At 45.2% G+C, this 71,622-nt stretch overlaps 1 protein-coding gene across 3 annotated transcripts; it reads left to right on the top strand.

Moving 5' to 3' along the window:
* Positions 1–24,454: 24,454 nt before the first annotated feature.
* Positions 24,455–70,970, top strand: Npl (N-acetylneuraminate pyruvate lyase). 3 transcript variants are annotated; one of them, XM_034513147.2, is made up of 12 exons: positions 24,455–24,613; positions 28,328–28,411; positions 38,594–38,667; positions 40,274–40,361; positions 47,135–47,192; positions 52,407–52,482; positions 57,356–57,448; positions 58,876–59,024; positions 59,128–59,174; positions 62,133–62,217; positions 65,881–65,920; positions 70,258–70,970. In XM_034513147.2, exons 2-12 carry the CDS (start codon positions 28,344–28,346, stop codon positions 70,440–70,442), a joined length of 963 nt encoding a protein of 320 aa, XP_034369038.1. In that variant the 5' UTR covers positions 24,455–24,613; positions 28,328–28,343; the 3' UTR covers positions 70,443–70,970. The 3 variants fall into 3 exon arrangements, with proteins under 3 accessions (XP_034369038.1, XP_076797462.1, XP_034369039.1); XM_076941347.1 differs by having other exon boundaries at positions 24,492–24,609; positions 70,258–70,577; XM_034513148.2 differs by having other exon boundaries at positions 24,508–24,576; positions 70,258–70,577.
* The last annotated feature ends 652 nt before the right edge of the window (positions 70,971–71,622 follow it).

Here is a 71,622-nt window from a genome sequence, read left to right as displayed (position 1 = left end):
TTTAGCCCTGTTAATAACAATCCTGGGGAAACAGAGTGTCTTGGACTAACACATGTCATTACAAGATGAACCTTAAAGTTTTCTTGGGCAGATGTCAACCACTGCATCTCTCCATCATGGCTGGGTCTGACAACAGGGCCTAGTACCCAGGAGAGACCTGTGAAGAATCAATCAGACTACAAGGAGAATCTGCAAAGGGAAAGGGGCCTCCGGAAATATGACCCAAAGAGACACAGGACTGGGCTGGTGGTACAGGCCGGTCACCTTAGCTACTCAGGAAGCAGAAGCTGGAGGCTAGAGAGTTTCAAACTAACTGGACCATATAGTGAGCCTTCATCTTTAAAAAAAAAAAAAAAAAAAAAAAAAAAAAAAAAAAAAAAGTACAAAGAGACACTGAAAACCACAAGTCCAGCAAAAGCCAAGAAACTTGACCTTGTGAAAGGAGGCAGGATTGATGAAGTAAGAAGCTTCCTGGCAGGGAGAGAAAACATCCTGCCCGGGTTCTTCCTTCAGGGAAGGCTCTGGGGGCTATGGGAAGGCAGCATGGAGCAGCAAGAGCTCCCCAGAATCACCCCTGCATCTCTCTGTGCATGGCCTTGCTTTCACCTTTGAGCAGAAAAGTCAGTGGAAACCTCAAAGCACTATGTATATGTAAGAGATCGCCTGATACGCTTGGAGAAGGCCCTGTCTCTCCCATAAATTCACAGGAATTTTCATCCAGTAAGGGTCTCTGTGTCCTCTTCACTGCAAGGCTCAAAGAACGGTCTCTTCCTCCTTTCCATTTAAGTTAGCAAGCTTTAAAGAAATTGAAGAAGACTAGAAGCTTGGAGGTTGCAAGGAGACAACATTTTGTATTAAGAAGGGACTGGCCGGGCAGTGGTGGCGCATGCCTGTAATCCCAGCACTTGGGAGGCAGAAGCAGGCGGATTTCTGAGTTCGAGGCCAGCCTGGTCTACAGAGTGAGTTCCAGGACAGCCAGGGCTACACAGAGAAACCCTGTCTGGAAAAAAAAAAAAAAAAAAAAAAAAAAGGAGAAGGGACTGGAGAGGTAACTCAGCAGCTGAGAGCAGAGGCTCTTAAGTCTTAGACAGGACTCAGCTCGAAGCATCTACATGGCAGCTTAAAATTTTCCATAGCCCCAGTTTCAGGAGATCCAGCGCCGTCTTCCAGCCTTTGGAAGATCAGAAAAGCTCCTTCTTGTAGTGGGCAGAGGCAACTGCAGAGACTCCTATCTAAATTGGAGGGAGAATATTGACTCCTACAAACTTTCCTCTGACCTCTGCATGTGTGAACTGTGAATTGTGCACAGGAATGTAGACAGGCTCCCACTCTCACGCACATGTGCAAACGCGCGCACACACACACACACACACACATACACGAGTGCAATAAATGAGGGACTAGATGGGAAGAAGAGAGGATCAGCAGGAGGGGAACAGAAGAGGATAACGATGACCAATTCATATATGAAACATGCCATAATAAAACCCACTATTATATAAAATTAACATACACTAATAGAAACGATAAAAAAAGATGCAAATGGCGCACCCACCACACTCAGTGCTGGAACCCAGAGTGGGCACATGCCTCGTCCTCACGCCAAGCTCGATGACCGTATTTTCGTGACTCAGAATTGACCGTGGGGGAAGGCTTGACACCATGTTAACTGACAAATCAGCCCTCTCATGTCCTCTCCCATTGGGGCTTCCAGCTCATGGATGACTGAGCTCCAGAGGTCTGAGGATCCCTCCTGCCACCATGCCCCACACCACTGCTACTAAAAGGAAACAGTATCCACACATAAACACTCCTACCAAACAGTGCGGCCACAGGAGAGTGTGAGGATAGAGACAGATGAGTCAATGAGCTGAAGGCCCTACCAGAGCGGCTGCACGCTCCTGCCACATATGGATCTGCCAGTAAAATGTCTTCAGCCTTTATTTTTTAACTGAGAGAAATTGTAATATGCCAGAGAATTTTGACTCCGCCTTATCTGCATCCTCAAGTGAATGTATTCAAAAAGTTCTATTACAGCTGAAATTCAAGCATCTCAATTACACAGCGAGCATAATCATAGAGGGACAATCAACCAGTCCAAACAGGTGATCTGGGCAGAATAAAGACGTGCCGTGGGCTGTCATTCACTGCAGTGAATAAAGAATGCAGGCTGATACACATCACCTTCCATGCAGGATGGCCAGATGGATGTGCCTCTTCCACGCTGTATCTGTTGTGAGTTCAAACTGATAGTTCCTTTTCCTCAGGAACTCCCAACATGAGGCAACATTTCCAAGGCTGGTGATTGCAATAGGAGAAGAGAACAATGAATTGTATGTGCAAAGGGCTTGGTTTTTCCCAGAGGCCTTTTCACGTGCAGTTCTCATTTAATCTCTATATATACCCTTGGAAGAGAAAGAGCACTCATTTTTAAATGAAGGAAAAGATACTTGTTAGGCTAAAAAGAGCTGCTGGGCTCTGGGTCCCATTGTCATTAGTGTAATTGGACCGTGGACACTGTCCATTATGAGAATTCGTATTCCTAGAGTGACTGTCAAACTGCACTGTGTCCTTACATCATCCAGAGAGCCATGGCTCAGGACAAGAACATCCATTATGTGGCCTTAGGTCTCATGTCCATATGCTAGCTGGCAAGATTTTAAATGAACCTGTATTTAGTCTCTCTCTCTCTCTCTCTCTCTCTCTCTCTCTCTCTCTCTCTCTCTCTCAATCTTCTGTGGGATAAAGATCCTCTACCTAGCACCAGGCAGTGGTGGCACAAGCCTTTAATCCCAGCACTCCGGAGCATAGGCAGTTAAATCTCTGAGTTCGAGGCCAGCCTGGTCTACAGAACAAGTTCCAGGACAGCCAGGGCTACACAGAGAAACCCTGTCTCAAAACAAAAGGCAACAACAACAAACATATATCCTCTGATCTAGCAAGACTTATAAGATGGTGGATTCCCCAAATATAGGAAGGCTCGACTTCTGAAATAGCAGCTGTTGTCGCCACACTTGCTGTTGTGGTCACCCCTGTTTGTGGCAGCCTATCATCTTTTAGCTCTCCTCTCTATATTTGGATGACTTCTAAGTTATGAGTAATCACTAAGTTAGAAGTCAGAATGATGGTTTCCAGGCTCTCCTGCAGCTAGAGCATTCGGACCCATGAATTACTTCCTCCCAGTTAAGGACATCTGTATATTACAAGACTTCAAACGAGAAAAAAAGATTCTGCACAGACTTCTCATCTTTGCTGACGACTGGGAGGCAGAGTCTGGTTTAGAACTGGGGGATGTTTGTAGGGGTTTCATTAGGGTATTTCTGCCATAGAAATTACAGATTAGGGAAGAGGTCTTCCATTAGATCTATGCTCAGTTTGGTTTGAGGTCTTTTTCTCCTCTAGGTTTACCCTCAGGCCAGATTTCCAGTCTACTCAACAATTCTCTGATCCACCCAATACCCTTTTTAAAAACAAAACAACAACAACAACAAAAAACCCTCCCTTTCTACTTATTTAAGGATTGGCTTTCATTACCCTAACTAATATAAATGTATTTTCGATTTTGCAAATATAGACACTGATGCTTTGAGAGATTAATTTGCTACAGACCACAAAGGTAGCCAATCACAGAGCACAGATTTGAGTTTAAACTGTCATAATCCAAAGCTCATATTGTAAAAGACTCTATCATAAGTCATAAAAGTGATGAGTTGGGGTTGGGCTTTCTGGTTTTTAAGTTGGAGTAAATTCTGGAAGTATGTAGTCTAATTATAAGGTCTGAGTGATAAAGAGTCAAAGAGAGACCATAACGCAAATTGTCTGATCTGTAATTTGGTGTCTCCCATGATCCTCTTTGTCCTCATAGTACTGTCACATTTTGCTTTATATATTTTGAGACATTCTCAAGAATGTACATCATTTTTTTATTCAGTACCTTTCTTTTTAAGATTTATTTTTAGCTGTATGCATGTGTCTATACATGGGTATGTGCACATGAGTGTGGATGCCCACAGATGCCAGCGAGAGGCATGGGATCCTTTGGAGCTGGAGCTACAAGTGGTCGTGAGCAGCCTGGCATGGATACTAGGAACCTCAGGTCCTCTGAAAGAGCAGCTAGGCAGCTAATGGTCTTAACCTCCGGGCCATCTCTCCAGCCAGCCTTCCCCAACTTTCTCACATATATATATATACACATATATGTTGGGAGCCGCAGTGATTCGCCATTCCAAGATGGCGCAGACATCCTGTCCTCCCACTTGTAAACAACTGACTGCGCAGGTGCAAAAGGCAAAAGGCGCACCAAAGTCACTGCCCATCCCGGGGTGTAATATGGGGTGATGAGTGAACAGCCAATCAGAAGTGAACACGCCACTCTAGGGTATATATAGCAGTGCCTTTCCCAGGCTTGGGGTCTTTTCCGCTTTTGCTTACAAGAAGTAAAGCCTCGTCTGTAGTGATACCCGATTACTGCCTCCGTGTCCTTTTTCTCGGGCGAAGGGGACACAAAAGAGGTGCATGCAACATCTGGTGCCGAGAACCCGGGAATTTCAAGGCGCCATGGAAGACCCCCCAAGTTTTGGGGCAGGTTAAAAGACTACAGGATTCGAGGTATGCCTTTGGAAGGTATGCCTGGGGTAGAAGCCTTCGTTGCGGGTGGATATTCACCCATTGCCACGCAGCAATAGCTAGCCTCTTGTTTGTGTTGCTTTCAGCTATTAGGGCAAGTCAAGAGGTTTCAAGACTGGTCCACTCCAGGCTATCAGAACCAGAGCGTGTTAGCTGGCATCAGGCCAAAGGGTCTGGGGGTCAGGCCAAAGTGCCTGGGGATATAGAGTACTCAAAAGGAACAAGGGCTACTGCAGAGCTCTTTAAGCTTATGGAACCTCCACCGGTTGGTGGAGAAAGAGTGGAATTCAGGGGGACCCCTTGCACTCCATTAAGGAGCTTGCACCCACAGATCTTAGCAGCTCCAAGGAGAGCATAGAGGAGGAAGTAGCCGCTTGTGCAAAGGATAGCCGTTCTGGGATAAGACTAAGAAAGACCTTGAGTCACTCAGTCCCGGCGCCAGCGGCTCGCTCGGGCTCGAGGGTCCCCTGCCGTGCTTCCCGGCTCGGGCTGTGGGAACAGAGATGCTGCGACTGGGCCCGGGTCAGACCGGTTGCAGGGGCGTCTGCGCTCTGCTACCTGCAGCGGCTTGCAACAAGGCAGAGCAAGAGAGTGTGGCGAGAAAGGCAGACAGAGGAGGGAGGCAGTCTGCCCTGAGAAGCTGCCTTCCAGCGGCGGGCACACGGGGAGTGCCCCACGAGCTTAGAACAAGCAATGCCAGTGATAGAACAGATGATCTTTGAAAATGCCACAGCTGAATGCCGTACAGCCATTGTCCCTCGTAAGAACAAGAGGCTACAAGATTGGCTGAGGGCCTGCTGTGGCCCGGGGTGGGAGGCTGTTTGTGCTTATTCCACAGGTGAAAACAATTCAATTTGGGTCCCTACGCGGCTGGTGCAGATTGTGAAGAATGAAGCTAGGTTGCAAGATTACGGCCCTGAGTCTCCTGACACTGACGTTCGATTTGGCGATAAGTATACCACTAGAATTGGACTGGGGAGCTGGACCTGGTGCAGCAGCAATTGCAAATCCGGATCTTGAGCCTTGATGGAGCACGGATGGACCCTATTACCCCTGGCGATTTTACTTCTTGAATTTCTTCTGCCTTTTCTTTCTTTCTTTCTTTCTTTCTTTCTTTCTTTCTTTCTAAAAGGGGGGATAGGCCTGTTTGATGCAGCCCTATGTTGTGGATTAGTGTTCATGATGGTTGGTCTGTAAGCTCAGAGCCCAACAAAAACGTGACAAGGTCGCTATCGCCCAAGCACTAGTAGTCTTGGAGCAAGCATCTCCCCCTGAAATTTGGCTATCTAGGCCAAGAAAGTAGCTGATGACTGAGACCCTCAGTCGATGCACCCCAAGGGTTCAGCCCATTGCACTGGGTCGATGAGAGGTCTAAGTCCAGCCAGCCCTTGCCTGAATAACTGGTACCTGAATATTTAGAGGTGTTTGCTAGTGGGTACTCGACAGGGAATGTTCCACGAGTGTGGATAGATTTCCTGAAAGTATGCCTGATTGCACAAAGGTTTGATGCCAAGAAACCTCCCTTGGTGGTGCCCCAGGGTGGAGGCTCCCTTTCCCCGTCAAAAGGCATCGAGATGGGTATGGGAAGTAAACCCATTACAATATCTCATTTTGCACAGGGGATCAGGCCTCTACTTTCCCTCACTGAGTTGGTGCCGCGCTTGATAGGCAATAGGCTGTTCCATCTTAAATATATAGATAGGGGGAGATGTTGGGAGCCGCAGTGATTCGCCATTCCAAGATGGCGCAGACATCCTGTCCTCCCACTTGTAAACAACTGACTGCGCAGGTGCAAAAGGCAAAAGGCGCACCAAAGTCACTGCCCATCCCGGGGTGTAATATGGGGTGATGAGTGAACAGCCAATCAGAAGTGAACACGCCACTCTAGGGTATATATAGCAGTGCCTTTCCCAGGCTTGGGGTCTTTTCCGCTTTTGCTTACAAGAAGTAAAGCCTCGTCTGTAGTGATACCCGATTACTGCCTCCGTGTCCTTTTTCTCGGGCGAAGGGGACACAAAAGAGGTGCGCGCAACACATATACGTATACATAAGCATATATGAGTTATGATATATATGTCACCAGGTGTGGTGGCCCAAGACTTTAATTCCAGCATGCATGGAACAGAGTCAAGCAGATTTCTATGAGTTTCAGCCAGACCAACAGAGTCTACATAGTGAGTTCTTGGCTGGACAGAAATAAACAGTGAGAGCCTATCTTTAAAAAAAAAAAATAATAATAAGCCAAGCAGTGGGAGCACATGCCTTTGACCTCAGCATTCAGGAAGCAGAGGTAAGTAGATCTCTGGGCTCAAGGCCACTCTGGTCTACAGGGCAAGTTTCAGTACAGCTAAGTCTGTACAGGGAAACCCTGTCTCAAAAAAACAAAACAAATAGATAAATAAATAATTAATTAAAATATTTAGAATATTTAGAAAGAATAAAATTAAAAATAGAAGACCTACTTAAATTTAAATTTCAAATAAACAGTACAACATTTCTTTATATTAAAAAAGCAATTTAAGGAAGAAAAGGTATATTCTGGCTTATAGTTCAGGGATCATTTTATTACTGTAAGGACACACAGAAAAAGCTGGGGAAAACATGGCATTGGGAGCAGGAAGCCACCACCAGTCACACTGAAGCAGTCTCCAAAAGCAGAGGGGACAGGAAGTGGGGTCAGGCTATGAAGCCTCAAGGCTGGTCCCTCAGTGACCCATTCCCTCCAGGGATGCTTTGCCTCCTGAAGGTTCCACAGTCTTAAAAAACAGCATCACTAACTGGGGACCAAGTACATGTGAGTAAGAGGAATGGTTCACATTCCAACCACAAGTGTGTTTTTCCTTGCTAAAGCTGTCATCCCTAGTCAACCTGAGGCCAACAGTCCTGTCCCTGATTGGCCTCCTGCCTGTAGATCCAAGAACATATCATCATATCCATCAGCACCAGCCTCATTTGCACACCCCTGAGTTTCCTGCCTACCTCCAGAATAATATATCGCTTGCATTTGTCAACAGTGAACTTATACAGATGGACTTATAGATGAACACTTTAAATCGCTGCCACATTTTGTCAAGGTGTTCAATGTAGCCATGGTGAAAGCCTTCTCCTGTGGGCTAGTCTGCCATGTTCTCAAAAGTGCTTTAGTTATGATAAGTCCCTCGTTCTCCAGATGAGCAACGTATTACGTCACTCAGTGAAAATGCTAAAGTGCAGAGGGGTTATTGCTTACAAATTAGTCAGAAGACAGAGGAATGTCCAGGATGGCCTATCCAGGATGTCCTCATGAGTATCCTTGCTGTCCATCTCATCAAAGGAAGTTTTCAGTGGTAGTCATGGCCCGGGGCCCACACATATCAGGCAAGTACTTTACCACTGGACTACAACTCCAATCCCAAAAGGATTTTTCTGCAGCAATTTTCTTCAAAAAGAGTCAGTTGGGCTGGCCAAATAATTCAGGAGATGAAAGTTCTTGCTTACAACCCAAGTTCCATCTCAGAACCTATGGTAAAAGTAAAGAACTCATTCCTGAAGTCCCTCTGTGGTCTCTACGCCCACCCCCCCCCCCACACACACACACGCATGTCATGGTCATCTTCAACAATACCGCAAGTTCCAGGCTAGCCTAGGCTACTAGAAGTCATGTCTTAATTTCTTTTTAATTTTGATGAGGTAAACATGCCCCAGAGTTGACTGAAGTCAAGTCTTAAAGCCCACCTCTGTGTCCTCTGAGGATACCTGCTGTATTGCATTTTCATAAAGCCGAGCCTGTGTGTAAAAAACGAAAAGTGAGGTGGGGAAGCTGAAATAGAAAGCTATCGAGTCAAAGAGTTGAAACACGAGTATTTTAGGAAACGACATTAGTCAAAAATCTAAGAAATGAAAGACACCGAGTCACAGGATGAGAAAATGATGTGGTTTCGTGTTGGAATGTTCCAGAGAAAGGCCCCTTTCAGGACAGTGCTATATAAAGCTCCCAGAGGAGAAGACTGCTTTGTTCTCATTTTAGAAATGGAAAATCCCCTGCACCCAAAATTCCAAAGTCTTCTATACATGTTTTCTAACAGCCCCACCCCCACCCTGTAATGCCACTTCCAGGCAAAGCCTAACCAGGTCTAGGTTGGGGTGATCCTTCACAGCCTTCACTGTGATCCAATGAAGCATGTCTTCCTTTTTCTCTTTATTATTTACTTGTGGTTAGCTATTGTTATCATTCCTGTGTCAGTCAGGGCCCCTGTAGATTTGATGATGTTCTCATAGCAGAGTGTTTAATAAAGAGATTTTGGGTGTGAACACTGGGAGGCCAGAGGCTTGCTCTTGGCCATCTGCTCTTCAGGGGATTGCTCTTCAGGGGCCATCTGTCTGGTTTTTGTGGATTCTGGGGACTGAGTTCAGGTCCTTGATAGAGCAAGAAAAGCATCTCACCAGGTGTGCCATCTCCCTGGCCTCATGGTTGGTTCATTTCTGGTTGATTATTCTCTGAGTTAATGCTAACAAGTTGCCCAACATAAACATTAAAAAGACATCACAATCTTTGAAACTCTGTTTTGTCAGACCTCAATTTTTAAAAAATATTCTAGAGGCCTTGAAAACTGATCCAGGCCTGGGCTTCCTACCCCCTCTAGCATGCTCTACTACTAAAAACACTTTGTCTGGCCTTAGAGGATTCGTCCCTCCCAAACGGCTCCTACAGTGATGTGAAGCAAGCCTTCTGCTCATAGGACATGTTTCTAATTCAGAGGAGAAGGGAACGATGCCTCTCACGACAGCCTTGGGCTCAGAAGTTATTGGACCTATGAGATCTTTGGCTCTCACCCACCCAGGTCTTCACTCTGAAATCCTTCTTCCAGGACACCCCACTGTTCACTGAATGGCAAGGCAAAAAATTGTGACCACCTCAGTTTTGAAACTAAATAAATAAGTTATGGAAAAACAGGATTTAGAGGTAAACTCTAATGCCAAGTAAACCATGAGGTACCCGAGAGATGGTTCATCTGTTAAGGGCACTGGTTGCTCTTCCAGAGGACACCAGTTCAATCCCTAGTTTACAACCATCCATAACTCCAATCCCACAGAATCCAACGCCCTCTTCTGGCCTCTGTGGACCCTACATGCATGTGGTGCACAAACATACAGGCAGGCAAAACACCTATATTAGGAAAAAAAAAAAAAAAAGACGAAAAACAAACAGAGCAAACCATGAGTCTTGGAAAACACTTGGAAATTTCACAAAGAAATAGAAATCAAGTATAGCGTTACTACTTAGATATGCTTCTAGACAAAATATGTTGTCAACAAAATGGAATCTTGTTCTACAAGAGTTAGAAATCATCTTCACTTCCCTCCTCTATAGATGACAAACATTTGTGTACCTTGTTACTTCTTCCTCCTTAAGTAGCCTGAGGACCAGCCTGAACGTACATTCTTCTGCCTCTACCTCCCTAGAGTTGACATTGCAGGCATGAACCATCATACCTCGCTGTATGTGCTGCTGAGAATCAAACCCAGGGCCTCTTGCATACTACACAAATACCATATCCCCAGACCCCATTACTTACTGGTAGCATTTTAGTGATTATACACTGTGTGCTATAAATGCATGGTGGTTTATTTCAACAGTCCTCTACTGGGGACATTTGTATCGTGATAATTATCCTTATAAGAAAGTTATTCTTAGCTGGGTGTGGTGGCACACGCCTTAATCCCAGTGCTAGGGAGGCAGGGGCAGGTGGATCTCTGTGAGTTTGAGGCCAGCCTGGTCTACAAAGAAAGTTCCAGGACAGCCAGAACTGTTACACAGAGAAACCCTGTCTTGAAAAAACTGAAAAAGAAAAAAAGAAAGTTATTCTTGCAGTCAGCCATAATTATCACATCCTCAGCACAAATTTCCAGAAGTGAAAATTAGTAAAGTTGTGCACTTTGTAATGATTTGAGGTCCATATTAAAAAAAAAAAAAGTCTATCAACACCACCAGTTCCATACAACAGTACCTACCCAAAACCTACCTCAAGGAATAAAAAAAACCTATTTACTATTTGACTTGAACTATCGTGTATGATGATACATTAGTAATTAACATCGGTGCAGAAACAGTTTTGATTTATTAAAAGGACTTGCCACATGGCTACGTTAAACAATGATATCTCTCAACACATTCAAGGCATCATTCAGTTTAAAATATGATCTTTGTCTGGCCTGATGGAACATGCTTTTAATCCTAACACTTGGACACAGAGGCAGGTGAATCTCTGTGAATGTGGGGCCAGCCTACTCTACATATTTAAAACTAAACATTTAAAAATTAATATGGGGGACCTAAGAGATGGCCCAGTTGTTAAGAGCACTTATGTTCTTGCAAAGGCCATTGATTCGGTCCCCAGCACCCACATGGTAGTTTTCAAACATCTGTAATTCCAATTCCACAGGTCCTGACACCTTCTTCTGACCTCCACAGGCACTAGGCACACACACACACACACATGGGTCATACACATACATGCAGGCAAAATGCTCAAACACACAAAATAAAATAAATAGGATTTTTAAAAAGATTTTAATAAAGTAAATAAATTAAGTATAATGGGGTGGGGGTAGCTAGGGAGATTTCTCTGTCAGTAAATGGCTTGCCATTAAGAAAGAGGACCTGAATAAATCTGGATTCCCAGCAGTCACATAAAAAGCTAAGCAAGTGGCACTCACTTAGAATCCCAGCACTGAAGAGGCAATAAAAAGAGGATCCCTGGGGTTGGTGGTCAGCCCACGTAGATGAATCTACAAGGCCCTGCCTCAAAAACTAAGACAGAGGGGCTGGAGACTTGGTTCAGCTGTTAAGAGCACAAGCAGCAGCTCTTTCAGAGAACCTGGGTTCGATTCCCAGGACCTACACAGAAGCTCACAACCTCCTGTGACTCCAGTTCCAGGGGATCTGACATCCTCTTCTGGCCTCCTTGGGCACGGGGCATCTGCATGGTACAGAGATACACAAATAGGCAAAACACTCAGGCACATAAAAATAATAAACAAATAAAGATAAGGTGGAGAACGACAGAAGAAAAGATCCAGCTTTGACCTCTCACCCCCCACATTCATGCATGTACCACACATGTATATACATACACACATACATACATAAACACACATAAAAAATGAATAAGAAAAAAATGTGATTTTTAAGTTTCTGTGGAAATCTTCCACAGCATAACTAACATAGAACCAGTGTAGAAAATAAGGTTTCTCTGTGTTTGACTTTCTTTTCATAGAGAATGCCAGCTCTCGAAGGACTCTCCTCCTGCCCTCTCTTGAGGGCTTTGCCAGCACAGCACCGTTCTCCTGAACTTAATCCATCTCCTATTTCATATTCCATTTCCCATCATGCTCTGGGTAAACACGGCAGCACTGACATGAAGACTGCAGCCCACACTCAGCCATCCCTCACTGAACTCCTCTTATACTTATTGTCTGTACCACACAATTAGCACTTTATTATATACTGTCTTGTTCTCTAATTGTCTGTACCACACAATTTAGCACTCTTATTACATTCTGTCAGATTCTGTAACTGTGCCGGGTATTTTTGTCCCATCTCTCTGCCTAGATTACAAGCACAGGGTGGCAGGGTCCCCGTCTGGTCCTGCTTTACCATCTCTCACAGCACAGTTGCTGGGCCAAGCACAGACCAGCACAGTTGTGGCCACCAACACGTCCTGGTTGGTGGGAAATGAGTAGGCTGGAAGATGACTTAATTGACTTTCTGGTTGTCTTTAAACAGGCTTACATTGTCTAGACTTTGAGTGGGAAGCAGACATAAGGTACCAGGTAACAGAGGGGTGCCATTGTCATCCCTTCCTGTCCCTTTGTCCCATCTGCCCTGAGGTTTACTCATCATTTAGTTTCTGGTTTTCTATGTATAGAAAACAGGAAAGCCAAAATGTATGACAACACATATGTCCCATCCAATGATTCTACAATATAGCATTCTCCAGCTGGGGAGGTCCTGCCATGAACTGGAAATCGATTATTCTTGGAAATTGATGAGACTTCAAAGCTACTTGCATGGTCTTCATCTAACTGCTTGATCTTTCTCCTGTCCCTCTGAAGCTAGATGTGGACTCTGCATCTCTGACCTGATTCCAGTGTCCGTGGTTATGTGTGATGTGGCTGAGTGTCTGCAGACTGCTGGAATAGTCTTACTTTTCTCAGTTTCTGCCACAGTCATGCCTTGAAGTAAATATGAAGCCTTCTATAAAAATAATCAGAGCCGGGTGGTGGTGGCACACGCCTTTAATCCCAGCACTTGGGAGGCAGAGGCAGGTGGATTTCTGAGCTCAAGGCCAGCCTGGTCTACAGAGTGAGTTCCAGGACAGCCAGGACTATACAGAGAAACCCTGTCTCGAAAAACCAAAAAAAAAAAAAAAAAAAAAAATCAGAATAATGGATACCTCTGTCTGCCTCACATACTCTTTGAACAGTGTCTGCCTTGGCTGTGGTTCACAAGTTTGTCCCTCAGTGAGTATGGAGAATGAAGTCAGACAGAGTTCTGCAATTAATTTCTCTTCCCAGCTGAGGTAGTTTCTATTTAATGGTCTGCCAGAGGACATCAGAGTTACTTCTAAAGTATTAAGAGAAGGAGCACCCCACCTCCAGAGCTCACAAATCCCTGCCATAGTCTGGGACTCTCACCTCTGCTGTAAACACTTGGGTGACTTGAGTCTCAGGATTGCCATGTCTCTCTGACTTGGGGATGATATAAAAAGGTTGAGTGCTGAGTGCCACCTGCCTTTCCCTCTTGATCAATATGTTTTGCCACACTGCATCCTTTCATGCTTTTGTTCTTGTTTTGTTTGTTTTTTTTTACAACTGGTAGGTACACAATAAAACCTACTAAGGAGGACAGTTGTGCAATGTGTGACTCTCCAGGGACTGGAGAGGGAAGCCTGTCCAGGAAGTGCTTTCATGGAGGGGCTTTCCCATCCCTGAGGCTCCAAGTGGGCTTCTTAGGCTCCTTAGTAAGATGGCAGACTGGCTTAAGAACGTGAACTGCAGGGTTTCCCTTCCATGAAACTACCTGCTGCCTTTGCTATCCATGCCAGTTGTCTGGATTCATTTGTTCTTTCAGAAGTGTTTATGTAGGTCAGACACATCACAGGCAGGGTTTTGCATGCTGGAGATAGGAAAATAAACCCCACTCAGCCAGACTCAGATTCCAGGAAAGTACACCTAATCAAGGCAGACCTGCCAATAGACAGTTTGCACACAGAAGATCTCTATGAGAATTCAGGCCCCACCAGGCAGGCCCCACTTTTAGGCCTGGGGAGGCAGAGACGAGCAGATCTCTGAGTTCGAGGTCAGCCTGGTCTACAGCTTAAATTCCAGGACTTCCAGGAACACACAGAGAAACCATGACGTGGAGAGGGTGCGGGAGAGAGAACACAAGCTGACATCTCTAAAATCTGGCACAAAATGAGCAACAGAAAGGTTCATTTTCTTAACCTAGACTTAACTCTCTTCTACTCTGTCCAATTAATATACAGATTCTTCTCGCTCAAAATCAGTGTCCAGTTTTTTCTTCCAGTAGCTGCCATGTTGTAGAGAGGGGAGGAGGGAGGGAGAGAGAGAGGGAGGGAGGGAGGAAAGGAGAGGGAGGGAGGGAAGGAGGGAGGGAAAGAGAATGAGAATTCAGGGATCCAGCTTGAGCTGGCTGTCCCTCCCACTGAGTCTGCTTCATTGGATAAGGGAAGAGTTGGCCTGATTGTAGGTGCCCTTTGACCCAAAGAGAAGGAGATTTCTTGAAAGCTAATTTATGGTGGTCTCAGGGTGAAGAAGAAATCACAAAACAGGACATCCTTGTTGATGAGGTTTTTGCCTCAGTTTCCTGACCGAGCGCCATAGACTCACTCTTGGACTCATCGGGTAACCTGCAGAAGAGAAATCATAAACAGTAACTGGGGCTTCGGAATGCAAGTGGAAAACTGAGGAGGAGGAGGAGGAGGAGGAGGAGGAGGAGGAGGAGGAGGAGGAGGAGGAGGAGGAGGAGGAGGAGAGAAAGAGAGAAAGAGAGAAAGAGAGAAAGAGAGAAAGAGAGAAAGAGAGGAAGAAAGAGAAAAAGAAAGAGAAAAAGAAAGAGAGAAAGAGAGAAAGAGCAAAATCGCGAAAGAGCGAGCCGGGCGGTGGTGGCGCACGCCTTTAATCCCAGCACTTGGGAGGCAGAGGCAGGCGGATTTCTGAGTTCGAGGCCAGCCTGGTCTACAGAGTGTGTTCCAGGACAACCCTGGCTATACAGAGAAACCCTGGAGAAACCCTGGAAGGAAGGAAGGAAGGAAGGAAGGAAGGAAGGAAGGAAGGAAGGAAGGAAGGAAGAAGAGAGAAAGAAAGAAAGAAAACTGGCAGGTCCCTTCTCCTGAAGGTTTAAAGTAGGTGAGTCTGATGGTCCTGAGAGCACCCTGGGCCGAGTGGCTAAAAGAAGACACTGCCCCCTAGTTAAAGAAGACACTGCCCCCTAGTGGTAGGGAACATCAACCAAGAGCCCAGAGTTGAAGAAGTGAAAAAAGGGACAGCAGGATACTTAGATGTAAACCTAAGGAGAACTGAGAGCTCCTTGCAAGAGAGAAGTTCTCCCCCAGGCTGGTCTAGGCCAAAACAGTGTACTGCACGGGAATCATCCAGACCGCACAGAGAAAACCCAAGACACCCTGGAAATAATGAGATTGAAGTCTGGTATCAAAAAAACTAGAGGCCCAAGATAAACATCAAAAAATGAGGAGAGAGACTTCAGGGAGGCGTCTCCTTCCTGGAGAAATAGAGGAACTCAAGTAGAGGCTGGAGACTGGCTGACCAGGCTGACGTCAGGTAAGCAGATGGCAAAGATCAGAACTAAATTCTGAAAAAATAGATATCCTTGAGCTGAGCAAAAAAAAAAAAAAAATTCTACCTACATACACAAGAAACACTTCTTAAAAGCATACATTCTGCCTGCCTCTGCCCCTTTCCCAGAGAAATAGTGTTAAAATCAGGCCTGCTTCTCACAGAGGCCCCCACAGGTGATGGTGATTAGCACAGCGTTCCCCACAGCTGTTCGAATCCCCTGGAATGCATCAAACCTCTCCGTCATCATTATTAAAGGATAGGATACAGTGATATCAAGGACCTCAGATCAACACCCATCTGTTTGCTAATATGGGATCCTTTGAACATTACTCCTGCCCCTCCCCAGACATACCAATGCATATGGAGTTGTATCCCTGCATGTGACATTTTCTCTTTAGCACAGATGGGATGCCTACATAAATACTGCTCTGTGTTTGGCTTTTCCCTGACTTCCTGGTCCACCTGTAAATACAGCAACATCGAGTTATACAATGCAGGCTATAGCAAGATGTCTAGCCTGAGAGGAACACAGGAGGAAGACTCTCGAATATTCTGGGAGCTTGCCACAGGCCCAGATGAACCTGGTCAAAAGGGGCACTGCCAACAGTTCTAAGACCTGGGATCTGAGTATGCCCACTGGTTACAGGGTGGCAGTGTCCTGAAGGCTTTTGCAAGAAGGTGGAGATGGGAGGTGGGGGGAACCAACTAAATTCCTTGAAGGCCTGGGAGAGGCCTGCAATCTCTGATCCTGCATAGTTAGCTGTTTGTGTGTGTGTGTGTGTGTGTGTGTGTGTGTGTGTGTATGCTACTTGGAGGTTAGAGGACAGCCAGGGGAAGTTGGTTCTTTCCTTCCACGCTGTGGGTCCTGAGAATTGGTCATCAGGCTGGTGGCAGGCTATTTACCCTCGGAGTCATCCAAGATCATCAGTTATCTTCTGCTTCTCAAGAAGTCAGTACCGATGGTTGTGTGTCTGGAATGCTTTGTTTTGAGACAGGATCCCAGGTCTGTAATCTCAGCACTCGGGAGGCAAAGGCAGGCAGATCTCTGAACTGAAGAACACCCTGGTCTACAGACCAAGTTCCAGGACAGCCAGGGCTACACAGAGAAACCTGTTCAGCAGGAGTGTGTGTGTGTGTGTGTGTGTGTGTGTGTGTGTGTGTGTGTGTGTGTGAAATGGGGGTGGGTACTTAGAAGAACAGACACACACAGACAGGAAGAGACAGGATCTCATGTAGTCCAGCCTTACTTGGACCATGATGTCTGTGAACTCCTGATCTTCCTGCCTACAGCTCACAAGCACTGGGGCTACCGGTGTGTGTCACCACACCTGATGCAACTTCCATCAGCTGCATTTTTATTTGGGGTGTCCTGGAGGTCCTGCTCATGGCTTTATACACACTAGGATGCCATTTTACAGCTGAGCTACACCTTCAGCTCTTATGTTCAAAACCCAGAGAGCCAGTGCCTGGGAGGAAATGTGTTATGCTATTTATGCATATGGGTGTTTTGCCTGCATGAATGCCTATGCACCAGGTACGTGTCTGGTTCCCGCAGTGGACAGAAGAGGATACAGAATCCCTCAGGAGCTGGAGTTACAAATCATTGTAAAAACATTGTAAACTGCCCTACGAGTGCTGGGAATTGAACCTGGGGCCTCTGGAAGAGCCAGAGTTTTAACCACTGAGCAATCTATCCAGTCTTAATATTTTCATTGATTGCTAAGTTCCAAGAAACTTGCAGTTCAGAAAGACGGGGGGGGGGGGGGGGGGGGGGGAAGAGAAGCAATTTCTGCTAGTAGACTGCCATCTAGTGGTAGGCTTCTGCCATACAGTGTTGGTAATAGCCCATGTGCCTTAGGATGCTTTTCCCAGCTGTGGCAAGTAAACTATAATTCATTGACACAATAGCTAGGACATGCCGAGCATTCTTCAAAAGAGACTTTTGCCTCTGTGTTTACTTGAATATTATGAAAGAAACCCTGCCAGTCACAATTAATATTAAACTTCTCTTCTGCTAACAACCAATTGTATGTTCATAGTCTCCCATGCTGACGGTCAAATGGCCTACATTTTCAAGTTTTCCCAACTACTAGATTATCGCAAAGCAATCTTTGTGACCAGTTGTCACAGATGTTGAAAGGTGTGACTATCACAGGCCAACAGTGAAGCAATGTTCTCCAGATTTAATCCACACTAGGATTCTCCCATTTGTTCTGAAATAGCAAGACAGTCCTCAGAGTCCTCCAAAGCTGTAAATTTTCCCACTTGGCCACCTGCTGTAGCGTTAACAGCTGCTACAGGGAGTCAACCTTCTCCCACTAAGCTGGCTGTTGTTCTGGGAGCACATGACTGCCGCGTGATCTGTTAGTCATGTCTATTCTGCATTCTGTACCAACCCTTACCAATTCAACCATGTGTGGAGGGTAGGACTCATGTGTCCCACAGAACAGAAAAGATCAAACACACTGAGCTGTGATCAGAGGAGAAGGTATTGGCCATTAGGGGATGGAGGCAGCCCCTGAAGGGGAAGGGTCTGAAATAAGAGCCCTCTTACATCAGAAGGACAAGAACTCAGTGGGGTGGAAAATATCCTGGGTACATGGAAAACCCCAATCTTGGCAAGAATTTGGGATCTCTGGAAAATTAAAGAAAGATTAGCACACTATAAGCTAGTTCTACTTAATAAAGACAGCACAGCATTTACAGGGCAGGAGCAAGGGGGTTGGAGAGATGGCTCATCCATTCGGAGCACGTGTTGCTCTTAAAGAGGACTGGGGTTTGGTGGCTCACAATCAGATGTCACTCCAGTTCCAAGAGCTCTGTGGATCAGTGAGATGGCTCAGTATGATGATCAGAGTGCTATCCCCAGATCCTTACAAGTTATCCTCTGACCTCTGACCTCTGACCTCTGACCTCTGACCTCCGTACTCACACTCATAATGCAAACACATACACACACACTAATAATGATGATGACAATGATAAAGTTTATTTAGTAATGAAAAAAAAAAGAATACCAGGTGTAGTTGTGCACTCCTTTAATTCCAGTACTCAGGAAGCAGAAGCAGGTGGATCTCTGGGAGTTCCAGGTCAACCTGGTTCACATAGTGAGTCCCAGGACAGCCAGTGCTACATAATTGAGAGACCCAGTCTAAACTAAAGATGATTCTGGAGCAATGTGAGGAAAAAAATCAGCAGGGCAGAGCACAGTAATGCTTATCTTTAATCCCAGTGCTAGGGGGTATAGGCATAGTCTGTGAGTTTGGGGCTAACCTGGTCTATACTTGTAGAGTAGTGAGTTAGGGCCACACAGTAAGACTCTGTCTCAAAACAAGCAAACAAACAAACAGATTTATTTTGAACTTGGTGTGGTAGCATACTCCTTTAATACCAGCACTCAGGAGCAGAAGCAGGCAGGCAGGCAGATCTCTATGAGTTCAAGGCCAGCCTGGTCTGAAAAAAAAAAAATGAGTTTCAGGAAAGAAACCCTGTCTTAAAAGAAGGTGGAGGAGGAAGAGGAGAAGGAAGAAGAGGAAGAGGAAAAAATGATACCACAAAATTCTATGATGTTTAAAATCAACAACCACAGTAGCCATAGTAACCAAAATAGAAACAACACAAATCCATCAGCTAATAAATAGATAAATATAATGGGGTCAATCCATAAGATAGAATATTAGTCAACCATAAAAAAAAAAAAAAAAAAAAAAAAACTGATGTATAGGCTAGAGAGATGACTCATCCCAGCAATCACATGGTGGCTCACAACCATCTGTAATGGAATCTGATGCCCTCTTCTGGTGTGTCTGAAGAGAACAATAGCGTACTTATATACATAAATAAATAAATTATTTTTTAAAAAAAGAAATATAAAAAAATAAAATAAAAAGATTCCCAAAATAACACTTCCCCCTGACTCCCCACCTCAGGCCTGATTGGAGTCACTGTTTAAAAAAATGATGTATAACAAACTATACGAATAGATCTTGGAAATACTGTGGGGATCTAACCCAGGCTAACATGTTTAGTTAGTGTACTGGTAGGGTTTTTATCAACTTGATACAAGCTAGAGTTATCTGGGAAGGAAAAGAAACATTATTTGAGAAAATGCCTCCATTGGATTGCTGCTGGTAGCAAGTTTGCAGGGCTTTTTTTTTTGTTTTTTTTTTTTTTTTTTTTTTTTTTTTTTTTTTTTTTTTTTTTTTTCCATTAATAGCAGGCTGAGCAAGCTAGTGAGAAGCGTTCCCCATGGCTTCTGTTTCCGTTCCTGTCAGGGTCCAGCCTCCATACAGGATCGGCGTTCTCAACTGGAAGCAGGGAAATCCACAAGGTGCATAATAAACAGACACAAACTACTTTCTGGGTACAAACTGGCAGGCAATTTTTCAAGGCTGAAAGTTTCTCTCTCTCTCTCTCTCTCTCTCTCTCTCTCTCTCTCTCTCTCTCTCCATACATACCATGTGCACTCTCCTTTCACTCACACACACACTCCATACACACCCCACTTTCTCTCTTCACTCACTCTTCACACTCTCTCTCACTCTGTCTCGCACACACTCTTCTCCTTACACTCTCTCACACAATCTCTTTACTCACTCTACCTCTACACACACCTCTCACACACTTCATGTGCACCTCACTTGCTCTGCATTTGCTTTGCACATGCTCTCTCATCTTTTTCTTGCCCCAGTCTTTTACTGATACTCCAAAACCAGGTTAAAAAAAAAAAAAGATAGACATTGTATAATCATTACCAAATCAAATTCAAAAGGATAACCACATCCTACAAAGAATCAAGAATTACAGTTGTTCCCCAAGGTTTCAAGCTTCCCCTATTCCCAGGCCTGTGGCCAAAATAATAAGAATTGCAAACTTATCATTATTTAAACTTTAACCTTTGATGGACTATACTTCAGAGCTCAGAGCTCTGAGGTCAGCTACATGTATTTTCCAGTGAAGCTCTAATGATAAATGACATGGGCAAAGCTGCCAGGCAGTGGCCAGAAAGAATCAAGTTAACCCTCAGCAGTTCCGCTAGCTTTCTACTTCTGTACATTGCACACAATAACTCTCCCAAGAGTCCCAGTGTTTTGACTTAGTTTTACTAGTATATGATTTTATGCATTTTATACTTGCTTAACCAGAAACCACTCTTAAATGCTGTGCAAAACTTATTTCATAACTTCAGTAGTTTTTTTTTTTTTTTTTTTTTTCCTTTTTGGGGTCCCGATGTTGGCTCTATTTCATTTTCTAATAATTTCTTCAAACTTTCTTTGCAAGTCAAGCATTAATCTGGAACTACCATTGTGCAGTTATTGCATTGTTTCCAAGATGAGAACACACAGCATGAGAACACACAGTCCTGGGCCATTAGGACTGTGCTGCGCTGTACCCTGTGCCTCAATTTTTAATTGTTTAAGAATCATTACACCAAAGAACATCTAGTTTCACAGAATTCACCAAAGCAGAAGAAGAAAGAAGTAGGTAAGTCAGGTATAATAGAATAATTATGCACACCAAGGCCAACTGAAAAACAGTCACACACAAATGAAATCTATACAGCGTTGTCCAGGGCTAAGGTTAGGAGAAACGGGAACAACTATTTTTTTACAAAGAGCTGCCATGGGCCTCTGAGATGTCTCCATCCCAGCCTACTGCAGGCAGTTCCTTATTTCAGATGGCAGGTCCCCTGGAGGGATGTGTCTCCTGCTTCTCAGGGTCTCAGATGACATCCTCTTTTACAAGGAGCTGCCTCGGGCTTCTGAGATGTCTCCATCCCAGCCTGCTGCTGGCAGTCCCTGTCATGGTATGCTGTCCCCAGCAAGTTGCTGCCTCCAGGTGCCTGTCTTGAGTTTCTACTTTGGCTTCCCTCAATGGTGACCTGAGATATATAAGCCAAAGCAAGCCTTTCTTCCCCAAGTTGCTTTTGGTCATGGTATTTTATCACAGCAATGGAACTCCTTCCTAAGGCAGCACATAGCTGGGCAAGCTTTTAGTCCCAGCACTAGGAGGTGTAGTCAGATATGGGGGAAGGAGGTAACTCTGCACACCCATGCTGAGGCATCCCTTCCCCCTGAGGGACCAGCCACACCACAGTATAGTATAGAATAGAGTTTATTCAAGGCATGGGGAGGGGAGTTAAGAGGCAGAGAGAGGCAGGAGGAGGGAGAGAGGGAGAAGAGGGAGAGGGAGAGGGGGCGGGGGAGGGAGAGAGAGAGAGAGAGAGAGAGAGAGAGAGAGAGAGAGAGAGACCAGCCATAAGCACATGAGAAATAGAGAAAGAGGCCAGCCATGAGCATGTGGAGAGAGGGGAAAGGAAGGTGGAAGGAGGAAGGGGACAGAGGGATCAAGAGATCAAGAGACAGCAAGAGAGCAAGAAAGAGAGGAGGGGGCAAGCAGCCCCTTTTATAGTTGGCCAGGCCTACCTGGCTGTTGCCAGGTAACTGTGGGGGGTTAGACAGAATGCTAACACATTGTACATCCTCTATGGCATTTGGGGTATGTGTTATCTCCTTTCAGATAACACTAGTTTGTGGGTCAAGTTAACATAAAACTAGTGAGAACACAGCCTTATACATTAAGAGCCCCTCGTACCCCCCTTTTTTTCTTTCTTTCTTTTTTTTTTTTTTTTTTTTTTTTTTTTTTTTTTTTTTTTTTTTTTTTTTTTTTTTTTTTTTTTTTTATAGTTGTGTAGCTCTGTTTTTGGTGTCTATTCCCATTCCCAGCATTCACATGGTAACTTACAACTGTCTGTAACTCCAGTGCCAGGGCACCTAATGCTCTCTTCTGGCCTCTGTGGGCACTGCATGCATGTGGTGTACAGCAATAACCACACCCCACAAAATAAAATGTTTAAACTTTTAAAATTAAACCATACAGAGAGAAGGGGGGAGAAAGGGAGAGGGACACACACAGACACACACACACACACACACACACACATGTTGGGAGCCGACTTTAGCAGAAAGCGGCTAGATCAACTTTGCAGCCATCTGGAACCATATACCCTGACGAAAGATTTGGTTTTCAATAGCCTACAACAGCTGAAGCACACTCTGATATCCCACACAGCTTGTTTTGCTGTTTACTGCCCCCAGCTGCAAGGTGCACTTGGTGGCCACGCCTGCAAGGCATGCAGTTCACGTGCTGTCCACGTGCTATCTACACCATACATGCTTATAAGGCGCATGTGCTATCCACGCCTGCAAGGCATTGCGGTGCACGTGCTGTCCACGCTATAGACGCCTGTAAGGCTTACATCATATCAACACCTGCAAGGCACGTGGCAAAAGCCTATAAATAGCTCAGAATTCCCTTCAATAAACGAGACTTGATCAGAATCTCTGTCTTGTCTCCATTCTTCGCGTCTCTTCCCCTTTATCCCCACTCTCTCTCTCGCTAGACCCTGACCCTCGGACTGGAACGGGCAGTACGGGCTGCAACACACACACACACAAAGAAGCACAATGGAGTCAAAGGCACTTTGCAAGCTGGCAAGAAAACATATTTTCCCTAAATAAATTAACAAGCATCAGCCATGGCCTTTCATGAGAAATTGAGATTGATTTGCATCACCACACGACAGCTGTTTATAGGTTTTTGTTTCTGAGCAAAGAGACTTGTAGAAAGACTTGAAGAGTCAGGCATGGGTGGGGAAATGTAGCTCCAACAGCCAGTGTGCATGACCTAGCATGCATGAAGCCCTGATTTGATCCCACACCTGGAATCCCAGTATTAGGGAGATGGAGACAGAGGGATAAAGCTGTCCTAGACAGAGTTCAAGGTCAAATTTGTCTTTCGGAGACTCTAAAAAAGACTTCATGTTCCCCAAAGTAGAGATGTAGAGGTGTTTTGGTTAAAAATACTTGTTTCAGCTACTCAGACCTTCCAGCTGCCAAGCTGGGCTGAGGTGACTGTCCCACTCGAGACACCGTGGTGGCATACTGGCCACAGGTTGGACTCAGCTACATCCGGTTCTCCCAGATCTCTGCAAAAGCCGTGAGGGATGCTCTGAAGACCGAGTTCAACTCGAACGCTGGGAAGACTTCGGGCAGCAGCATAAAATCTATGAACGTGAAGACAGGAGGAGCTGCACCTGCCTGAAGAACGCTGAGTCTTCAAGGTGAAGCGTGTGGGCACCTGTTCTGGCAGATGGAAATCAACCTCACCTCCTGCGGGCACATTACCCATCTTGTGGATAAGTTGACTATGCCAATAAATTAACATGGTTCACTCTTCAAATATACATACATACATACACACACATACACACACACACGCGCGCGCGCTTTGTTTGTGTCTGAGTGTATGCAGAGGTATTGGATCCCCTAGAACTGAAGTTACAACCAGTTGTAACTTGGATCGAGACCTGCCTGCCTGCTGCGGATTGAACCCAGATCCTCTGCAAGAGCAGTAATCCGTTTTAGTGATAGGAGATTTAATGGTTAGAGAGAACCCATAATTCTTTGTTCGTTTTGTGTTTTGGTTTTTCAAGTCAAGAGTTCTCTGTGTAGAAGAAGGCTGTCCTGGAGCTTGCAGACCAGGCCACTGGGACCTTGAACTCAGAGATCTGCCTGCTTCTGTCTCCCAGGCCTGGAACTAAAAGCGTGCACAACCACTGGTGGCCTGTAATGATGCACTCTTAAAACCTTCTCACTTCTCTTTTGTCCTAGAGACAAAGAGCAAGGCTGGAGCAGTAGTGTAGCCTAGAGAACCAAGCAACTGCTTGCTGGGCAGCCACCACTGTGACACAACATCTCACATCCAATGCAAACAATACTCGCTCTTGCAGGACCTGAACGGGAGAACTCCAGGACTCAGAGTAGTAAGTACAGTGGGTATCCCAAGAGGTGCAGGAGTCCCCGAGCCTTTCTGAAAATAAGCTCCAGCCACACCCAGGAAGAAGCAACTCATGCACAGTCTCAGGATTCCAGCCCATGAAACAGCGCCCGGACTCGACGTGGAACTACAACCCCCAGGCTCCCTGCGCGGCCGCACGTGGTCCCGCAGCCCCTGAGATAAAAGCGCAACAGCGCGGCTCGGTGGAGATCGGGTCTCCAGTACACAGACGAGAGCACCTCGGTGGCCAAGGTGAGCGCGGCGCCGCGGACCAGAGGAGTGAAGGCAGGTACGCTGGGCAGGGGAGCTCGGGGACTGTGAAAGCGACCCTGCCGCCTGGGGCCAGTGACACTCGGGGATTCTTTGCAGATCCGCGTAGCCTGGCCTCCGGGAACCCATGTCTGAATCGGTCTCTTAGCCTTTGAGCAGAAGGGAATTAGCCATTAACTCTAATACATCCCTTATACATCCCTTACAGAAGAGATAGCTTGTATTTCGTCTTTTGTGTTTTTTCAATATCTGCATTTCTAGTTTACCGAGTATTTCTCAAGTCATTCTCCTTGTTCTGAACTACATCACTTCCCCCTCCTTTCTTTTAAAACTTGGCGGTTTTTAAAAACAAACTTTTTGTCTGTGCTTTGGCATTCCTACGTGCTGATGCAGATGTAAGGTTTCCAGGGTACTACTCCCTCCCCAGTGTTTCAACAAGAACATCCCAAGTTCACTTTAAGTCGTGAGTGCAAGAGCATTTTGATTATTTGCTCTTAATTCAAACTATGAAATATTTCAAAGCGTAATACTCCCAAGTTAATCTTGTATCTCAAGCTAACCTCAGACTCTGATCCTCCTGCCTCCAAGTCGCTTGCAGTCTTGGACAGAAGTGAACCTGTATCCTGCTTATAACTCTGGGATTTTTAATAAAAAAGCAGCAGTTCAGGAGGAAATCTGAAGTTTAATAATTTTCTATTTGGAAAATCAAGAAATTCTCTTTTCTTTTCTCTTCTTTTCTTTCTTAGACTAGATATCTCTATTATGTAGCCCTGGCTGTCCTGAAACCTCTATAAGTAGACCAGGCTATCCTTGAACTCACAGATCTGCTCCCTCTGCCTCCCAAATGTTAGGGTCAAAGGTGTGTGTCGCCATGCCCAGCTGAATCCTCTGGGTTTTGTTGTTTAGTTTTGTTTTGATGTCCTTGAAACTGGGTTTTACGTAACTCAGGCTGGCCACCACTCATTAGTAGCCACAGATGATGGGTTTGAACTCCTGACCCTCCTGCCTCCACCTCCCAGATGCTGGTCCCCAGATGGACGGCAGTTTCTTGACTCTTGGCGTGAGCTGGAAAAGTGAACTACACTGAAGGGATTGAGGTGGGAAATAAATGCTATGGAGCAAAGACAAACCACAGGGAAAGGCAGGTGGTGGCCTCGGGAATGGGTTTGAACAGTACAGCTGGTACACTGTAGGCATGAAGGAACCTTCCAGGCAAGCCAGGGAGTTGACATCATCTGACTAGGATCGAGACAAGATTAGAAATGTAGGTGTTCTGGGAGTGTCACAGTGATTGCCAGGCCCCCTCCTTTTCTCCCACAGGCCCCATGTTAACTACTCAAACTGCATCTAAGGGGTGGTTCATTTAATAGCTTTCAAAGAAAGACATATAAGACTTCCCGGTCAGAACTTAAAAGATGTTCTTATCAAATAGGAAGTAAATGCAGCCAGAAGCACAAGAAGATGGGAATCTGGGTAGCCAGAGCTGACCATTTGATCTAGGATGCTTAATGCTGACTGGTTCAGGCACTCAGCTTCTTATCATTTTAACTCTCTTGGACCCGGGTCAATGATCACCGGTCCAGATAAAAGGTAGCATGGGGTATATCATGAGACCTGCAGGAGAGGGGAAGGAAGAAGATCCAGGTAAGAAGATAACAGAGTTTACCTGACTAGGGACCTCAGTGGACAAAAGTGCTGAGTGTTGGGGAGAAGGCAGCGGCACAAATGACTGTTCCCACTAGACAGAACTTCACAGAGAGCACTGCGCATGTGCCCAGCACAGCCGACAAGAGCATTCTGTCAGTTCATTCATTTTACCCTGTAAACACAGTGACTGGTAACCTTGCTACAGAGGGATAAAGAAGCATAGAGAGAAATGGTGGAGCCAAGGCGCAGTCAGACTCCAGGGCTACCCTGTAAGGAAGGGGAAGGACTTGAGAGCTAAGATGGCGGTTCACTTTGGGTATCTTGAGTTAAGACCGCTGTAGGGATGACAAAGGGAGACTTGCAGTGGGCATTTCCACCTGCCTGCTGAATCCAGGCTCCTTCCCAGGATTCTCATTTCCTCTGCTGGGTCTTCCACATTAGGACGGTCAGATTCACTCTGCCCGATGGAAAGCTCCATCAGTCCCACATGAACGAATGAAATGAGGCTCCCTGCTCAGGAAGTATCATCAGGAAATGTGCCATCAGGTTCAGTCCAAATGTCTCATTCAGTCACCTACATAGTCATCACACATGACTATGAAATGAAAACCGGGTGTTGGGCTGGAGAGATGGCTTGTCTGCTCTTCCAGAGTTCAATTCCCAGCAACCACATGGTGGCTCACGAGCATCTATACTAGGATCTGGTGCCCTCTTCTGGCATCTACGTGTAGATGCAGATAGAGTACTCAATATACATAAAATTTTTTTTAAAAAGGAGGAAAGAAAGAAAACTATGTGTTAACTGGGGTGTAGCTTAGTTGACTAAGTGCATACCATGCACAAAAACCCGGGTTTCGTCCTGAACCACAAAACAACAGAACAAACGAACAGAACAAAATATGTGGTGGTACATGCCTTTAAATGTACAGCCTACAAGTAGAGGTTGGGTGTGGTGGCCAGTAATTCCAGAAATATAGACAGAACAGGAGCTAAAGATCACCCTCCAATACACAGTGAATAGAGAGCCCTGTACAGCTTGCAAAGACCATGAAAAAAAAAAAAAAAAAAAACCCTTCAGCAGCTTGCTGCCAAGCCTGACAACCTGAGTTTGATTCTGGAATCTACACTGTGAAAAGAAAGAACTGATTCCCACAAGTTGTCCTCAGACATCTGCATACATGCTGTGTGTGTACACCTAGACACAATCACAATAAATGTTAAAAAAGAAAGAGACAAAAAGAAGTCTATAGAAGCTGCAAGGTAATCAGATTTAGAATATCAGAGGATACTTGGTTAGTAGGAGATAGCTAATGATTCATCGAAAGCTTTAAATGCTGGGTTTTGGTGGGGTTTCCGTTTAAGACATGAATAGAGAATTCTAGGGCTAGAGAGATGGGTAAGAGCACTGGCTGCTCTGCCAGAGGACCAGGGTTCTATTCCCAGCACCCACATGGCAGCTCACAAGCATCTGTAACTTCAATTCCAGGGGATCTGACACCCTCACAGACAAACATGCAGCAGCCCAGCAATGCATATGAAAATAAATAAATCTTTAAAACAGAAGAAAGAAAGAAAGAAAGAAAGAAAGAAAGAAAGAAAGAAAGAAAGAAAGAGACAGAAACAGGACGAAAGGAAGAAAGGGAGGAAGGAAGGAAGGAAGGAAGGAAGGAAGGAAGGAAGGAAGGAAGGAAGGAAGGAAGGACTGACTTCTTTCTAACTATATTCAGTTTAAGCAAGAACAACCTTGTAGAGTTGAGGCCCCTGAGTGAAGTTCTATCTCCAGGCCTGCATCTGCTGGATTTTCCTCCTTTTCCTGAGGTCTGGGTTTCTCCAGCTCTCTATGTAGCTAAAATGGAAGGCCTTCCATTCCAGATCGTATTTTCCCAGGCCTACCCTCTCTTTGTCTTTAAAGTTTCCCCACCAATATAGTTCGGCTCTAAATTTTTACATTCCCCTACTTGTTCTGAGTGTTTCTATCTTGTAAGTTTGTATTACAGTTCTAAACTGGGAATGAACTTTGACCTGGGAGTTTGATCATTAATTGCCATTCCTTGAAGAAAGAGAATAATGACACTGTGTTTTCCAGACCTTCCAGCAGCCCGATGGCCTTCCCTAAGAAGAAACTCCAGGGTCTTGTTGCTGCCACCATCACTCCAATGACCGAGAATGGGTAACTATCACTGGGGAATAGAGGGGCACCTGTTCCCAGTCACTAGAGAGGCCAGAAGCTCCACTAGCCACTAAACCTGTCTGGGGTGGTCTTACCAAATGGTAGTTTCTACAGTGTGCCTGACCTCCTAAGTCATAAAAGGGCTGGCCATCATCACAGTGGAAAAGGAAGAGGGAAGAACATTGTCCTGGTGCCTTGAAGCCCAGATAGGGCCGGTGGAATAGAGGAGGATCCTGTCTTGGCGTGAGTACTGTCCAGGTCCCTCTAGGGACCTTGTCATTTTGGACATTTGCATCATTGAGTGGCTGGCAGTGTAGCTCATTGTAGAGTCTGTGCTCGAGTTTGATCCATGGAACTCACTTCAAAAAAGTGGGAGGAGGGTGCTGAAGAGATGACTTGACTAGAAATGTGCTTGCTGCACAAACATGAGGACCCAGGTGCAGATCACCAACATCTGTGTAAAAATCAGGTAATCCCAGGATTGCCAAGGTAGAGACAGAAGGATCCCTGCCAGTCTAACTGAGTCAGTAAGCTTCAGGTTTAGTTCAGATATTGCCTCAAAAAATAACAATAGTATAGCACAGAGCAATTAAAGAAGACACGTGACGTTAGCTTCCAATCTTCATATATTTCTCTGCACATGTAAACATGTACCCATAAACACATATGCTCAGAAACACATCCATCAAAACACACACTGCACAAAGGAAACAAAGCAGCCTGTTCATGGACTTGTCTCAGGATTTGTGTTGCTGTGATGAATCCATGACCAAAAGCAACCTGGGGGGGGGGGGGATTTATTTTGCTTATGCTTTGTATCACAGTTCATCATCAAAGGCAGTCAGGGCCGAAACGCAAACAAGGCAGGAGCTGATGCAGAGGCCATGGAGGGATGCTGCTCACTGGCTTACTCCCCCTGGCCTACTCAGTCTGCTTTCTTATTGCACCTTAGAACCACCTGCCCAGGGATGGCATCACCCACAATGACCTGGGCCTTCCCACGGCAACCAGTCATTATGAAACTGCACTGCAGAATTACCTATACGTAAATCCCTAGGTTTTGTTTGTTTTTGGTTTTGTTTTTTTTCTTTTTAAGACAGAGTCTCTGGACATAGCCCTGGCTGTCCCAGAACTCACTGTGTCCAGGCTAGCCTCAAACTCATCACCTACCTCTGCCTCCCAAGTGCAAAGATTAAAAACACACCTCTGTTATAGGCAAATCTTATGAAGGCTTTTTTTTTTTTTTAAGTCCTTCTTTCCAAATGACTCTAGCTTGTGTCAAGTTGACATACAGTTTTCGAGGACCAGTGTCTTAGGAGTCCCGTATCCTGTGAGAAAGACCAAGACATCAGCAAGGTGGACTCATCAGACATCTTTCCAGTCTCATTCAGAAACACATTGGGAGGTGGGGGTGGAGGAAGGAGAGAAGACAGCCCAGGTAACAGCTGATGATTGTTGAGTGTCTCACAAGGTGTCTCGACTTCCAGACGCAGCCTGTGGCAGCCCCTTTGCCTGCATGATCAGATAATGGCCATGCACCAAACATGATTCTGCACTATACATAACTCCTTCTTGGACACCTGACACGAGGGGAGCAGGCACTTCCCCACCTGAGTGTCATTGACCCATCAGAGGTGAATTCTGGCTTCTTTAAGCTTCCTCCTCCTGTAAGAAAAAAGTTATCACCATACCTACATTGCAAACTAATGAACATTAGTAAAATAATCCTTACTGCAGTGCTTGACCAGTGCACTTAGGACAACAGGTTTGAATTGTCATTGTAGCAAGAAACAAGGATTAGAGGAAAATGGACTAATTAATACTCCTTCTTAAAAGGCCTTTCTTTGGGGAGTTCTGTTCCTGAATTTATAAACCTAATAAGAACTTTCAATTCTTATTCAAAGGTGGCCACATCACAGGTCCCTTAGATATTTGGAGCCCAAGACTTGTAAGAGTTATGAAAAACTCTCAACCTTCCTGGATCTAACTTGATGAAGTATTATGTAGATCACTCTGCTGGCTAATGGTCTTTGCTTTCTGTTACTTCTCTCTTTCCGCGGCTCTGGGAAAGGCTGAAATCAGCTCTCTCAGCCTTTCCCAATGCTTCAGCCACTTGTTGCATAGATAAGCAAGAGGCATGTGACTACTCTAGCAGGCTGGTTTGCTTCCTGTGAGATCCTGTCTGTGTCACAGCTCAGCACATTCCATCCTCCTCTTGCTACATTAACCTCAGAAGTGGATTCTCCAGACAGCCTTACTTTTCATCTGGGACACACTGGAGCAGCTGTGTGTCCTTCCCTAGTCTGCTGTTATCTGGAGGCACGGACCCAAAGTACTAGAGATAATTAGATAATTAGCTGGTCTCTGGAGGCCGGGGGTGGGGTTAGTTATGCTTGCCTGCAAACTCAACTCTTGTGGGGGGGGGGGGGTGAGAGAATTGGTTGAAGTTCACCCTTAACTACTCAGTGAGTGCAGGGACAGACAGATGTTAACTCTTTTTTCTCTCATTGCTTGCTCCATCAAAATACTCTTACAGGAGAGAGATGGCTCAGTGATTAAGGCACTGGCTACTCTTCCAGAGGACCTGGGTTAAAGTCCTAGCACCCACATGGCAACTCACAACTGTGTATAACTCCAGTCCCAGGCATCCGATGCCCTCTTCTGGCCTTTGAGGGTGCCAAGCATATACATGGTGTACAGAATTACATGCAGGCAAAACTCTCATACCTGTTAAATAAATCTAAAAATATTCAAACAAAACCACTTGTATCCATACAAGAAGTTTAGAATACCCAAGAACAAGTGGACATTAACCTATTTAGCCACAGGAAAATCTTCCCTTCTGATGTGTTTCCAAAACATTACATCTAATGGGAAAGGCAGTAGAATCTAACACGTGGGACACGTGGGAGTCCGTCCAGGAGATGTGCCATTGTGGTAGTGTTTCTAACCTGGCTTACAACAGAAAAGCCTCTGAAATTCCAAATAACTGAATACAAACTCACTCTCTCTCTCTCTCTCTCTCTCTCTCTCTCTCTCTCTCTCTCTCTCTCTCTCTGTGTGTGTGTGTGTGTGTGTCTGTGTGTGTGTCTGTGTCTGTCTGTCTGTCTGTCTGTCTGTAGACACACACAGTCTATCCATTTATCCCCAACTGGCCTGAAACTCAACTTTTAGATCAAGCTACCCTGAACTTGATTCACCTGCCTTTGCCACCCAAATGCTGGGATTAAAGACATGCACCATCATGCCCAGCCTTTTTCTTCCTTATTTGGCTCACAATAAAAGATGATATCTCAGAACAGGGAAGTTGGGAGGGGGAGACTAGTTAAAGCATCTGCCAGCATCACACCAAGGTACTGCCTTGCCTTTAAGAGGTGTCACTGGGGCCTGGAGAGATGGCTTCCTAGTTAAGAACTCTCACAGCCCTTGCAGAGTAGCCAGCACCCACATGGTGACTTTCAATCCTTAACTCCTAACTCTAGTTCCAGGGGACCCAGTTTAGTCCATTATCATCATGGCAGGAAGCATGACAGCATGCAGACAGGCATGGTGCTGGAGAAGGAGCTGAGAGTTCTACATCTTGATCTGCAGGCATCAGAGAGAGACTATGTGCCACGCTGGGCATAGCTTGAGCATAGGAGACCTCAAAGCCCTCCCCCACAGTGACATACCTCCAAGTAGTGCAACTTCCTGTGGGCCAAGCATTCAAACATGAGGCTTTGGGAGTCATACCTATTTAAAAGTACATGGTAAGTACATGGTAGCACTTGCTATTAATCCCAGCACAGCAGATAGTGCCAGAAGAACCCTGGGAAGCCCTATCCTGGAGGAGCACAAGACACAAGAGAAAACAAGACCATGTGTTTTCCAAGGTACACAGTGAGGACTGATAGCTGAGGTTATCCTATGACCTACCACAGCACACATACTCACACATGTGAACATACCTAGATACGAGCACACAGACAAAAGGTAAAAACAAGCCATCCCTCATCTCCTGTGAAGGAAGACTTCAGCCATACAATCGCTATGGTGCTTGAGGGGCCACAGTCCTCTGCTCTTATGCCATTAGCAACCTTGAGTTGAACCATTTAGTAAGTCATTGTAAAGTGCCTGTCCCACCAGTCCAGCTCCACCCAGCAGCCCTAGTAAGTGTCTTGGAAATCTGGCAGGTCCCTCTCCTTCACTGATGTCTGTTGACTCTCCTCTCCCAAAGCCTTGCTTCTCACTGTATGGTCCTTAGACCAGTTATTCCAGTACCACATGGAAATTTGATGGGGATGCAGGCTTCAGGCCCTACAAATACCACTAGTCAGAACTTGCCTCTGAACAGTGGTCCACTAAAGCCTGAGATGGACTAGCCTGAAGCTGAGAGCCGAACTCCCCAAGACAGCACAGCAAATCCCACAATCTACCTTTTCTTTCTGTTGCTCTGGATTGTTTCCACAAACAACAGCACATCCTTTCTTTCCAGGCTCCATACCTTGACTCATTCTGTTTTCTCTACTTTTTTCCACTATTACCTGATCCTTTAACATGTCTACTTACCCATCAAAACATTTGCAGGGATGAAGGGAGTTTACTCCTTTCCCCCCCCCCCACCCCCTCCTGAAAAGTTCATCTTCCCATTTGCTGAAATACACTGGCAAGGGATGGGAAAAGAGAGAACAGCACTTATGTTTCCAGGCACTACTCTAGTTAGTTTTCAGGAGGACATAGGACAGCAGCTGTCCTTCAGGACGGATGTGATGTCCAGTAAGAGAACTTCAAAGAGTATTCCACCATGTTCCTGGGAGAAGCATCAGCAGGTCAGAAAGGCCCTGCTGCTTCTGAGGATTTTCTAACTCTTTAGTTCAAAGCTCTCAGTGTGCTTTAAGCATCATAGGCTGGAGTGTCATTTCCCATTCCCTAACTCCATCCATTGTGAATTCTTCCTCATTTCTCTTTTTTGTAAAAAGCCTAGACGTTCCCTCCTCTGTGACCCCATGGTACTCTGTGTACACCTTTTTATGTTGCATCAAATTTATCTATTTACGGTGGACTGTCCTAGTTAGGGTTTTACTGCTATGAACAGACACCATAACCAAGGCAACTCTTACAAGGATGACATTTAACTGGGGCTGGCTTATGGGTTCAGAGGTTCAGTCCATTATCATCAAAGCAGGAACATGGCAGCATCCAGGCAGGCATGGTACAGAAGAAGCTGAGAGTTCTACATATTCATCTAAAGGCTGCTAGCAGAATACTGGCTTCCAGACAGCCAGGAGGAGGGTCTTAAGCCCACATCCACAGTGACACTCCAAAAAGGCCACACCTTCTAATAGTGCCACTCCCTGGGCCAAGCATATACAAACCATCACATTGACTATTATGGTAACTTCTTTATTCATGTATTTTATCTCTGTGTGGGGGCACATGGTATACACATGAAGGTCAGAAGACAACTTGTGGGAGTCAGGTCTCTCCACCATGTGGATCCCAGGGATTGAATTCTGGTTATCAGGCTTGGCATCAAGTGCCTTTACCCACTGATCTGTTGGCAGCCCATGATAATATTTTGTTTTGTGCCTGCATTCTCCAGCAGGCTTTGAGCTGCTTGCCTTGTTTTACTGAGGGTAGGTGACATACAAAGATCAAACAAGTGTCTTACTTATCTTTATACCTTCAGCATCTAACATAGATAACTTGTGAACTTTTACTAGTAAATGTAGCACAGGAATGACTAATGGTGGCAGGCAAATAAAAGAGAGAAGGGAAGTAAGTGTTTGAGCAGACATTGGGTGCCAGTCATCATGTTTGGTTGAGCAGACATTGGGTGCCAGTCATCATGTTTGGTTGAACAGACATTGGGTGCCAATCATCATGTTTGGTTGAGCAGACATTGGGTGCCAGTCATCATGTTTGGTTGAGCAGACATTGGGTGCCAGTCATCATGTTTGGTTGAGCACACATTGGGTGCCAGTCATCATGATGGACATTTCATCTACACAGCCCAGTTTCATCTTGACAGCTCCACCAGGGACCTGCAGCTCTATGTCAGTGCTAGAGAAACGTTAAGAAGTCACTTTTTTCTGAGTACAACAACACATACTAGGGTTGGAGAGATAGCTCAGCAGTTGGGGGCACAGCACAGACTGCTCTTCCAGAGGTCCTGAGTTCAATTCCCAGCAACCACAAGGTAGCTCACAACCATCTATAATGGGATCGGACTCCCTCTTCTGGTGTGTCTAAAGACAGCTACAGTGTACTCATATGCATAAAATAAGAAATTCTTTAAAAACAGAATGCTGGGCAGGGGATAGGGAAGAGGAGAAAAACAAGGGGGGGGGTGGTAAGAAGAGGCCAAATGTCAAGGAAAAGGTTTCATTTCTCAACCTAAGTGGTGGCGCACACCTTTAATCCCAGCATTCAGGAGGCAGAGTCAGGCAGATCTCTGAGTTCTCTGAGGCCAGCCTGGTCTACAGAGTGAGTTGGAGGATAGCCAGAGCTACACAGAGAAACCCTGTCTCAAAAAACCTAGATAGAGTACTCCCCCTGAACACCTACGCTCCTGCGTCATCCCCTTCCCCACATCATGCCTTTTTGTGTTTACAAACCCTGTGTGAAAAAGTAAAAATCACGGTTTAATTTTAAAATAATAATAAAGCTCATATTTAAAGTTTAAAAAAAAACCTAAATAGAAAAAAAAAAAAAGATTCATTTTTCTCCATCAAACACCATTGCTTGGCTGTGGTGAGTGCCCTCTCGCTGAGCCACCTTCTATGCCCTGAGTCCGTACTCCTGAGTGTCTGGTCAAGGGCTGCAAACTTACAGCCTGCAGCAAGCATCAGGCAGGGATCTGAAAGGCCTGAGGTGGTTACCTGGACACGGAACCTCTAACAAGGCCATTACTGATCTTTCTCTTTGACAAATTAGCCCTTTTGGTAGCCTGCACCCTTAACCCCAGTACGCAGAGGCAGGCAAATCCCTGTGAGTTTGCTGACAGCCCTGTGTACATGTGAGTTCCAGGACAAAGACCCTGTCTCAAATAAGAAAGCCCTAGCCTTGTTAGATATTTGGCGTTTTAGTCATTTGTGGGTGTACATGATTGTGTGTGTGTGCACGTGTGTATGTGTGGTGCGTGTGGAAGGCAGAAAACAACCTCAAAATATTGTTCCCTGCATGTCATCCGCCTTATTTTTTGAAGCAGAGCCTCTCTGGCCTGGAACTCAACAGGTAGACTAGGCTGGCGAGGCAACGAGCCCCAGGAGTCTGCTGCCACCTTTCATATAATGGTACATTTTTAAATCAGTTCTGTACATCAAACTCAGTTCCATCTGTTTGCAAGGCAAATATTTCACCAACTAAGCTAAGTCCCCGGCCCAAAAAAGTCCTTCTCCACTCGAAAGAAGTTTTATCACTGTGAACGTCAAACAGAAGTTGTTCTAAAGGGTTGCCCCTTTACAGCCTTTGCTGAAGTTCCAGAGGCTGAGAGCTTTTCCAAATGATTCTTCCACTGCCCTGGAAACTCTAGCATTGGCACTATTCCTAAAGGCATTTAAAAACATCCCTAGACTCCGGGCTCTCTCTCTTCTTTAAAAGATAGATAATGCGTCTCCTAGGAGTCCAAGTAGAATTGTCACCCAGGGCAGCCTGAAGGCGTATGGCAAGAATAGGGGATCCCCTTCCCACTGAGCCAAAAAACAAAACAAAAACAAAAATGTAAAGTTTGCCAAGGAAGGAGAAGAAATTTGACTTTCACTTGCCTACATCTGTTCAAGGGTACTACCAGCTCCCTAGAAAGAGGTGCGTTCCTGGACAGAGCCAGACATGGTGGTAGCTCCAGACAGAGTGGGAGGAAAGAAAGGAGGCAGCGTTTCACCCCAGCTATCTGGCCAAGCCCAGCCCCATGACTGCTTCCCAGCATCCCTTGTTGAGATTTACCATCCACTGGTCTGAACCTCAGTGCACTTACTTCTTAACTTAGCCACAGCTCCCAGGATTTAGTAACTTGTATAATATACACAACCTCCTCGACTCCATTAGCATAATAATGAGAATTACAAAACATCACAGGGGACATGGTGCCTGAACGCAAAGTTGAGGGAAGTACCCACACACTTATTTGTGGGTAGAGAGCTGGCAGTGTTCATGTTGTGGCCTGAGCCACTATAGAAAGTGCCCTTCTCTCATGGCTTTAGATTTGTGGCTTTAAATCTACCCCTAAGCACCCCTTTCCTGCCCATGGGCTGTGGGCAATCACGGCTCACAATGTGGTCTTTGCTGTTAGTATCTTTTCCTTTTATCTCAGAATCTTTCTCTCTTTGTTTCTATTCCCTTGGCCAAAATACCCTTTGATGTCTGTTTTCTGAGGTTAAATCCAAATTAGGAGCCTCTGGTCCTCCTATACAAAAGCAGAAATGATGCCAACTAGGTCTCTGTGTTCTTGGCAATGGAACCATGTTCTGCAACAGTAAACCCAGACTCACCACACAGTTTTCCTTTGAATATTCATTCTTGGTCATTCATCCTCCATACCTTATTTTGCCTTTTTCTTTTTTGTTGTTTTTTCTTTGTTTGTTTTGTTTTGTTTTGGAAACAGGGTCTCTCTGTGTAACCCTGACTGTCCTGGAACTCACAAGGCTGGCCTTGAACTCAGACATCTGCCTGCCTCTGCTTCCCAAATTCGGAGATTAAAGGTGCTCACCATTGATGCCTGGTGCCACCTAACTTTTTATAGTGGTAGAGCATTTAGTGCAGTTTTTTTAGCCCATTTATTTTTAAATTATTATGTTTTTAAGGGAAAGCAGCCTTATCACTTGAAACATCAGATCTTCACAAGGTCATTGTGCTTCAGACTGAAAAGTTCAGGCAGGTCCCATGGGAGTTTGTTAAAATGCAGATGCTCAGCCAGCTGTTGTAGAGCATGCCTGCAATGTCAGCCATTGAGAAGCAGAGGCAGGACCATCTGGAGTTCAAGGCCAGCTGCAGCTACCTAGGGAGAGGCCAGCCTGAGCTACATGAGACCCTGTGACTGGAGATAGTAAATTCACATCTTATTGAGAGAGCTCAGCTGAGATACGAAAGAGTGAAGACAAGGAGACTGTGAAGGTTATTTCCAAGACAGTGCTCTTCCCAGCGAAGGACACATGGGGATTTGCTTTTGGAACTCTAGACACATTCAGTGCATTCCCCGTAAGAGGTCACGCCTGAGCATCCCAGTGAAAGGCCTCTCTTTTAATGACTTGTTTTTTCCTAATTTATATGTATGAGTGTTTTGCCTCTGTGCATGTACCCTCACTGTGTGCATGGCTGTTGCCCTAGGAGGTCTAAAGAAGATACCAGATCATTGAAACTAGAGTTTCAGATGGTGTGAGCCACTGTGAAGTGGGTAGGAACTAAACCTGGGTCGTCTGCAAAAAGCAACAAGCAGATGCTCTTAACCTCTGAGCCATCTCTGATAGATAGGATGACCCACGTGATGGACAGAGAGAACAGGTCATAATTTGTAAAGAAAAGCCAGTGGAAACATTTGGAGGCCTGCTTAGCTCCAAGTCCTGGAGCTCTTACTATTAAAGAGGCAGAAATGCCTCTGGGAATGCTTGGCTTACACCAGAACCAGAAAGTTTCTCCAGGAAGGAAAGGAAAGGATACATGCTGGTGAGATAGCTGAGTGGGTAAAAGTGCTTGCCACACCCCCAAACCTGATGATTTGGTTCAATCCCTGGGACCCACATGATGGACAGACTCCCCCAAAAGGGAGTGGTCTCTACACACATGCTCTCTCTCTGTCTCTCTCTCTCTCTCTCTCTCTCTCTCTCTCTCAGCATCACTACTACCAGCTTATGTCTTGTACTTATTTGACAAACCATCTAACAACTGAGTAGAGCACCCAACACTGGAGTAGAGCAGTTCATGAGCCAGGATTTGGGGTTGAATAATCATCTTTAAAAAAAAAAGACTGGCCAGGTAGTGGTGGTGCACACCTTTAATCCCAGCACTTGGGAGGCAGAGGCAGGCAGATTTCTGAGTTCGAGTCCAGCCTGGTCTACAGAGTGAGTTCCAGGACAGCCAGAGCTATACAGAGAAAACCTGTCTTGAAAAACAAAAACAAAAACAAAAACAAAAAAAAAAAAAAAAAAAAAAACAAAACAAAACAAAAGACTAACTATGCATTATTCCCTATATCCCCCTATCTTTTAGAGAAATCAACTTTCCTGTCATTGGTCAGTATGTGGATTACCTGGTAAAGGAACAGGGGGTGAAGAACATTTTCGGTAAGTCATCTTGAGAGATCTCAGATCTAGCTCAGGCCTTAGCAAGTAATAGATCTCACCTGACCATGAGGTCATAGGACATGTGTCAGAGGTCATGGTGGAGCCTGCTAGGATAACTAAAGTTGCGAATGTGTAGGCTCACTGACTTCAGGTCTACAGATTCCTTGTAGAGCACCTCATTTGGCAGTGTGCCAACAAATACAGTGGGTTTTTTTGTTTGTTTGTTTTTTGTTTTTGTTTTTTTTTTATCCCCCACTTAGAGATAAAACTCTATGTCTTAGAGACTGTTGAGGTCATGAAACTAAAAGGGGTTAGAGTAACAGCAGAGCCTGGTTAAGTAACAGTTTAGCTCCCTGATACAGGGCCAGACACAGTAGCACATGCCTTTAATCCCAGCACTTAGGAGGAAGAAGCAGGAGGATCTCTGAGTTCAAGGACAGCCAGAGGCACACAGACAGACCCTGTCTTGACGGGAAGGGAAGGGAAAAGGGAAGGGAAAAGGGAAGGGAAAAGGGAAGGGAAAAGGGAAGGGAAAAGGGAAGGGAAAAGGGAAGGGAAAAGGGAAGGGAAAAGGGAAGGGAAAAGGGAAGGGAAAAGGGAAGGGAAAAGGGAAGGGAAAAGGGAAGGGAAAAGGGAAGGGAAAAGGGAAGGGAAAAGGGAAGGGAAAAGGGAAGGGAAAAGGGAAGGGAAAAGGGAAGGGAAAAGGGAAGGGAAAAGGGAAGGGAAAAGGGAAGGGAAAAGGGAAGGGAAAAGGGAAGGGAAAAGGGAAGGGAAAAGGGAAGGGAAAAGGGAAGGGAAAAGGGAAGGGAAAAGGGAAGGGAAAAGGGAAGGGAAAAGGGAAGGGAAAAGGGAAGGACAAACAGACCTGCTCTTTTCTAAGGGAAACAGGAACAGTAGATCTGGGAGAGAGGGGAGGTGGGGAGGTTGGACTAGAGGGAGAGGAGTCTGTTATTGGGCTGTATTGTATGAGAGAAGAATAAATAAAGGAAAAAATAAATTTACAAGGAGTTTTTTAAAAGAATTACAAAAATAAATAAATAAGTACAAATTAAACCAATGTGGTAGCATTACCTACAATTTCAGCACTTTAGAGGCTACAGCAGGAGGATCATAAGGCCAGGCTGGGGTACAGTACAACACTCTGCCTTTAAATCATTTGGCTAGAGAGGTTGGTTCAATGGTTAAGATTCTTGCTGCCTTCGCAAAGGACCTGGGTTTAATTCCAGGCACCCACACCAGCATCTCACAACCACCTCATAACCCCATCCAGGAGATTAAAATGTTTCCTCAGGCACATACGTGCACACAGAAATAAAAATAATAAATCTTTGTTTTTAATTCCCATCTGTCCCTAATGGCAAGGGACAATTTCTAAGCAAAGTCACAGTTGACCTCCTTGCTGTTTTTGACTAGAGGAGGGTAGAAAAAGGACCAAGTCTGAAGTAAAAATGGACAAGCAACACGTCCCCCTTCAGGCTCCATCTCTGTTTATTCTTTGTGCCCCTTCCTCTCAAGCAGGGGTTTCAGACCCAACCCTTCTAGTTTTAGGCTTGAAGGAACAAGAAGCACTGGCTGGTCCTACTAACTGACTCTTTGTTTAAAACAGTGAACGGCACCACGGGAGAAGGCCTGTCCCTGAGTGTCTCTGAACGTCGCCAGGTCGCGGAGGAATGGGTTAGTCAAGGGAGGAACAAGTGAGTAATTATGCTGATAGCAACTCACAGGCAAGGTCTGTGCCAGCAAGGCTCTTCCCACTGTCCCAGTCAGCTGAGGCGGGAGGCGAGCTGGAGCTCTGAGCCTCCCACATGTAGCAAGAAGCTTCCTTCCCTTCTCTGGGGAAGGGCAGCAGGACCAAAAAACACACCAGATCTTATTCAGAAACCACCTCTGATCTGCCTGTGAAGCCAAGCTCCTCCCGGTTTCCTGTCCTTGCACTAAAAGAGGACAAGAGGGTGGCCTCCTGTTGTGTGTATTATTCCTCTCGTCTTAGTTGGGGCTTCTATTGCTATGATGAAACACCAAGACTGAGCATAAGCCGCTCCGAGGGAAAGGGTTTATTTAGCTTACGCTGCCACATCACAGTCCATCACAGAGCGGACTCACTGCCACATCACAGTTCGTTACTGAGCAGACTCAGCAGGATCTCAAATAGAGCGGGAACCCAGAGGTGGGAGCTGACCTGACGCAGAGGCCGTGGAGGATGGGGTGCTTACTGGCTTGCTGCTTGTGGCTTGATCAGTTTGTTTTATTTTATTTTATTTATTTTTGGTTTTTCGAGACAGGGTTTCTCTGTACCCTGACTGTACTGCACTCTGCAAACCAGGATGGCCTGGAACTCGCAGAGATCCACGTGACTCTGCCTCCCCAGTGCTAGGGCTAAAGGTGTGGGCCACCTCGCCCTGGTTATTTTTTCTGATCTGCCCTAGAACCATCTGCCTATGGGCTAAGCCCTTCCACATCAACACCACATCAAGAAAATCCCCTAGACAGGTGGTTCTCAACCTTCCTAATGCTGGGACCCTTTAATACAGTTCCTCATGGCGTGCTGACCCAGCCATAACATTATTTTTGTTGCTACTTCATAACTGTGACTTTGCTACTGTTATGAATCATAAAGTAGATATCTGTCACCCATGTCAGGTTGAGAACCACTGCCCTAAATCCTCGGGCCTGAAGACTTGCCTACAGGCCAATCTATGGAGGTATTTTCTCATTAGAATTCCTTTTTTCCAGATGACCCTACCTTGTGTCAAACTGACATAAAACTCGACAGCTACCCAATGCGTTGTCACACTGGGGAGCTGGAACTAAAAGAAAATTTTAAAATAGGCCCAAACTAATAAAATAACAGGGCCCTGTGATTCCTTTTCCTAACCTAAATAGTTAAAAATGCCTGTCAGCAGGTTTGGGCCCAGTTAATTAGTTACAGAAAATACAGAGTTATAGGACCAAAGACGAAGGCCTGTTGACCTCCCAAGGACTTGGCCAGACACATAGATAAAAAAATATACAAGGACATCCTTAGAAGAACAGAGAGATGTCCAAATGAGTAATGGGCCATCTGGTGTTCCTCCAGACCCTTTCCCCCTCCCCTTGAGGTCTCCTCAAGGCCCAAGAAACTGCAATTAACTAGATACTATGCTAACTTAGACTGGCATAGTCTGCTGATGTAAAACAACCAATCGTGTACCCACGTAAAAATCTCCCAATTCCCCCACCCCTTGACTATATAAGTCCTAATTCTTAGAGCCTCGAGGTCAGTTCCTCTATCCCCTATGTGAGATATGGAGATATGGACTGGCCCAGAGCTCTGATATTACACTGCCTCATGTGTTTACATCAAGTTGGTCTCTCGTGAGTTTTTTGGGTGGGCGCCATCCTGAGACTTGAGTGAGAATCCCCCTTTGAGTCCTTTCAGAACAAGGTCTTTGCCCTCAGTTTGCTTCCCACCCAACTGGGAATAAGTTTGTGAAACCTAGCATTCCCACCTCTAAGTATAAACTGAGACAACAGTGTGGTTGGTAGTATTTAGATGGAGACAAGATGTTGTTGGTTAGTAGAAACAGCTGAGCAAGCCCCAACCCCCTCCTACATAGCTAAGTGTGGATTGGAGAGCCCAAAAGCTTGAGTGAGTCTACACGAGGCAGCGTCTTCGTCCCTAATGGTGGGATGATAGCAAAGCGTATCAGAGCGATGTTAGGTAGGCTTTTTTCTTATTATTTTTGTTTATTTTTATTTGTCTATTTTGGGTGGTTTGGGCTTTTGTCGTCGTTTTGGTTTGTTTTGGTTTTTGATTTTTCGAAGCAGGGATTCTCTGTACATCCCTGGCTGTCCTAGAACTTGCTCTGTAGACCAGGCTGACCTCCAAATCAGATCCACCTGCCTCTGCCTCAGAATGTTGGGATTAAAGGTGTGTGATACCTCTGCCCCAGCTGTTTATTTTTAAGTTGAGGCAAGGTGAATCACCTGCCAAGTTCCTTTATTATCATTCTGATTTTTATTATCATCCTCATTATCGTTATTATGAGTGTGATGTATGAGAGTGTGAGCAGCATGTGAAGGTCAGAGGACAGCTTGGAAGAGTCAGGTCTCTTCCACCGAGTGGGTCCTGGGGATAGAACTCTGATCCTCAAACTTCTCATCTCCGACCTCTCTTTTACTTTCCCCCAGGGGAGAGTCTGTCAACCTGGCTGACCTAGCTCAACTCTCAACTCATTATGTAACCAAAGATGACCTTGAATTTTTTTTTTAAAGATTGATTGATTGATTGATTTTATGTATGAGAGTACACTGTAGTTGTCTTCAGACACACCAGAAGAGGACATCAGTTCCCATTACATATGGTTGTGAGCCACCATGTGGTTGCTGGGAATTGAACTCAGGTCCTCTGGAAGAGCAGTCAGTGTTCTTAACCACTGAGCCATCTCTCCAGCCCAACCTTAAATTTTTTTTTTAACTTTTTGTTTGTTTGTTTGTTTTTTCGAGACAAGGTTTCTCTGTGTAGTCCTTGCTCTCCTGGAACTCACTCTGTAGACCAGGCTGGCCTCGAACTCAGAAATCCGCCTGCCTCTGCCTCCCAAGTGCTGGGATCAAAGGCGTGCGCCACCACCGCCCGGCCCAACCTTAAATTTTTGATCCTCCTGTCTCCACCTCCCAAATGCTGGGATAGCAGGTGCACAGTGTGACGGGAGACTGAAGTGCCCTAGTATTTTTATTTTTATTTTTTTTTGAGACAGGGTTTCTTTATATAGGTCTGACTGTCTAGTAACTCACCATGCAGACCAGGCTTGCCTCGAACTCACAGAGGCTCACCTGCCTCTGCCTCTGGACTGCTAAGACATTGTCTGTTTCTCGGCCCCTGCAGTAATAGAAGTGTTCTGTAGTACAAGTGGACTGTGGACTGTATTTTAGTGAGGTTTCGCTTTCAGTCAGTCCTGGGGTGGGCGGGAGTGGTTCTGTACCAGTGCAAAGGTGGATTTTAGCTGGGGAAGGGAAGCTGTGAGGCCTAGAAATGCAGAACTAGAGGGTTGAGGTTTCCTTTGTTTGATGGAGGACAGGAAGTCCCGCCCTGCTGTCATGCAGCTCTGGGAAGTTGAGGTCAGCCTTTTCTCTTCCTACAGAAGATTCCTCTTTTCCTCTGTATTCTTTTCCTCTGTAGTTTGCCTTGTTTTTCTTTCTGTCCCCTTTCTCCCCCTTGCTGCTTTTCAAGAATGATTTTATTATTTATTAATTTTATTTTTATGAGTGTATGTGATAAGTTACCTCTGCCAACAAAATGAGCCAATTCAAGCCAAGTTTAAGTATAAAGGCAGGTTTATTGGGAAGTAGCTCTTCACCCACCACACAGGAGGGGGTGAGTGCAGTTGCCATGGAGAGGGAGTCAAAGGGGAAGAAAAAGAGAAAGCATGCGCACAGAAGAGAAGAGAGAGATGCAGAGAGAGGGGAGAGAGAACCAAAATGTCTGGGTGAGAGGAAGCCTAGTTCCTAGGCTGGGAAGTTCAGGGTGAGGGTGGAGTGTGCCAGCCATGCCCTGTAACAGGTAGAGACTGAGGGATGCTGAGAGAACCTGGAGGCCAGGTCCACTTTGGCATGTTAAAATGCACACCTCAGCTGCTTGTCCCCTGAATCCCAACAGTGTGTAGGTGTACCACATGTGTGCTTGGTGTCTACAAAGGCCAGAAAAAGATGTCAGATTTGTTAGCATTTCTTCTAGGCTCTGCTCTGAGGTTACCTGGCAACAGCCAGATGTGCCAGACTCAGTATAAAAGGGGCTGCTGCCCCCCTCCTCACTCTCCTGCTCCTATTCTCTTCTCTTGTTCTCTTCCTCCTCTGTCTCCTCTCTCCCCATTCTCCTCCCCCTCTCTCCATGTGCTCAGGGTCTACCTCTACTCCTCTACTGTCTCTCTCTGTCTTTCTCTTTGCCTTTCTCTGTCTCTACTACCCCCTCAACTCCCCTCTCCATGACACAAATAAACTCTATTCTATACTATACCATGTGTGGCTATACCTTGGGAAGGGATGTCTCAGCATGAGTCCGCAGAGGCACCTCCTTTCCCCCATACCATACAGCGCCTCTACCAAACATATCCCCGGCTTCTTTTTCTTTTTTATAAAAAATTTTTACAAAGATTTTATAAAATTCCCTAGAACTGGCCTTACAGACAATTGTAAGCCACCATGTAAGTGCTGGGAATTGGACCCAGGTCCTGAAAGAACAAGCCATTGCCCATAACCACTGAGCCATCTCTCCAGTCCCATGTTAAGTTCTTGGTAAACAAAGCTTGTGTTCTTAGCTTCAGAATCCTGCATGTCCTGGAAACTGAGCACGAGTTCCCTTTGACGCCAGTCTGGCCCTGGTGACCTGACTGAGCCCTTGAGCCCACATTTCTGACTCATATCCTTTACTTGATATGAAGCTCTTGAGTAGAAGAGTTCTGTCTCCAGATGTTTTGAAGAAAGCCAATGTAATTTTGGATCCTAAAAGAACTGCCTTGCTGTGGTCTTTTACAAAAAAAAAAAAAAAAAAAAAAAAAAAAAAAAAATGCCTTCTGCATGCTACTGTATTTTTACAAAAAGAAAAGGAAGCCAGAGATATGTTTGGTGGCGGGAGGGGTGCCTCTGTGAGCTCATGCCGAGGCATCCCTTCCCCCTGAAGTACCAGCCACACAAGGTATAGTATAGAATAGAGTTTGTTTAGGGCATGGGGTGGGGAGTTGAGGGGTTAGTAAAGACAGAGAAAGATGGAGTAGAGGCTAGCCATGAACACTTGAAGTAGGGGGAGGTGAATGGGGAGAGAAGGGACAAAGGGGGAAAGAGGGTAAGAGAGCAAAGAAGAAAGTGAGGTGGTGGTGGGGGCAAGCAACTCCTTCTATAGTGAGTCAGGCACACCTGGCTGTTGCCAGGTAACTGTGGGACGGAGCCTAGAAGAAATGCTAACACATACAGTTGTATATAGAAAGTGTGTGGCCTGTAGATAGTGTGTTGCCTGTATATATCACATATATACAATTTCCCAAGTGTTTCTGATCAGGTAATCAACACCAGGAGCAAATGAGAGTTTGTGACCTGGAAGGAAAAGGACAATTTTAAATAATTTTGGAGGGCTGGGTATGGTGGTATACCCCTTTAATCCCACCATAATGAGCTCTAGAGCTACATAATAGAAAGAACCTATCCCCAAAATAAAGAATAAATAAAATAACTTAGGGGTAGAGGAAATGGCTCAGCAGGGAAACTTGTCCCCAAGCCTAACAACTGGAGTTCAATTCCCCCCCAACCCATCCTCTACACACACTGGATTATTGGAAGGCTGTGAGCCACCATATGGGTGCTGAGAATCAAACCTGGATCCTCTGGAAGAGCAGCCAGTGCTTTTAACTGCTGAGCCACCTCTCCAGTGCTAAAGTAACTTTGAATAGTTGCCAGTTTACTTACTGTATGAAAACAGAGAAGTATCTGCATGCACTTTTTAAAGCTGTGATACTAGGGATTGAATTCAGACTCGCTCCTACACGTTAGGATCGTGCCCTGCCACTGAGACAGAGCCTACTTATCTGTAGCCTTTCTGTAGTTTCTGAGACAGGGTCTCTGTAAGTTCCCAAGGTTTCCTTAAACTTGTGATTCCCCTGCATCAGTTTTCCAGATATCTTGGATTATAGGCCTGTGCCACTAGAGCCTATTTTTACTCATTCTTGCCTCCTTTTTATTCTGTATCTTTATATTCATAATTTATTTTCGAGGCAGGGTTTCTCTGTATAACCCTGACTGTCCTGGAACTTGGATCTGTAGACCAGGTAGCCTGGAACTCACAGAGATTCACCTGCCTCTGCCTCTACTTCCTGAGTACAGGGATTAAAGGCATGAGCCACCACACCCAGATACATTTTTAATTTTTTAAATAATGTTTTTAAACGTTTTTGTTTTGAAGACAAATAATTTCCATAATTTCCCCAAGTTGGCCTTGAATTTGAAATCTTCCTGCCTCAGCTTTCTGAGTAGCCAGGATGGCAGACCTGTGCCACTAGACCCAATGCACTCTTGACTAGTATTGGGGTTTGGGATTTTTAGGTGCATGCACATAAACACCTGTGCCATGGCATGTGTATGGAGGTCAAAGGACAACTTTTTTTTTTTTTTTAGATTCATTTATTTTATATATATGAGTACACCATTTCTCTCTTCAGACACACCAGAAGAGGGCATCAGACCCCATTGCAGATGGTCATGAGCCAGACCTCTAGAAGAACAGTCAGTGCCCTTAACCACTGAGCCATCTCTCTAGCCCCAAAGGACACCTTTTGGGAACGGACTCTCTTGTTTCATGTTGTGGGTCCCAAGGATACTGGTAGAATTGATTCAACCATCTTATTTGTCTCGAGGCTAAGTATTAAGCCAGCACAAAGGAGGATGGTACAACTCTTTTTTGTTCTTTTAAACTCCAGGAGATTCACATGCTTGTCTTCTGCAGGTTGGACCAGGTGGTGATTCACGTGGGAGCACTAAACTTGAAGGAGTCACAAGAACTGGTATGGCTCTGTATCCCTCTGTGAGACTATTCAGGGGGACCTCCTCTTTTTATGTTAGAATTAATACCAATCCTATATTTGGCTGAAGGAGATCAAATGTGGGACTACTGGAGCAGACACATGACCATGGAAAGGCAGTAGCTAAAAGAGATGCCAACAGCAGATGCCAAGGACCAGCCTCAGCTTGGAGAGGGGTTCTGAGGAAGGGGTGTCTAAACAAATGACTCCAAGTCAAATCCTGGGTCCAAGCTGGCGGCCTGTGTTCTGCTGGAGACTGCTTTCCAGCCTGCTTCCTCTCTGTCCTGCTTTCTCTCTCTCTGCTCTGCTTTCTTTCTGGAGATCTCCAGCTCTCTGTGTGTTCTGCTTGAGACAGTTCTCCAAGCAGTTCTCTCTTACTATTTTGAAAAATTCTCTAGATAGCTCATCTCCTGTAGATCATAAGCCCAGTCCTTTATTTTACACACCAATCCAGTCATTTACTTCAGGTTTCCTTTTGAATATCCTAAGAATCACATCCAGTGGACACAGACCCTTAAGTCTTAGGAGACAGGAAGCGTACATTTTAACATTGCAAAAGGATTCAGAGATCTTGCTGCCTGTTTGCACAGATGATAAATTAGCTGGGTGGGACCCCATCCAGAAATTATCATTTCCACCACACCTGGGCCTGGATTCAGTATGTCCCCCGCTGGCCCTGAACTCAGGAATCTTCCTGCCTTCATATCGTCCTGACAAGCTGGCTCATTAATACAGCTGCCTTTATTCTTTCAGATTCATATAATTCATATACTACATCCTTATATTTTTGCATAGTTGAGGAATGATATATTTTCTAATTCATGTTTTTAGAGTTCTCTTCCACAGTCTTAAGGGCTGTCCTGAAGGTCCCAGTGTGTATCATTTTGCTAAGACATTAGCCACACCTTCAGCTCCTGGACTCATGCTGTCTCAGATTATTATGGAGTCATTAAAGTAAACAGAGAGGATGTTCCATGCCTCGGAGGAATGTGAGAATATGCTCATTATTATACAAACAAGCCTTATGCTCTTGGCAGCCACTGACACTCGTAGAGGCCCATGTCCGCTGGCCCTGACCCAGAGGCTAGAATCATATCATTTTGTCCCCACCAAAGCTATGTGGGATCGGCAAGAGACAAAGGAACTTCCCTCCCGGGGAGAGCTGAGGTTGGATATAAAAGCCGCTGAGTCTGTAGAGCATGAGCCAACATCAGTGCTCTCTGCAAAGTGAGGGCAAGGCCATCTGCTGGACAGAGAGGGAGTAGGAAATGGGGCTACCCTGGAGAATGGAGTTCTTCAGAGGTTTGAAACCAAAGCTGTAAGCCAGAAACATATCAGATGAGCTCCCTGTTCAGAACTGTAGAAACTAGCTAGATACAGTCTTCAGCTAAGACACAGGATCAAGAAGGCAGAGACTTGGTTTGCTCTAGGCTTAGTGATTAGGCTGTGTTAGATCTAAAGGCCAGACCAGAGCTGGGCAAGGTGCACACACCTGTGATCCTAGCTCTCTGGAGACTGAAGCAGGGGAATTGGGAGCTGGAAGCCAACCTGGGCCACGTAGTGTAACTTGGTCTCAAGAGAAAACAAAGCAAAGCAGATGGTGGTGGTTCTGGGACCTGGGTGAGGTGATTATAAGAAGAAAGTATAAAGTGTTTTTCAGAAGACTCAGTTGCCATCAAATTGACTGGGTCCTCAGGATATTCTAGCTCCAAGATTACAGTGCGCTAGTCTAGCTCAGTTCTTCATAAAATTTGTTTGTTTTTCATATTATTTGGGTCCAATGTGAGTGAATATACTTGTGGAATTATAGTTCAATATTCTTAGATAAACTAAAGGGATGGGCTAGGGAGATAGCTCAGTTGGTGAAGTGTGTATTCAGCAAGCATGAAAACCTGGATTCAGATCCTCAGAACCCACATAGAAAGATGGGCGTGGCTACAGTGCCTATGACCCGAGCCTTAGCGAAAGCAGAGACAGGCAGATCTCTGAAGCTCATCAGTAGCCAGACCAGCCCAATCAATGGACAAGCATCAAGTTCAGCAAGAGACTTTTAAAAAAAAAAGTAAAAACTGACATCATAGTTATGCCTTTAATCTCAGCACATGAGGGGCAAAAGCAGTTGGAACTCTGTGACTTCTGGACTAGCCAGGACTACACAGTGAGACCATGTCTCAAAAATAATAATAACCCACAAGTTGTTCTCTAACCCCGAACACACACACACGAAAATTAAAATGCTATTGTGTCAGATGGAAAGAACACAACTGAACACAAATAGTATAACATTTCCTTTTCTCAACTCTCAGCCAAGGTTCCCTTTCTTCTTAAACAGAGTACTAAATAAACGATTCACATGCACCACCTTCTGACCCTGGGCTAATGGTGCCGATGCCCAATGTCTCGACTAATCTCTGAACTATATCCCAAACTTCTCTTTTTAATTCTATCATTTACTTCTGCAGAAAGGTTTTATTTGTTTGTTATTGCTGGAGACTAAACCTAGGACCCTGCACCTCCCAGACAAATGCTCTTCTACTGAGCTAAGTCCCCATCCTCATGCAAATAGATAATTATGTCTGTTAGATGTTTTCAGGTTACTGCCTCCAGACAAGCCCTTTTTCCTGTCTGGTTATGGAACATGGTCTGAAACAATCAGCAACATATGCTGACTCCTGTTGTGTCCTGTACACTGGCTTGGATACAAGGGTGAACAGGCTCTGCCCCCGCCCCAGGGCAGTGACCCTCTAGCAGGAGGACAGCCACCTAGTACAACTAGAGAATGAGAATTCCCTAGTACAACTAGTGTGATAGGTTTAGGCCAGATGTGGTTGTGTGTACTGTTCCCTAGGTGTATCCAGCACCTAGGGAAGGGAGGGCAGGAAGATCAGAGTTCAAAGCTGCCTTGATACTCTACTTAAGATAGATTTAAAATGTTAGGGGCTGGAGAGATGGCTCAGTGGTTAAGGACACTGGCTGCTCCTCCAAAGGATCCAGGTTCCACTCCTAAGCACCCACACGGCAGCTCACAACTGTCTGTAACTGCAGTTCCAGGGGATCAGGCACCTTCCCCTGGCTTCCCTGGGCACCAGGCACACATGTGGTACAGAGATATGTGTGTAAACAAAATATCTATACTCAAAGAAAGAAAATAAAAAATTTTAAAGTGCTAGGAGTGCCCAAGGAGAGAACTTGTCGTTTTTTTCTTTCCTAGGGGAATTGAAGAAGCTGTCAAAGCATAGTGCTGTGTACCTTCTGTGATATTTATACTCTTTTCTTCTTAACCTTTCTCAACTGCATTTCCAACCTGCAACGTCAACTTAAAGTATGACTGTTGCACCATCCCATGGGAAGGATAATATCACTGAGTAGGCAGAACAGTGGAAGAGAAATTATACATGCAAGTTTCTCTGTTGAAAAGGAACTGCTTGTGTCTTAGCAGAGTGGTTTGGGTGGCATGGGAGGATTTGGGGGAGGGGGTGTTGCTGACTGAAATCCAAACAAGTAGCCAGGCATGGAGGCACAGGCCTTTGATTTCTGTTTTTCAGAAGGTGGAAGCAGGCAGATCTTTAGTTCAAGATCAGCCTAATCGTGGAAGGACCCAGATGTGGCACACACCTTTAATCCCAATCCCAGCACTGGAGAGACTGGAACAGGAAGATCTCTGTGAGGTCAAGCCTGGTCTACTTAGGAGCTCCAGGCCAGTCAAGACTGTGTCAAAAAAAAAAAACAAAAGCAAGCAGAAACCTATCCTGGGTGACTGAAAAAAATGACTCAGAGGTTAAGAGCACTAGCTGTTGTTCCAGAGGACCTAGGTTTGATTCCCAGCACCCACATGGAAGCTTACCACTGCCTGTAACTCCAGCTCCAAGGGATCTGACATCATATTCTGGTCTCTGTGGATGGCTCTGTACAGACACACTGTTGCATGTAATTTTAAAAATCCACGCTAGCTCCAGCTAGGCTCTAGAAGCAGTCGCTGCCCATTCCCCCTTACCCAATGCCCAAACCGGCGGTCTCACCCTGGTTCCTGCGGCCGGCTTGGTAAGCCACCCAGATCGGTCCTTCCTGAGAATGCCTGGAGCTACCGCTTGCAGTCCATAGACTGTCCACCCATCACCACTCCTCAGCTTCGCTTTCTCTCTTGTCCAACTAAATTGTTGCAAATGGAAAACACCAGACAACCTTAATATTTAATACCAGCCAGATTTGTATTGGCAAAGCTCCAACCCCAGTATGTCCGTGTAAGGAACACACAACTCAGTTATATTTGTAAGCTGCTCGCCTAGGTTGGGCAGGAATACTACTACACTACTCTGTTCCCCAGCTGTGAGATACTTGCAGCTCCTCCAGGCCACGTGGTTCTGCTCGGTCTTCCACCTCCTCTTCCTCCATCTTCCTCTCTCTGTACCCCCAACTCATCCTCTCTGCTTCCTCCTTCCTCTCTCTCCTTCTCTAAAACTTCCAGCCCCACCTTTCCTTTCCACTGCCCAATCACAGGCCTTTATTTGACCAGTTAAAATGGGAAGAAGGCTCTCATGGAATCACCTGAGTGACTGATCCGGTCCTCTGTTGGGGGCAGCCTCTCTTCAGGAAGCAGAATTAACATCAAAATACAAACAGTACCAGGGCAATCCACAACAATAACCATAACTAAAAATAAATCTTTGAGATAAATAAAAATAAATCAAGAGATGCTAGAGAGATGGCCCAGTGAGCAGAATCACTTGCTATGCAAAAATAAATTAAGCACTCGGCTTACCTGAACCAGGTGTCTCTGCTTTGCAGTCTGGGACATTCTTGGCAATGATGTTTTACTTTAATGGTTCTCAACCTGTGGGTCTTGACCCTTGTTTGAGGGGAGTCAATGACCCCTTCACAGGAGTGGGCTAAGACTATCAGAAAAGGCAGATGTTTACATAACGATTCATAACATTAGCAAAATTACAGTTCAGAATTAGCGATGAAAGTAATTTTATGGCTGGGGGGGCTACAACATGAGGAGCTGTATTAAAGGGTCACAGTGTCAGGAAGGTTGAGAAGCACTGTTTTCATTGGATTGGCTAACCTTTCAGTTCTCTCGCAGGGGAGTTCATTGGCAGATTTGAAGAGGTTGCAGCTGAACTCTACTGTCTGTCTGGGCGTAGGCTCTGTGGGACTACAGTCACTAACTCTACTATGGCCATTTGTTTTTTTAAGGCTCAACATGCAGCAGAAATTGGAGCTGATGGCATTGCTGTCATTGCGCCTTTCTTTTTCAAGTCACAGAACAAAGGTAAGAAAGGACATTGGTTTGAGTGCACAATGCTTTTTCCTATTCACCTCTCGCTTTCATTAGAATAAATATATATTTAATTTGTAAACACAAAGTCCTATAGACTGAAGGTGTGACATTGCAATGGACTACTGTTCCTCCTCCAAGTTTCATAGCAAAGACTGTATTAAAGACTTATTATTTTGCCAGCTTTCTTAGTTAGGGGTTTACTGCTGGGAACAGACACCATGATCAAGACAGGTCTTATAAAGGACATTTGATTGGGGCTGGTTTACAGGTTCAGAGGTTCAGCCCATTATCATCAAGGCAGGAGCATAGCAGCATCCAGGCAGGCATGGGGCTGGAGGAGCTGAGAGTTCTACCTCAAGTTCCAAAGGCAAATGAGAAAAGACTGTGTTCCAAGCAGCTAGGACGAGGGTCTCAAAGCCAATCCTACACAGAGACAATCCAACAAGGCTACACCTACTCCAACAAGGCCACGCCTCCAAATAGTACCACTCCCTGGGCCAAGCACATACAGACCATCACCACAGCTCATCTGGCTGATCGTCTCCTGAGTCCCAGCTGGTAGGCGCCTTTGTTTGGGTCAGGTGTACACTCCTGGTAAAAAAATAAGTTATGAGATTTCAGAGCTGTATGGTAAAGCATGAGCCCATTTTTTTCAAAAGACAACTGTAAATGATGGTCCTTTTGAAGCTACTCCTATTAAGAATTGATGCATTGTGGTGGACAAAAAGGGGATTCCACCAAAACGCCCACTGTCTTCCAAAACAAGCTATTGTTTTCTCCTTCTAGAATGCTAACAACTATTTGTATCTAAAACCAAACATAAGATTGTGTGTGTGTGTGTGTGTGTGTGTGTGTGTGTGTGTTTTGTTTTGTTTTTAACATATTCTCAAGTAGCCCAGTCTTTTCTTGAGCTCTTGTTTACTTGTTTGGGGAGGGGGCATTGAGACAGGATCTCTCTGTATAGCCCTTGTTATCCTGGAACTCACTATGGAGACCGGGCTAGCCTCAAACTCATATAGAAATCTGCCTCCTGAGTGCTGGTATTAGAGGCATGAACCACCATGCCTGGCCTTTGATTTCTTTACATAGCAGGAAATGTTGAATTTCTTTTCTTGTCTCCACCAAGAAGAGAATATGATATTTTACTCCTTACTGGTTAGTAATAAAGGAAATATAAAAGGTTTTTGGGAATGTGGTGTGGTTTGTAGGGTACTTACCTAGTATGCACTGAGCTCTAGGACTCCAGGTTGCTGGTACACGTCTAAAATCCCAGCCCTGAAGAGGTAAAGCAGGAAGAGCAGAGGCTTAAAGTCATCTTCATCCACAAGGGGAGTTCAAAGCCAGCCTAGTGTTAAGTTTCAAACCGAGGCTGAGGTGCCTATTTAACATCAAATCAGACCTGGCTGCCAGGTTCTCCAGCGTCCCTCAGTGCCTACCTGTTCAGAGTATGGCTGGCACACCTAACCCTCTATCCTGAACTTTACCCAGTGACTGGGCTGCCTTCCCCCAGAGGCTCTTCCCTGTGTAACCCAGAAGTTTTAGTTACCTGCCCTTTGTGTTCCTTTGGCCTTCTGCCTATTGTACCTGGTTCTCCTCTCCCTTCCTTTCCCTGCTCCTCACACAGCTAAGGGTCGTGATCACGCTGGACCCTCCCAGGTGTGTCTGACTCTGGCTATGCCCTCCCACACACATACCTGCAATAAGCTTTCTCCTCCACCAGACCTAGGAGCAGCCAAGTTTTTCCTTTCCTTTTTATTTCCTTTTGTTATCCACCTAGGATATATGCTACCCTGATTTAGGGGACAGGGGAGAGGGAGCTATTTGTACAGAGGATTAAAACCATAGCTAAATGCACGGATTGTTGTGGAATGTCAGCAATTGTTGGCAGATAGAAAATAATCGTTCTTATAGGTAAGTAACTTATTTACTGACTGTTTGAGAATTTAGAATAGACTTTTTTTTTCACGCTGTTTTGCAATATTTTACATGAGCAGCGTCTTAGTCATGGTTTCTATTCCTGCACAAAACATCATGACCAAGAAGCAAGTTGGGGAGGAAAGGGTTTATTCAGCTTACACTTCCACATTGCTGTTCATCACCAAAGGAAGTCAGGACTAGAACTCAAGCAGGTCAGGAAGCAGGAGCTGATGCAGAGGCCATGGAGGAATGTTACTTACTGGCTTGCTTCCCCTGGCTTGCTCAGCTTGCTTTCTTGTAGAACCCAAGACTACCAGCCCAGGGATGGCACCACCCACAATGGGCCCTCCCCCCTTGATCACTAATTGAGAAAATGCCTTACAGCTGGATCTCATGGAGACATTTCCTCAAAGGCTCCTTTCTCTGTGATAACTCTAGCTTGTGTCAAGTTGACATAAAATCATCCAGTACAATTGACCCCTTGTCAACTTGACACAAACACATCACTATTAAGCCTTGGCCCTTACTTTCTTATTCATCCCCAAGATCTTAAAAGTCCCAGTCTTTGCAAATTCTTACATATTAAAATTTCAATCCCTTTAAAATATTCAATCTCTTTTAAAATTCTAAGTATTTTTACAGTTAAAAGTCCTTTAACTGTGGGCTCCACTAAAATACTTAGTGCACGGTCACAATCCAGAAGAAAACCAAACTCCAACCGTCCAATGTCTGGGATCCACTCATGATCTTCTGGACCCCTCCAAGGGCTTGGTTCACTTCTCCAGCCCTGCCCTTAGTAGCACACATGTTGTCTTCTAGGCTCCAGCTGCCTGTACTCCACTGCTGCTGCTGTTCTTGGTGGTTATCTCATGGTACTGGCATCTCCAAAACACTGCTGTCTTCCACTGCAACTAGGCTTCACCCATAGCCTCTCATAGGCTCTCTTCATGGTGCCAAGTCTCAACTCCTTTGCATGACCCCTTCAGTTCTGCGCCATCAACTGCACTAAGGCCTTCATCAATGGCCTTCTATGGCCTCTCACAATGTTGAGACTCAGCTGCTCTTCCTGACCCCTCATGCTTCAAAACCAGTACCACCTGGGTGACTCTTACACATTATCCAAGTCCTGCTGCAACACAAGGTACAACCTTGGCTATCTCTGGAACACAGCCATCTTTGTGCTCTCAAAAAACACTTCCCAGAAGATTTCACCTCAGTGATGCTGGTCTCTTCTTAATCACCACTAATTTCTTAGCTCCAGCTAACCAGCATCAATAGTCCCAGTAATGCAAAGACTTTGCTTTAGTAGTTCTGGTATCTTCTTAATCACAGCTGATTCTTCAGCTCCAGCTAACCAAAACCACAGAATCTTCACAATCAGTACAGCGACGGCCCTGATAAGAGTCTTTACTCTTCCCTCTGAAATTTCACAAACCAGGCCTCCATCTTCTGCACTGTTCTCAACATTATCTTCCAAGTTCCTACAGAACATCCCACAGAGCTCTTAACATCCCAATGGCTTTTCCAGCTCAAAGTTCCAAAGTCCTTCCACAGTCCTCCACAAAACATGGTCAGGTTGTCACTATGCTGGTCCCAATTTGTCTTAGTCAGGGTTTCTATTCCTGCACAAAACATCATGACCAAGAAGCAAGTTGGGGAGGAAAGGGTTTATTCAGCTTACACTTCCACATTGCTGTTCATCACTGAAGGAAGTCAGGACTGGAACTCAAGCAGGTCAGGAAGCAGGAGCTGATGCAGAGGCCAAGGAGGGATGTTACTTACTGGCTTGCTTCCCCTGGCTTGCTCAGCTTGCTTTCTTACAGAACTTAAGACTACCAGCCCAGGGATAGTACCATTCACAATGGGCCCTCCACCTTTGATCACTAACTGAGAAAATGCCTTACGGCTGGATCTCATGGAGGCATTTTCTCAACTGAAGCTCCTTTCTCTGTGATAACTCTAGCTTGTGTCAAGTTGACACAAAATCAGCCAGTACAAGCAGTTTTTCCAAAAAAATGAGCAGAGAAATGATTTATACATAACAATTTTCCCATGTGCTGAACATATTTTCATAGTACATAAAGAAGGTATGACACATAACATTGTCCCACTTTTGGGTGTCATGCACAGTATAAGGCAGCTCTCAGTCTCTGAGTAGTGTCTTGATTGATTTGATGACCAGAGGAATCTCACTTCCTCAGTAAACCAGAGGCAGGCTTCTGCTCTGTCCAGATCAGTCCCAAAAGGGGAAAAGTGCCCAATGACATGGATCCACCTCCCTTTGCCTCCAAAGTGCCAGAATTAAGAGTATGCCACTGTACCCAGCACTTTTTTTTTTTTTTTTTTTTTTTTTTTTTTTGGTTTTGGTTTTTCGAGACAGGGTTTCTCTGTGTAGCCCTGGCTGTCCTGGAACTTACTCTGTAGACCAGGCTGGCCTCGAACTCAGAAATCTGCCTGCCTCTGCCTCCCAAGTGCTGGGATTAAAGGCGTGAGCCACCACTGCCCAGCTCATATTTTTTTTTAGTTTTATTTATTTGTGTGTGTGTGTGTGTGTGTGTGTGTGTGTGTGTGTGTGTATGGTCTGCATATATGTCTGAACCACACAGGCATGCTTGGTTCCCTCAGCAACCAGAAGACCGTGTCAGATCCTCCAGGACTGGAATAGATGGTTGTGAACCACTGTGTGAGCTTAGAAGTCAGACCTGGATCCTCTAGAAGAGCAGCCAGTGCTTGTCATTTCTGGACCATCTCTCCAGCCCCCTTATTTTGACCTTTCTACAGAAAGAAAAATAAAACTTAAGGCACAGTGATGTTTAGTTGTATAGTCGAGTGGTAGGATGATGAGGAATTTCAGCTTTCCAGAAGCTGGCTGCATCTCACGGAGCCATTCTCTAATAGAGGAAAGCCGTTTGTCTCATTCGTGGTCACGTGACTCCTGCTCTTTCAGATGCCCTGATAAGCTTCCTGAGGGAGGTGGCTGCCGCAGCCCCTACTTTGCCATTTTATTACTACCACATCCCTTCAGTGACTGGGGTAAAGAGTAAGTATGGTTTAAATTCTTCCCAGTTACATTTTTTTATGTGTATGAATGCAAGTGACTTGCTTGCGTGTATGTCTGCACCACGTGGGTTTCTGGTGACTCTGGAAGTCAGAGAGGACATCAGCTTCCCTGGGACTGGAGTTAGAGGTGGTCATAAGCAGCTCTGTGAGTAGAGGAAATCCAAACACTGTCCTCTGGAAGAAGGGACAGTCTTCCTCCCCTGAGCCGTTTGTCCAAAACCCAAGTATTAGTTTGGGGTTTTTGTTTGTTTTTTAACATTTTCCCCAGCTTCCTCATCCTAAGTACTCCATCAAGAAATTCTGCTATGCCCAGCGGTGGTAGCACAGGGCTTTAATCCGAGCACTCAGGAGGCAGAGGCAGGCGGGTCTCTCAATTTGAGGCCAGCCTGGTCTACAGAGTGAGTTCCAGGACAGCCAGGGCTACACAGAGAAACCCTGTCTCGAAAAAACAAAAAAAGAAAAAAAGAAAGCAAGCAAGCAAGCAAGCAAGCAAACAAGAAGGAAACGCCACTCCATCCCACCCTACCAGACTAGACAGGCCACTGATGAGGCAGTTAAAATTGCTCCAAAGTGAGCCATTCTATTACCTCAGTCTCCATCAATCATTCACATCACTTTATATGGAGGCACTGAAACTTAACAGAGGACTTGATAAAACCAGCTGGCTGTGGCAGCGCATGCCTGTAACTTTTGGTAGAGATAGGTGGGCCAGGAATTCAAAGTCATTCTCTGCTACTCGGTAAGTTTAAGGTCGATCTAGGCTGCATGAGATGACTTCTTCCTCCTTTTCCTCCTCCTCCTCTTCCTCTTTTTCTTCATAAGATTCCCCCCTTTTTAAAATAATTATTTTATGAGCACACTGTAGCTGTCTTCAGACACACCAGAAGAGGGCATCAGATCCCATTACAGATGGTTGTGAGCCACCATGTGGTTGCTAGGAATTGAACTCAAAACCTCTGGAAGAGCAGTCAGTGCTCTTAACTGCTGAGCCATCTCTCCAGCCCCACAGAGGAATAAGAAAATTTGGTAGGCTACAACAGAAAGATTGCCATGAGTTGTAGCTGATGGGGGCAGGAGAGCTCCACAGTAAGTCACAGCCTAGGCTATAGCGTAAACCCTAGGCACATATGGCTACTGCTTTGTATCGCTATATTCATTTAGTTGGTTAGTTTTGCCATAGTGGGGCTTGAACCCAGGGATTACAGGTGTACACTGTCTGTGTTTGGCTTTTTAAAGACAGGTTCCTGCCAAGTAGCTATGTAGCCAGGTTGACCCCAGAATCACCTTGTGTCAGCCTTCAGATTGCATGAAAATGAGAATACAGTCATGTGTGAAGAGGCCACCTCAAGATGGTATTTGATGGTTTCTGTTGCTGTGTGGATTACTGAAGTGTCTGTTGTTCTGAAGTTCGTGCTGAGGAGCTGCTGGACGGGATTCAGGATAAGATCCCCACCTTCCAAGGACTGAAGTTCAGTGACACTGACCTCTTAGATTTCGGCCAGTGTGTAGATCAGAATCACCAACGACAGTTCGCTTTGCTGTTCGGGGTGGATGAGGTAAGTTACCCACGACCCCCACCCCCAGGCAGGTCCCAGCTTCAAAGCAATCCATTCAGCTGTTTCTGATATAGCCTGAATCTCTTTGTCTCTCTCTCATCAGCAACTGTTGAGTGCTCTGATCCTGGGAGCAACTGGAGCAGTAGGCAGGTAAGTCTTTCTTTCCTAGTGATTACAAATTCAAAGTCACTCATCGCTGAGATCAATGAGCTTCTTCATATGCATCCTCTCTGATAGACATCGCCTGTAATGACAGGCACATTCATTGGAAAGAAACAGGAGAAGTCATTTGTTACAGTCAGTCATTGAAAGATGGAGCCTAACTGGAAAGGAATGGCTTTCCCTTCGGCTCTCTCCCACCTCTGCTCACTCCGGGGTTTTCTCTCAAACGCTAAGGAAATGATCTTTATGCTTTCGGAGGGAGGGAGCGGCTTAGAATAGTGGTGCTAACCTATGAGCCAGCACTTGAGAGATAGAGGAAGGAGATTTAGAAGTTCAAACTCATCCTCAACTACATAAAAAATTTGGATCCAGTCTGAATTCCATCAGACCCTGTCTTAAAACAATGACTGGAAAACAAATAAAAACACACCAGTATGGTCACGGGTGGTGATCCATGCCTGTAGTGCCAGCATTTGAAGGACTGAACTAGGAGGATAGCCATAATTTTGAGTCATATGGCAATTCACAGTTGCCTGTAACTATATTTGCAGGCTCTGGCATTTTCTTCTCCCCTCTGCAGGCTCCTGCTTGCACATGGTGCACATAAACCCATGAGGCACACACACGCACAAATAACAATAATACTAAATCTTAAAGAAGAAAGCTGTATTCCACTATAGTAGTCCTTTCTAATAGAAGTCACCCGTCGTTTGCATCATTTCAGGACATAGTTGTCATTCCTCCAACTTGGAAATTACATTCCATTGTAATCGGTGAGGCATGTGAGCACGTAGGCTGAAGGGCCCGGGACTCCAACTTAGCAGGGCCTATTGTTCTCTCTGTAGACTCTGATGGTCAGTATCTCAAAGCTGGTTTATCAGAAACTTAGTTACAAATGACAGAAATCCATTCAAGCTAACCTGCCTTTTAAAAAAAAAAAAACAAGTTAGTTACTATAAAATGCTGACAAACCAGGAAACACTCAGCTGAGATAAATGCAGCCACACCCTAGAGCCCATGAGAGCTAGAGACTACAAAGCTCTTACCATCAAAAGCAAGCCACCCTTCCCCAAGGGCCCCCTGAGGATGCTCTCCTCTGCATATCTGCACGCCTTTGCTTCTCTTCCCCATTTCAGGATATTGTTTGCACCATCTGACTTAGTCCAGGGTCCACCAAAGTTCAATCCACTATAGCCAGGAATCCACAGTCTTGTAGCCCTATGATTACTCAGCACAAGACAAACTGTTCAGTCAGCATGCCCACTGTGCTCGCTAACTTTACTAGGGTATGTTGCAGGTTCAGTAAATTGATTCAGCTGAGAGTGTATTTCCTCAGAGATAGCTAAGGCACTCTTCACAGTGAGTCTTGGTATGCATGCCTTTTATAAACACTATTGACTTGATCTATTGACGTAGCCCAGGCTGACCTCAAACTCACTAGATAACTGAAGATGACCTTGAACCTCCTCCTCCACCTCCCAAGTGTCTAGAACCTGCTGGACCCAGGCTGGCCTCAAACTCTAAGAGGTCCTTCTCCCTCAGCCTCCCGAATGCTGAGATTCAGGCATTTGTGACCATGCACTGCAGCATGTGACGTGTAGTGCTTAAGTCAGTGCTGCATCTGAACCCCAGTTGTTACCTCTGAGTTGGTATGTGCACTAGGCAGCTGCTGACCTCAGCCTCTCCTGACTAAAACACACCTCCAGTTTTTACTCTCTGATTGTATCCCCTCTGCTATTCTCTGTGTTTGGTCTCCAGGTTCTCCCAGCATCCCTCAGTCCCTACCTGGCATACCCTGCCCCCAACCCTGAACTCTCCAGCCCAGGGGCTGGGCTACCCTTCCCCCAGAGGTTTCTTCCTATTTAATCCAGACATTTTGCTCGCTCTCTTACTCTCTCTCTCCCTCCCTTTCTTTCTTTCTCTCTCTCTCTCTCTCTCTCCCTCCCTCCCTCCTTCTCCCTCTCTCTCTTCTTCCTTCTTTCTCTCCTCTTCTCCCTCTCTTTCTCTCCCTCCCTCCCTTTCTTTCTCTCTCTCTCTCCCTCCCTCCTTCTCCCTCTCCCTCTCTCTCTCTTCTTCCTTCTTTCTCTCCTCTTCTCCCTCTCTTTCTCTCCCTCCCTCCCTCCCTCCCTTTCTTTCTCTCTCCCTCCCTCCCTCCTTCTCCCTCTCCCTCTCTTCTCTCTCTCTTTCTCTCCCTCCCTCTCTCCCTATCCTTCTTCCTTCTCCCTCTTCTTCCTTCCCTCTTTATTTCCTATCCCTCCCCTCTCTCTCTCACTCTTCTTCTCTTCTCTCTCTGCACACCCTTTTTCTCTCTCTCTCTCTCCCACCCCTAACTGCCCCACTTCCCCACTTCCCTGGCCTCGGTCCTTGGGGGCCAGTGAACTCTGAACTCGCCTACCCAAGAGCAGTTTCCCAATAAACCTGCCCTCAGTGTAATATGATCTGGCTTGAATTGGCTCATTTCAGATGGAGAAATAACCCATCACTCTGCCTCCTCTGCTGGCCCTGCTTTGTGTTGCCAGAGAACTCAGAACTGAAGACAGACTGGTTTTCCTTGTCAATTGACCCTACGAATAGAATAGTGGAGGGCCCTTGGTGTATTTTTTCCTTTATGTTTGTTTGTATCAATTTTTCCCTTCAAGACAAGATCTCATGTAGCCAGGTTAGGCTCACACTCACTATATAGCTTGGGATGGCCTTAAACTTCTGATCCCCGATTGGTCAAGTTCTTACTATGTTGCCCACGCTTGTTGGCCTAGAATCCAGTTATGCAGTAGGGGGAGGGGGTGACTGAACCCAGGCCCTTACATATGCGAGATGAGCCTCTACCACTGAGCCCACCTGCAAGCCCTAATTTTGTCCTTTTAAACATCAAATGAGTGTAGAGAGCTTGGATCCTTCCCACCGAATTCATTAGCTTGGAATATTTTGTTGTCGTTGTCTTGCCAGTACCTATAACTACCTGGGAAAAAAGACAAACCAGATGTTGGAGGCCTTTGAACAGAAGGACTTCTCTTCAGCGCTCAGTTACCAGGTAAACCTGTCACTTAAGTCAGTGCCTTCTTTCTCTGGGGGGGGGGGGGGGTCCTTTGTCCCCTCTCAGCAAGCTTGAGGGGCCCCCACTCTATTCTTCTTCTGTTTTTTTTTTGTTGTTGTTGTTGTTGTTGTTTAAATGGAACCTGCCCCCATCCTCCCTGTCTCCATATCTAAGAGGATACAAGGCCCATATAGGAAAGAGTCCTCTCTTCCTTCTACAAAGGATCTTACTTCTATTCTATCTTCAAAGTATTTTGTGATTGTAAAATAATGGTCATAGATTTCTGTGAGAGTAACTTCGTGCCGTCCTTAAGTGTTTTGCCTGCATATTCTCTCTCTCTCTCTCTCTCTCTCTCTCTCTCTCTCTCTCTCTCTCTCTCTCTCACACACACACACACACACACACACACACACACACACACACAAAGGGAGGGGTGGGGTATTGGGTCTCCTGGAACTGGAGTTACAGATGATTGTGAGCTGCTATGTAGATCTTGGGAATTGAACTCTGGTCCTCTGGAAGAACAGCCAGTGCCCTTACCCACTGAGCTAACTTTCCAGTCCCATCCATCCTTAATTTTTGTTACTATTGTTTTTTGGGGGACAGAGTCTCATACTCTGACCCAGGCTAGCTAGGAATGCATGGCAATTCTGCCTGAGGCTGTCCAGTGCTGCTGTATGTGAGGGGCACAGTAAAGAAGCTGTCAACATGACAGCTGTCTCCATTAGGGGGCAGGTCTTTATTGTGGGTAAAAAGAGAAACTACCCTGAGGAAGGGTTAGAGTGGAGAGTATTAATCCTGCCTATGAAGAATAAGACCATTACCACAGTTTTGAGCCAAATTTGGAGCAAGCTTTAATTAAATACTAGCCAGATTGATGACCTCTGGCCAGGTTTAGTCCATGGCTCCCAGTAGATGGCAATGAGTCATTTTGTGGAGGCTTAAGGAGGCAATCCCATAATGCCATCTTATTTCCCATCAAGTTCAATCAGGGGCAAGCATACATCCTGAGCTATTTCTTACCATATACCTCTCACCTATATGTAAATCATGTACATCCCTGCAGTTGAGTCAGACAAACCCTTTTAGGACATTGAAAACATCTGACTTGTTATCTCCCATAAACAACAGCCTCCATCATTTCAGGAAGTATCTGTCCTTAGCAAGGGGCTTACAGGTTAGGGGTATTTTTGTTTCATGGATCTCTTAGGCACAGTAATTAAAACTTAAAACATAACTTTGGCTCTCACAAAGCAAAGCAAGCAGACTAAGCATGGTCATGGCTGGGAAAGTGGGGGAGGGTAGTGGAAATAGCAAGAGACAGAGCATAGAAAGAACCCCCCAAACCACAAGAGAATAGAGAGTGCCAAGGGAACATGGGATGGGCAAGCCATGGGGACTATGAGAAGGTTGTGTAGCTGCTGGGGAAGCGCTCTTTTCAGATTAAAAACCCCATTTCACTGGCTGGAGAGATGGCTTAGAGGTTAAGAACACTGGCTTGCTCTTCCAGACCAGAGGTACTGATTTCAATTCCCAGCAACCACATAGTAGCTCACAACCTTCTATAATGAGATCTGGCGCCCTCTTCTGGCCTATAAGTATACATGCAGGCAGAATGCTGCATACATAATAAATCAAAAGAAAAGAAAAGCCATTTTGCCAGTGCTGGCTTTTTATCTAACCTCCAGAAATTCTTCCATAGTGCACTTTGAACTCATACCTAGACATAGAGAAGGCCTGAGAACTAACAGATGCAATGACAGACGTACGTGTCCCACCCTTAAGGAAGTTCCACTTGGCCTGGTGGTGGTGGCACACGCCTTTAATCCCAGCACTTGGGAGGCAGAGGCAGGCAGATTTCTGAGTTCGAGGCCAGCCTGGTCTACAGAGTGAGTTCCAGGACAGCCAAGGCTATACAGAGAAACCCTGTCTCGAAAAATCAAAAAAAAAAAAAAAAAAAAAAAAAGGAAGTTCCACTTGAATCACCAAAAAATATCAAAGTGTGATGCTGAGAACCTAAAATGAGGAAGGGAAGGATGATCCAGAGTCAAGAGAGGTCACTGGTGTGTACTGGCAGAGTGGGAAACACCCTCCTGACAGGAAGCAAATGGATGGTGCAAAAAAAGGCCAGCTTTGAGGAGTTTGTGTGAGTCTCTGTGCACATGGGTGAGAGAACAACTTCATGGAGTCAGTCCCCGTGGTTTATGTTGGCTCCAGGGTCCTAACTCGGGGGGGTGGGGGGTGGGGAGTGTGCACAGCATTTTTTTTCTATCAGATGTTCCACCTCTCCAGCCCTGGTCTTGTTTTGAGTTGGGGTCTTGCTACCTACCTCAAAAGCTTGAACTGAAAGCCTTTCTCCTTCCTTGGCTCCTCCGCCCCCTCCCCTCACCCAATGTTTATGTCGCCACATAAACATGCTGAGACTTTTACAACAGAAAACTGTATTTCAAAGATAAAGAAGCAATAGTAGCTAGTGTGAGTGTGTGTTAGCTACCTAGAGGACAGCAAGGGTGTCACGGAAGAATAGAGCCAATCTTAACAGCTACCAAGTATGCAGTTTTTAAAGGCAATGAATAAAGTAGAGTTACAGAAATGTACACCATCACAGAAAGTTTGGAGTTGTTCAGTTTAAGAACTTTTTTGGTTGGTTGTTTTTATTTTTGTTATTTAAGATTTATTTTAAGATTTATTTATTTATTTTGCGTATGAGTACACTGTAGCTGTCTTCAGACACACCAGAAAAGCACATTGGATCCCATTACAGATGGTTGTGAGCCACCATGTGGTTGCTGGGAATTGAACTCAGGACCTCTGGCAGAGCAGTCAGTGTTCTTAACCACTGAGCCATCTCTCCAGCCCTGATTTTGGCTTTTTGAGATAGGGTCTTGTTACTTAATTCGGGCTGACCTCGAACTTATGAATCCTGCTACCTCTGGGATTACAGACAGACCCCACTATGCTGGGCTCACACCTGGTCTTTCCCAGTGCTCCCTGTGGAACGCAGGGCTTCTTGCATGCTAGGAGACTGCCCCTCCCAACGAAGCGCCATCCCAGCCCTAGAGACATGCTTGACTTTGTCACAGAAAGGAATTTCATGAGGAGCCAATGTGAAGTAGTGTTAGCACTTGCTAGGAAACAAGTTTACTGTGGATTTAAGCACAGAGATTCATAGAAAGAGGGGCTTAGGGACAGAGAGCATATGTTCCTAACAGTATGTGTATGGCCTTCTCAAGAGAGGCTTACACTGTACTGTGAAGACTGCAGCTACAGATGTATTGAACCCACTATCTTCAAAGGGTTACAAAGAAATGTAAATGAAATCACAGCGAGGTGTTTGCTGAGAAGCATCTGTTAAAGGTAAAACTCTGTATATAGAAAGTCAGGATGCCTTGCCTATAAACACAACTCAATGGCTTTATATTTTTGACATTTACCTATTTACCTGTTGTATGTGTGTGCCCCTGCACATATGGAGATCAGATCCTGTCCTAGTCAGAGCAGATTTAGCTTCCTCACCGGCTTCTTTCTTCCACTCTGATACATGCACAGAGAGCTAAGGCAGATGGACTTTGTAGCGTTTCCGTGGCTTGACTTCTGAGCTACAGACACAGCTTTCACAGTGTGATGGTGCTGACCACAGATTTCTTTCTTCCGTCCTAGTTTCATATCCAGAGATTTATCAACTATGTGATCAAGCTAGGTGAGTACCCTCACTGTTTGCTGCCTCCCTGCTGACTGAAAACACCAGCCAGCACTTACTTACCAAGCCAGATTTACCTGATTATGGTCACAGGGAATGTCATCCATCCGGGGTGGGATACAGGAGTCACACAGCAAGACCAAGGCTGTGACAAGTTTTGGGTTTTGGTTTGGTTTTTTGGTTTTGTTTAGTTGGTTGGTTTTTTGTTTTGTTTTTTTGTAAGCTGACAGACTTTTTGTTGTTATTGTTTTGGCTGTTTGAGACAGGGTCTCTCTGTATAACATCCCTCAGTGTCCTGGAATTCACTCTGTAGAGCAGTCTGGCCTTAAACTCAGAGATTCACTTGCCTCTCCCTCTCAAGTGCTAGGATTAAAAGTATATGTGCCACCATGCCCAAGGACAATCAGACATTTACACCCTTATGAGAAACAGAGGATAGCCAGGTAATGGTGGTACATATCTTTAATCCTAGCACCTGAGAGGGAGAGGCAAGTGAATCTCTGAGTTTGAGGCGACCTAGTCAACAGAGTGAGTTTAAGGACAGCCAGGACTACACAGAGAAACCTTGTCTCGAAGAAGAAGAAGAAGAAGAAGAAGAAGAAGGAGGAGGAGGAGGAGGAGGAGGAGGAGGAGGAGGAGGAGGAGGAGGAGGAGGAGGAGGAGGAAGAGGGTGAGAGATGAGACAGAGAGAAGAAAAAGAGAAAAGAAAACAAAAGGATATAATGGCAGCTGCTAAGAATACAATTATAGTTGCCAGGATACAATGAGGTTTACAAGCTATATACACAAGATTATATGTCTAGAATAATTGTTCTGCCAAGTTTCTATATGTTTCACTGACTTCTAGAGAAAGCAGAGATACAGATGTGGCCTGAATGTTTTGCTGCCTCCATTTCTAAAGGCACACAGTCCCCTGGGAACCACAGACCCTAACCTGAAAAACCCATGACTCGTGCCTCGCAAGGCAGCCAGGCCAGCCCAACTCCATGATTCCCCAAAGCTGACTGTGTAAAAACTGGCTTCCCATCACTCCCGGCATACCTGTTGTGCTCAGCTGTGAAGAGTCCTGACTCTGACCTTCAGCATCAACTAAGTAACATGCTGAAGTTAACTTTGGCAGTCAGTCTCCTACAAATGCCTCTCCTCCACCAGCGTGTTGCTCTCCAGCATGTGTGCAGGCACACACACAGAGATACACTGACACACACACACACACAGACACACAGACACACAATTTTCTTTTTCTTTCTTTCTTTTTTTTTTTTTAATGGTTTTCGAGACACGGTTTCTCTGTGTAGCCCTGGCTGTCCTAGAACTCACTCTGTAGATCAGGCTGGCCTCGAACTCAGAAATCCGCCTGCCTCTGCCTCCCAAGTGCTGGGATTAAAGGCGTGCGCCACCACTGTCCGGCGACACACCATTTTCTATTCCTTCTTCAGCCCTCCCTACCATTATTTGCCTCTGCTCTGCTCATTAAAATTCTGCTGCAAACTATGGCTGATTTCATCCTGAGTACTTGGAGGAAGGCAATCTGAATGCAGATCTTACTAAATTATGAATGACTGACAGTTCCCCCAGGAGTATTTGAAATGGAAAATGAGTTTATTAACACCAGGATATTTAAAGAGTTGGAGGTTTGGATGACAAAGGAAAGTTAGGGGAAAACACAGTGAGTCTGAGGAGAGGAACCTCTGCAGACCGGCTTCCAGCACAGCCAAGGGCAGCTGCTGCCGTCCACTCTGCTGCTGCAGGAGATGGGCCCTTGGGATCGCTGGGCATGGGTCGAGTCCAGAAGTTCTCAGTGTGTTCTGGCAGACCTCCCACCTCCCTTTCAGGGCCTCACTACCTCTTTGTAACAACTCTCTGAGCTGCCCAAGGACCTATTGTCTGCTTGGTCTCATTCCCAGAGTTTCAGCCAGCTTTCCCAATCTCGCCAACACAGCATTTCCATTTGCTTTCCCTGTTTAGTAACGTTGTCATGGTGGGGTGCCACCGGGTCTGTTAATTAGCACTTTATTCCTTTGTCCTAACCAATACTCTTAACAAGATTGTGATTTTGATATAATAATTACATTTCTAAAGTGCATTACGGTGAAAAATTAAATGCAAAGTGAGGTGTGGTAGTACTTGTCTGTAATCCCAGCACCGGGATAATGGAGGCCAGAGGACCAGACATTCAAGGTCATTCTTGGCTACATAAGGAGTTTAAGGCTAGGCTAGACTATAGAGCCTGTCAAATAAATAATAAAATGAAATATAAATAAAGTGACTATAATACTAGCACTGTAGAAGCAGGGACAAGAGGATTTTCACAAGTTCCAGCCCAACTGATCTACAGGGTTCAGGATAGCCAGAGGTGAATTCTAAAACCTGATCTCTAAGAGGACTTTAGGGGCTGGAGAGCTGGCTCAGTTAAGAGCACTGTCTGCTCTTTCGAAATGCCCAAGTTCAATTTTCACCACCCACAAGGTGGCTTACAACCGTCATTACTCCAGTTCCTGGGGATCTGACACACTTCTGGCCTCTGTGGACACTAGGCACTTATGTGATTCACAAATATATATGAAGACAAAACACCTGTACACATAAAATAAAATGTAAGCTTTGGAAAATAAGTTGGGGGGAATAAAAAGGTTGCAGTGACGGCTCACTGGTTTAGAATGTTTTATGCTCTAGCAAAGGACCAAAGTTCAAACTCTAACACCCACTTAGAGCTGCCCACCCTAGCGCCAGTGGATCCAACACCCTCTGTTGGTCTGTGAGTGCACTCTTACAAATGCGCCATACACGCACACATAAATAAAATTTTAAAAATAGAATAAAATAAATAAAAATTAACATCAAGAAGGAAATGATGTCATCGAGGGTTTTTTTTTTTTTTAATGTGAATACTCTGTTACTATCTTCAGACTCACCAGAAGAGGGCACCAGATCCCATTACAGATGGTAGTGAGCCACCATGTGGTTGCTGGGAATTGAACTCAGGACCTCAGGCAGAGCAGTCAGTGGAACTTGATCTCTAGACCACACTGGCCTCGAACTCAGAGAGCCACCTGCCTCTGCCTCCCGAGTGCTGGGATTAAAGGCGTGCGCCCCTATCATTTATTTTAAACTTGTTTTAAATGTGCTCTATTGTTTATTTTAAATTTGTTCTTATTCTTATGTGTAAGAGTGTTTTGCTGCATGTATGTCTATGTACCACATGTGTGTCTTGTGCCTAAGCAGTTTAGAAGTGGGCAGGTGTTGGATCCCATCAAATTAGGGTTACACATAGTTCTGAGCTGCCAAGTGGGTGAGGGGGATTGAACCTAGGAGCTCTGGAAGAGCAGCCAACGCTCTCAACTACTGAGCCAACTCTTTACCCACACACTCCCCTTAACTCTTGATCCTCACGCTCCACCTAGGTGCTGGGATTATTGGTGTGTTCCATTCTGAATGGCTCTTTGCTTTGAAGGTTGACTTTGTGGGGTTTCTGCTTGTTTATTTATTTACTTGTTTCATTTTATTTCTTTATTGAGTTTGTATGTGAGCTTACAGGTGTACCATAGCCCACGCGTGGATGTCAGAGGCCAACTTGAGGGAATCAGGTCTCTCCTTCCACCATGTGGGTCCTGGGGACTGAACTCAAGTACCTTGGCAGCTGTCTTTACTTGCTGAGCTATAGTGTAGGCTCTAAACTTGGCTCTTTGTATTGTTTTATTTTGCTTCTTTCTTTCTTTCTTTCTTTCTTTCTTTCTTTCTTTCTTCCTTCCTTCCTTCCTTCCTTCCTTTATCTATTTATTTTTGGTAAGTCAGAGATTTGAACTCAGGGACTCTTATATACTAAATAAGCACTCGACCACAGATGTTATTTCATTTTTAGTTGTGTGTTGGGGTCCGGGGTGGGGATGGTGGATGTATGGGTATTTGTATATGAGTGCAGTACCCACAGAGGCCAGAAGAGGGTATTGAATCCCCTAAACGTGGAATTACATTGGTGCTGGGAACCAAACTGGGGTCTTCTGAAAGAATAGGGGATGCTTTTAAATGCTGGGCTATCTCTTAAAAAAAAAAAAAAACTGAAAGGAGGGATTCCTACTTTGCTCTGTATGTGTGGGATAGGGTCTCCTGTAGGGACAGACTTACCTTAAATTCTGGTTCCCCTCTCTCTGCCTCCCCAGTGCTGGGATTACAGGTGTGTACACCAGGCTCAGCTCAGACAACCTAACTATAAGTGTTCTTACCTTTTAGGTTCACCATGTCTTTTGTAGTAGTTCCTTGCATATAACCTCTTCTTTGGGATGTTTGTGGGAAACTGGTCAGTACCAGATATGTCTCACTCTCTTGTTCCTGTCTAGGTTTTGGAGTGTCGCAGACCAAAGCCATCATGACCCTGGTCTCTGGGATTCCAATGGGCCCACCCCGGCTTCCTCTGCAGAAAGCCACCCAGGAGTTTACTGCGAATGCTGAGGCCAAGCTGAAGAGCCTGAATTTCCTTTCTTTCCCTAGTTTAAAGGGCGGGAACTTGGAAGCCTGTAGCTAGTGCCTGATAAATCTGGGTGTGTAAGCTTAGACTTACCCATCTTCTATAGTACCTTCCTTTCTCAGGGACTTTTAGGTGAATTTCAACTAAGCTTTCTTTTAGCAAATAGAATCCCACACCAATCAAGAAATATCCATTATAAATCTAAACTTTTTTGTTATAAAGGAGCCACAAGCTGGGCGGTGGTGGCACACGCCTTTAATCCCAGCACTTGGGAGGCAGAGGCAGGCGGATATCTGAGTTCAAGGCCAGCCTGGTCTACTGAGTGAGTTCCAGGACAGCCAAGGCTATACAGAGAAACCCTGTCTCGAAAAACAAAAAACAAAAATAAATAAATAAATAAAGGAGCCACAAGCCCTAAGTCATTCATTTTGTAAAATTATTGTAGAAAAATCTCTACTTATACAGCTGCAATGGAACCAAGTGAAAATTAATTAGTTAAATTAATTGATATAATTCATATTACTATATTAAATGCTATACTAGTTATGTTATTGCTGAATAAATTTCATCTGTCTTTTGGGAACACTTATTGTCTTAATCTTATTTCAAAGTTTTATAATTTGAATATTGTCTTAGTTAGGGTTTTATTGCTGTGAAGAGACACCATGACCACAGCAACTCTTACAAAGAAAAGCATTTAGATGGGATTGGCTTACAGTTCAGAGATTTAGCCCATTATTGTCATGGCAGGAAGCATGGTGGCACCCAGGCAGCCATGGAACTGGAGAAAGAGCTGAGATTTCTACATCTGGATCTGTAGGCAGCAGGAAGAGACAGTGAGTCACTAGGGCTGGCTTGAGCTCCTGAAACCTGCTTGTGGGTCAGGCTGTGAACTATCAGTTGTTACTGCTTTTACCAGGCCATCGGGGACTCTTGACTCTCTAAAACCATAAGCCCAAGTAAACATTTTTCACGTAGAAATTGCTCGGGTCACCGTATTTTGTCACAGCAAAGTAAAGTAATTAAGACAATATTGGAGCAGTGTCTTTCTAGATCCTCTAAAAATAGGACCCTGCCGGCCTGAGAGGGATCTCTTGATGGTGGAGTCTTCCGGACTCTATTGTTGAGCCTGCTGCCAAGTCAGATCTCTTCCTTTTAGGAACTTCCCTCTTTGCACACAGGATCCTCTTCTGGACACACTAAGCCTTGCAGTCTGTGGGCTGAGCAGGTTTTGCTT

The sequence above is a fragment of the Arvicanthis niloticus genome, chromosome 10 (assembly GCF_011762505.2).
Source record: "Arvicanthis niloticus isolate mArvNil1 chromosome 10, mArvNil1.pat.X, whole genome shotgun sequence".
NCBI classification, from domain to species: domain Eukaryota; kingdom Metazoa; phylum Chordata; class Mammalia; order Rodentia; family Muridae; genus Arvicanthis; species Arvicanthis niloticus.
The sequence above is the reverse complement of the archived record's forward strand: the minus strand, read 5'-3'. Positions and strand labels throughout refer to the sequence as shown.

Excerpts from the sequence above, each read along its gene's own strand:
- Npl (XM_034513147.2), top strand. The coding sequence starts at position 28,344 with ATGGCCTTCCCTAAGAAGAAACTCCAGGGTCTTGTTGCTGCCACCATC. Across the intron at positions 38,668-40,273 it reads GGGGGTGAAGAACATTTTCG|TGAACGGCACCACGGGAGAA; the intron begins GTAAGTCATCTT and ends TGTTTAAAACAG. Across the intron at positions 59,025-59,127 it reads TGCTGTTCGGGGTGGATGAG|CAACTGTTGAGTGCTCTGAT; the intron begins GTAAGTTACCCA and ends CTCTCTCATCAG.